This window comes from Pogoniulus pusillus, chromosome 11 (assembly GCF_015220805.1).
Source record: "Pogoniulus pusillus isolate bPogPus1 chromosome 11, bPogPus1.pri, whole genome shotgun sequence".
NCBI classification, from domain to species: Eukaryota; Metazoa; Chordata; class Aves; order Piciformes; family Lybiidae; genus Pogoniulus; species Pogoniulus pusillus.
In genome coordinates this window covers 17,290,883-17,361,416 of record NC_087274.1, presented here as the reverse complement: position 1 = coordinate 17,361,416, position 70,534 = coordinate 17,290,883, and the positions used below count along the sequence as shown (strand labels likewise).

Here is a 70,534-nt window from a genome sequence, read left to right as displayed (position 1 = left end):
AAATCTGCTGCAGATTTCTTGCCTCTTCCTCTCAGCCCTGCGGATGGAAACCTCCAGGGCTCGAGATGTCTGCTGTGGGGTCAGCAAGGACCTCGGCCTCATTCCTGGAGCAGAGACTGGAAAATGTGTGACAAAGCTGTGCCCTGGAAAGTTATGAATGTTGGGGGATAAAAAAAATATACTACCAAGAAAACGAACTGAAGCCTTCCCAGAGTCTCTGGTAGCAGAAGTCTGGGGGAGGATTCTGGAGGAGCTCTAAGGGTTGGTAGATAACTCCCTTAAGCTGTGCTCAGCTGGCAGAGCTACTGTACTTCCCCAAGCCCTGTTACATCCCATCACCAAGCTCCTCTGTGCAATGGGATCAGACAACTGGTTCCTCTTTTGTTTTTTTTCTGGGCTCTGGGCTGCTGATTTGGTTGGTTGTGTAGCAGGCAGCAGGGATGCCAAAGCTGATGCTGATATCTTCTCCCACCTATCAATTTAGCCTGATGGGGAGTGATGTCAGCTATGGATACTCCATTTCCCTTCTGGAATTTCCCTCTTTGAAAAACAGTCTCCTGCTTTCATGTGGTTTTGATCTGGGTAGTGCAGCATCCCACTGATTTCTGTCATTTTACCCTTTCCCCAGATGCTGACTGCAATTCAAGGCAGCTTTGGAAGAACATCTGCTTCTCAGCCTGCTTGCCCCACTAAGCCTCTCTAAATGAGCCCAAATCGATGTGTTCACTTCTCTGGGGACTTGAAGAAGCTTTGCCTCTTCTCACTTAAAGCCTCATTTGCCTTTTTTTTTAATTTAAGACCCTGTTTGTCTTTTGTTGCTGTCTGCTCCCCTGCTATAGATGGAGGCAAAGCATTTCGCAAACCAGTTTAGGAACCTCCTGGTTTCTGGGAGTGCTGAATCTGGAGCAGAGCTCTCCTTTCCATAGACCACTGCTATAGGTCTTCTGTATCTGGATAGGAACTCCTCACAGGTCCATACCCTGGTTTTGAAGCACCTGTGAGTGCTGCTGTCACCAAAGGGGTAAAGTGGAATTCAGTTGTGTGTTTTCCTACCCCCACACCACCTTTCACTCTTGTCTACAGCTTTTTTTTTTACTTCTCACTACATAGAGAAACCTTTTGTAGAGGAGGTTCTGCTGAAATTTGTGAGAGAAAAGGATGAGAGTCATGGAATTATTTGGGTTGGAAGAGAACTTGATCATCTCTCCTCTCCTCTCTGACTGCCTGCATACAGTGCAGGAGGAAGCACAGTGTGGGCTAAGATGATGGACTACAAGTGCTTATTCTGGAGCTTGGATGTGACACATGATAATGCAAAGAGAAAACCCATCCACTCCATGTTGCCTGGGGTAGATGAAACAGCCATGGGCTTAAATCACAAAAAAGCAGGTTTAAGAGTGGTAGTAAAAAAGCCAAAAGCACCTTTTAGTGATAAGGAGAGAGAAGCACTGAGTGAGATTGCCCGAAGAGATTTGTCTGGGGGTTCTGCACGTGCTGGGCGGACATCTGTCAAGGACACTGGAGCTATACCTGAGCTTGCACCAAAGCAGGGTGCTGATGAGGTGGCTTCTTGAGATCCCTTCCAGCCCCACATTCCTGTGATATAAACTCATGCTCCCAGCAACAGAATTCCTGCACTTCCACTAGCCTGTGGTGCAGCCCTGAGCCCACCCTGGCTGACTGGGGCCCATCTTTCTTAGACCCTCATTTCCCAGAAACCATTTTCCATCCACTTGAACTTTGGTCTGCTAGACACAGTGGAGAGGAGTCTGACATCTCCATTGACGCAGCTCTCGTGGTGCAATTGTTAATATTATCCCATCTGCAGATCATTCCTTAAGGTCTCTCCTCCTCTGTCTCTCTCCCTTCTGCCTCCGAGTCTCCTGCCAAAGGGGATCAGGGCAGCAGTACAATTCCCATTCACAAAATCCTTCTCTCCCAGCTTTAATGGCAGCCTCACCTTGCCAAGAAAGCTCTTTAGAACATTGGGAGCTTATTAAAGACATTTGTCACAGCAGGCCCAGTGTGTTTCCATTTAGATTAATCTGTGCATTTTGTTGATGCAAATCGATTTCTTCTCCCCTCCACACATCTTGACTCACAGGGAAGACTCCTTCATGTCAGTCATGTGATAAGGAAGTATGGTAGGGACTGACAAATTCCTGCAGGCTTGAAAGGACCTTGGAAAACAGTTTTGGCTACACCTAAAATTAGCTTCCTTCCACCAAGCTCCATCAAGCTGTTTTATTTTTTAACTGCTGTTGCAGTGGTGGAAACTTCTGTAAGTGTGTTAAATCCCTGCCTTTCAGCTTGTGGTCCATGTACTCCCAGGGGTCCATCAGCAGCTTCTAGGGGATACAAAAGAGAGACATAAACATCCTTTCAAGTGCACTGAAATGGTGTCCATGCTGGAATAAAGCAGAACCTATAAATGTTGGACAAGAAACAATAAAGATCACGGCAATCCCAGCATGGGGAGAGGGGGGTTGGAAGGGAACTTTTGGAGATCATGTCCAATCTCACTGATAAAAGAGTGTCACCTGGAGAAGGTTGCCCACGGTTGTGTCCAGGCAGGCTGCTGAAAGAGGAGAAGGGTGGTGAAGTGTTGGGGTCGGGAGAGACACCTGTGTAAAGGGTTAACTCTCCTGGGAGTGATCTGAACCTGACCCTAGGTGCAATGGTTAGCCCACTTCTTATCTGGGCACCCTATAAAACAGAGGAACTTCTTATTTCTCCTTTCTCTTTAACCTGCCTGTCTGCCTGATAGCACCACCCTTGTTCCTGCTGCTCCTGCTTTTGCCACATGGCCACCCTCCCACATGGTGGCACAACCCTTCCTGAATCTACCTCCATCCTTTGCCATCAGTCTGATTGTATCTATATTTTGCACCTTGTTTCCCTTCCCTATACCTTTTTGCACCTCCCCTTACCTTAAATACCTTTCATTTATTGTTAAAGCTTTTTCTTTTAACTTCCAAAATGAAGCAAGACTATTCTTTGGGTGTTTTACCCCTTTTCCCTCTCTACAGCTAATTCCTTTCTTTCCAAAAGGAGGAGAGGGGAAGGCATCCTGTTATTGTATTGCTCTGTTAGGTATTTGGCTTTTGGGAAGCTAAATCAGACCAATACACCCTGGGTGCAGTGAGTCTGGCCACAGGCTACCTCTGACAGCACTGGGGCCAAGCCATGGCCCTCTGCACCACAGCTCTGCCCCTTGGAAACACCTCCAGAAGTGGGGACTCCACCACCTTCCTGGGAGCCCCGGGCCAGGCTTTGAGAACCCTTCCAGTGAAGAAGTTTCTTGTGGTGCTTAGGGCTATGGTTTAAGGTGAACCTTGTAGAGTAGGGTTCTAGGTCGGACTTGGTGATCCTGAGGGGCTTTGCCAACCTGCATGTTTCTGTGGTTCTTTGGAATCTCTCCAGAGAAGGAGACTCCACAAGCTCTGTGGGCAGCCTGCTCCAGGGCTCCAGCATCCTCAGTGGCTGTCTGGGTGGACAATTGGATGGCTCAGCTGCTTCACTCGCTGAGCTCCTCTGCCACACACCAAGCAAAAGGTGTGAAGAACAAGGTCCTGCTCTTGGGTCATGATGACAAGAGGACTGGAGGATTGGAAATACAGTGAGAAGATTCACTTTATTCCCTCCAGACCTGCTTCCCTTTGTGGGTGGAAGAGCTCCCACAGCTGGGCTGAAGCAGGAGAGTTATTTTGGTGTTCCCAAGTACATGACAGGAACCCTCACTTAGCTCCCCAATTAGAACATCTTCTCTTGAGTTGTTTCATGACTTCTCTTCCCCACAAGTCCCATTCATGGATTTGCAGAAACAAATAATTTTGCCTAGCAATGAAAAGCAGCCACCTCTGGGGACTGAGCCAACAGCTGCTTCGTGACCACAGGGGAATGTCAGCCCCTAGTTAAGGACAGACAGTAAAGGGCAGGTTGGGTGGATTGAGCATAAGCAACTATTTTCTAGAAAGACCTTCTGCAACCGCAGCTCAGTAGACTTCCCCGGGACATATCCACTGAGAGAAGCAAATTTGTCTCCTCTAAACTGAAGGCTGATGGAAGGAAGAAGGAATGAAGGAGGTGAGCTATGGCATGAGGGCAGGCTTTAAATCCGTGAGCCAACAAATATCCTTGTGAGTGTTTTGCCTCACTCTTCACAAGTGTTTTCCTTTGTGGTCTCTCATCCTAGCAATCATCTGGCCAGACCTTGGTAGGTGGCACAGAAAGCAGCACACAGAATCACAGAATCACAGAATGGGCTGGCTTGGAAGGAACCTCCAAAGCTCATCCACTCCAAGCCCCTCTGCACTCAGCAGGGACACCCTCAACTACATCAGGTTGCTCAGAGCTCTGCCCAGCCTCACCTTGAATATCTCCAGGGATGGAGCCTCAACCACCTCCCTGGGCAACCTGTTCCAGTGATCCACTATCCTCGTGGTGCAGAACTTGTTCCAAACACCCAATCTCAATCTGCTCTGCTCTGGTTTGCAGCTATTTCCCTTGACCTGTCCCTGCAGGTCTTTGTTAACACTCTTTCTGCAGCCTTCTTGTAGCCCCCTTCAGATTCTGACAGGCTGCTATTAGATCTTCTTGGAGCCTCCTGTTTTCCAGGATGGACACCCCCAGCTTCCTCAGCCTGTCCTCTTAGCAGAGCTACTCCACCCCCCTGATCTTTTCTGTGGCCCTTTCCTGCTCAGGGACTAACGACTTGCAACCTTCCCATCCCTTTTCACATGCTGCTTGCTTTGCTATTTATTTATCTTCAGTTGCCTCCTTGAAGATTTTTAAACCAACCCAAGTAGGGTTAAGTCCTGGGATGAAGGAAGGAAAACAAACTTGGGGAAAGTTTAACAGCCATTGCTAAGGGCAATCAACTGATAAGTGTAAACAGGGCTCTTGACCTGGAAACCTCCATCCCTTGCAGGCAGAAAACATCACTCATTTGACCATATGAGGGCACAATCTCCTTAGTTTTAGGATTCCAAGCTTAATCCGCGGTGGATGTGGTTGTTTGAAGCCTGTCTCAGTGATTTTGCTCACAGTAACTCATGCCACTCAATGTGTGTAACCACAGCAGCTACTGCTGGTGAGCAGCAGAGCTGCCATGGGGCACACTGGATAGCTGCAGGAAAGGATCAGGTGCAGGTAGCAACATGTGCCCCACATTCCCTTGGCCTGGGGAAGAGAGTCTCTTAGTCTGGGTGGATGGTGACTAGAGACAGTGCACATTGGCATGACTAGGGGTGCAGGGGCTGAGGTGAAGAATGGGGCTGCAAATAGAGGTTCTCATTTGGAGGGTGGGCAAAACTCAGGTCTTTAAACTGAGCTAGTTTGAAAGGAGAACTTTTTACACAGGCATTTGTGTGACAGGAGGAGGGGTAATGGGTTTAAAGTGGCAGAGAGGAGATTGAAACTGGGTTTTTAGGATGAATTTCTCTCCAGTGAGGCTGGGGAGACACTGGCACAGGCTGGCCAGGGAGGTTGTGGAGCACAGAAGCACTGAATGTGATCTTTGCTCACATTCAGTGCTTCTGTGCTCCACAACTTCCCTGGAGGTGTTGAAGGCCAGGTTGGATGAGGCCTTGAGTCACCTGTTCTAGTGGAAGGTGTCCCTGCCTGTGGCAGGGAGGTTTGAACTGGATGAGCTTTGAGTTCACTTCCACCCTAACCATTCTATGAGTCTATCTCTCAGATGTGGGTTCAGTGATTGATTAGCTCAATAGGTTTCTGATGACCACTTCAGATACTTCTCCTGGACCTAAAACTGTCAGGATTTGTGCCATCATCGAGGACTACCCACTCAGAGGCATCCAGAAGCTGGCAGAGGTGCCTGTGGCCCTGTTTCACCTCTCCCAGGATTCTCCTGTTCATTCTTCTGTCTGTTCTTCCTCAGCCTTGTCCTGCTGTTATCATTTGCTAAGGACACACTGATCCTCCCTTACTCCAGAGCTTCTTCAGCACGAGGGTGGTGAGAACCTGGAAGGGGTTGTCCAGGAGGGTGGTGGAAGCCTCAACTCTGGAGGTGTTTAAAGCCAGGCTGGATGAGGCTGTGAACAGCCTGATCTAGTGTGAGGTGTCCCTGCCCATGGCAGAGGGGTTGAAACCAAATGATCATTGTAGTCCCTTCCAACTCTGACTGATTCTATGATTCTGCAACTCTAACTCTGGCTTGGAGGCAATTTTCACCAAACCCATGCCACTAAATAGGAGCATCCAGCTTTATCCCAAGCAATCTCCAGGAATGGTGCAGAGGCTGTTTCTTCTGTGATGAGTTTGGAAGGAACAGGAGGGAAGAAACAGCAGTTTGAATGATTTACAAGAATCAAGAACCAGGATCAAGAATCTGCTGCTGGAAAGGGGGAGACACCCATGTGGATCATCTCAGCAGCGCCATTTGCTTCCCTGTCACTGGCAGTTGCCATCCTCCAGCTGACATTTATATTCCCCTCTCCTTTTTTTTTTTTTTCTTTGTGTGGGTCAAAAAGGAACAAGGGAATAGAAACATCAGGAATAAATCAGGAAAAGAAAAAAAAAAAAAGCCTAAAGGCTCCTTCCCAGCTTTTCCACTGTGCTTGTGGAGTTTGGTCTAATTTTCTTCCTTCTTCTTCTTTTTTTTTTTTTTTTTTTTCCTTGGGAACAGAGCTATTAAATTTGAATTAATAATCCTTTTTTGGGGGGTTGTTGTTCACCCTTCCCTCTGAAGGATGGTTTGCACACCTCTCTTACCAACACCCCCTCTGCCTCATCCCGCATCCCCCTGGGTTTGGAAGCCTCCTTTGGGTGTTGTTTTTTTTTTTTTTGGTGGCACTTTGACAGTTTTCAGCACCGTCCAAAAGGTCAGGAGGGACTGGAGGAGTGAGTCAGGCAAGGAGGGAGGGGGGATAGGGAGGGAGGGGAAGGAAGGCAGAGCTGCTCCCACTGCAAACCTGCCACCGATCATGCATGACTCAAGGGCCAAATGAATCCCAGGCGCTCGGTGGTGTTGTTGTTGACATCGGCTTAGCAAGAGGGCTTTGACGGGCAGGCTTAATGGGCTGGGGAGGGCTCACGTTTAAGTCAGAGTGACCAAAGTGCAGTATGAAAGCTGATTGAAGTGGGAACCTTTTCAGCTTTACTCACTGGCTATCGCTTCAAGAAGCCCTGTGGTCAACCCAAAGTATGCGGCATGAATGGGCAGGCTCTTGTAAGGAATGCAGTGAGTTAGCAGAGCCTGAATGCGCTGCTAAATTTAAGCTCCAGTCTCCCCTCTGGCTGGGAATAGTGGTTCCCCTACGAGGCTGCAGTGAGGAGTTAGTGAGTCCTCTCTTGCCTTCATAAATGGCAGTCTTGGCAGTTGCTACCTCATCCCTGAGCAGGTATCATTGCAGTTGGCGTTTGTTCTGCTTCCCATGGGCAGCCTCTTGCCCATGTCTGCAGGGGAACTGCTCCTGCTTTCATCATCCACCTCCTTCATAGAACCATAGAATCATAGAATCTTAGAACTGTAGAGTCATAGAACCATAGAATCTTAGAACTGTAGAATCATAGAACTGTAGAACCACAGAACCATAAAATCATAGAATCATAGACTCATAGAACCAACCAGATTGGATGAGACCTCCAAGATCATCCAGTCCAACCTATCCCCTAGCCCTATCCAATCAACTAGACCATGGCACTAAGTGCCCCATCCAAACTTTTCTTGAACATCTTCAGGGATAGCGACTCCACCACCTCCCTGGGCAGCCCATTCCAATGCAAATCACTCTCCCTGTGAAGAACTTCCTTCTAATATTCAGTCTAGACCTCCCCTGGCACAACTTGAGACTGTGTCCCCTTGTTCTGTTACTGGTTGCCTGAGAGAAGAGGCTGACCCCACCTGGCCACAACCTCCCCTGGTGCAACCAGAGTTTGGATGTGCTTCTGCTTCTATCATTCAGAATCATAGAATCACAGACTACTTTATGTTGAAAAAAAAAATGAGATCACCAAGTCCAAGCATTAACCCAGCACTGCCAAGTCACCACTAAGCCATGTCCCTCAGCACCACATGTACACAGCTCTTAAATCTCTACAGGGATGGGGACTCCACCATTTTCCTGGGCAGCCTGCTCCAGGCACCCTTCCAACACCTGAAGTGGGCTACAAGAAGGCTGCAGAGAGACTGTTCCCAAAGGCCTGCAGGGACAGGACGAGGGCAATGGCTGCAAACTAGAGCAGAGCAGATTGAGATTGGATGTGGGGAACAAGTTCTCCACCATGAGGGCAGGTGGATCACTGGAACAGGTTGCCCAGGGAGGTAGTTGAGGCTCCATCCCTGGAGATATTCAAGGTGAGGCTGGGCAGAGCTCTGAGCAACCTGATGTAGTTGGGGGTGTCCCTGCTGAGTGCAGAGGGGCTTGGAGTGGATGAGCTTTGGAGGTTCCTTCCAAGCCAGCCCATTCTGTGATCCTGTGATTCTCTGGTCTATCTGGGCAGGTTGGCTCTTTCTTTCACAGTTTGCTTTGGTTGTCTGTAGCATTGAGGTGCTGCACATGAGGTGTTTCAGAAGCACACTAGACCCAAAAAAAAAAAATAGGAAGGGCAAGACCTTACCATAACTGCCCTGAAAATCCAAGCCATGAAAGCGAGGAGGCACAGAGGGGAGCAAGAGGCTGATGGAGCCTAATGATCCTCAGGAAAAGGTGAAAAGGTGTGAGATACGTCAAGAAGAGATGGCCTGGCAGATGTCTGTGTGGGTTACAGAGAGACAAAGTGGAAGGCTATTAGTAGCAGAGGCATCTGGATAAAATTACAGCCTAACAGTGTACGAGAGAAAGAAAGAGAGAGAGGGAGAGAAAAAAAAACCCACCACTTTATGAGATCCACCAACAAGTCTAGCTCTGTTTTAAGGCAGGAGTACACAAATCAAGGGGTTATTTTTACTCCCAGAATGAGCTGGTTTCCCAAATGAAAGGATGAAGCAGCGAGTTAAAAAAAAAAGAGGTGGAGAAAGTCTTTCTTTCTACTCAAGTCCTGTGGAAAAAAAATCCCCCTGATCCTAACTTTATGAAGCCCATAAAAAAACTTGGAAGTCTGTCCTGGGCAGATGCCTGTGGGACTGGTGTTGGAGGCTTATGCTTATTGGGTCTGATAGGCAGAGGGGAAGAGGGGCAGCGAGGCAGTCAGCCTTGGAAGGACTCTCCTCAGCTCACTGCTTGCTTAAAGGTCAGCAGGGTGGAGTCATGCTGGAGGGAAAAACAGAGCAGCACAGAGCCTTGCCTGCTGGCTGAAGCCACGAAGCTCCTGGTGGCATCCTGGAGTGCTTGTCTTCGATGGAACAGGCAGCTCCAGCAAGCAGGTTTTTTTGTTTTGGAAGCAGCAAACCCAAGGGTTTCCCTTCTTTGGTTTTAAATCAGAGGTGTTAAATCGGTAAAATGGCTCCACTCAGTAAGAACCTGAGGCCAGATTTCCTCTGGCTGCTCTTTAAATCCAAGCCCAAACTACTAGAGCTGGGGAGAGAGAGCTCAGCCTCATTCTTTCCTCCCCCACAACAGGCAGCTGCAAAGATGACATTCTCTGGTTTGGTGCTTCATGGCAGCACAGATGTAGGGTTTCAGCATTTATTCCAGATCTGCAATGGACACTGCAGTGCACAAACACAGAGGAGCCACACCAGAGAGAGCTAAGCAGCCACAGCAAGAATGGTTTAGATAGGAGCAACTCAGCTCTAGGACTCAGCTTCCCCAGTGCAAGATGTTCCCTGAGAAGCAGGCATCAGTGAATCATAGAATCACAGAATGTCAGGGGCTGGAAGGGACCTCCAAAGCTCATCCAGTCCAACGCCCCTGCCAGAGCAGGATCTTCTAAAGCAGGTCACACAGGAACACATCCAGGCAGGTTTTGAATACCTCCAGAGAGGGAGACTCCACAACTCCCCTGGGCAGCCTCTTCCAGGGTTCTGACGCCCTCACAGGGAAAAAACCCCTCCTCATCTTTAAATGTAACTTCCTATGCCTCAGCTTCCATCCAGTGTCCCTTGGCCTGTCACTGGGCATCCCTCAGCAGAGCCTGGCTCCAGCCTCCTGCCACTCACCCTGCACATCTTTATATGTCAAAGCTGAAACAAGGATCACCTACAACATCCAAGTGATCCCAGTGGGTAAGCCTGCAGCACTCTAGCTAACCATAGATCCACTCCTCCAAGACACAGTGCACTGAGAAAGTCTCTTGCTCTTGGGGGAGGGGACAGGGAAGGGAGCTGGAATCACTGGTAGGAAGTCTGCAACTGGCATTTGTCAGTGGAACTCACCTGAGTCTCCTGCTAGCTCCAAGCAGTTTCCAGATTTCTGGTTGTGTCTTACATCCAAGAGAAGAAGTATAAGGACCTGTATATACACTCTGAGGGATTTCTTAGGACATCATCAGTCCCTAGCTATGGTTTTACTTCAGTCTGGTGTGACTGGGTGTGGTATGGGACAGAGCAGTGGTGTGGGGACAGAGCTAGGGCTCTGCAAACAACTACTCAGCAACATATTGACAGGCAAGGGGCACTGGGTAGAAGCTGAGGCATAGGAAGTTTCATTTGAACAGGAGGAGGATTTTTTTTCCCTGTGAAGGTGACTGGAACAGGCTGCCCAGAGGGGTTATGGAGTCTCCCTCTCTGGAGATAATCAAAACCCACCTGGATGTGTTCCTGTGTGATCTGGTCTAGGAGATCCTGCTCTGGCAGGGGGTGGGACTGGCTTGAGCTTTGGAGGTCCCTTCCAGCCCCTGACATTCTGTGATTCTGTAACATATTGCCTGTGAAAGTCATAGGACCATAAAATCTTTTTGGCTGGAAAAGACCTTTAAGATCACCAAGTCCAACCACTAACCCAGCACTACCAGGTCACCACCAAACTGTGTCCCTCACCATCACAGCTACACAGCTTTGAAACCCCTCCAGGTATGGGGACTCCACTGCTGCCCTTGGACAGCCTTTTCCAGGCCTTTCAGGGAGGAAATTGCTCCTCCTAAACCCACCCTGCTGCAACTTTGAGGTGTTCTGAGATGCTCTCCAGAGGTCCCTTCCAGCCACTACCTTTCCGTGGTCCAATATGGAAAGTGCCTGGGTGGGGCAAAGGCTTTCACTGCACATCTCTGAGAAGGCTTTGTGGAGTGCACACACTCTGAGATTTTGAACTCCACCAAATCTGGGGAAATGCTTTCAGCAGTGCCAAAAGACACATCTGCAACAGGGCTATTTAGCAGGGTGCTCCCCGCTGAAGTTCGAGGGCCTGTTCAAAGTCAAAGGCACACTGTATCTTTCCAGAGGGAGGGGGTTTCCAGAATCATTCACCACAGGTAAAACAAGTCATTTCCCCCCCTAGCCTTGTTCACAGAAGCTGTTTTGGCTGAAGCATGCAGAGAAATGCAGGCCGTGTCGTACACCCTGCGGTTCACGGTGCTGTGCTTAATTTGTAGCTGCAAGCAGATGAAAACAGGGCTTGAGGGTGAAAAATCTCAAGCAGCCACAACTTTAGGCTTTCCTGACTCCTCTATCTCTAATGGCATAACCATGGCAAAGGTGTTATCAGATCTGCACTTTGTAGGTTGGGCTCTTTTCCAGCTCTAACCATGGAAACCCTGGGAGCAGGCAGTCTGCTTTAGCTAAGTCCCAGCTAGGGATACGGAACTGTTTTCCCTCTTTGGGAATTCTGAGCTTCTCTGATGGCATCTACTACTTAGATTAGTCAGGGTTGGAAGGAACCACAAAGATGATCCAGTTCCAACCCCCCCCTGCCATAGCCAGGAACACCTCACACTAGATCGGGCTGGCCAGACCCTCTTCCAGCCTGGCCTGAAACACCTCCAGGGATGAGGCTTCCACCACCTTCCTGGGCAACCCATTCCAGGCTCTCACCACCCCCATACTGAACAACTTCTTCCTAACATCCAATCTTAATCTACCCATTTCCAGCTTTGTTCCATTCCCCCCAGTCCTATCACTACCTGACAGCCTAAGAAGTCCCTCCCCAGCTTTCTTGTAGCCCCCTTCAGATATTGAAAGGCCACAAGAAGGTCGCCTGGGAGCCTTCTCCTCTCCAGACTACACAGGCCCAGCTCCCTCCCTTGTTGTCCAGGTTCTGATGCTGTATTCTACTATGATTTTTGGTTAAAAGCAATTTGCAGGATGTGCCACTATGGAAATGGGCTTCAAGATAAGGAAGAGAGGTTTGAAAGAGCAGATGCTGGAAGGTTTGAAAGAGTAGAGCTCACCTAAGTACCAACAACTCTCCATGGAACATCCTGATGGAAGAAAAAACAGAACTGTGAAGGTTGGGAGAGAGCTACAGGAACCACCCAGTTCAACCTGTGCTTGGAGCAGGTAGAGTCAGAGCAGATTGCTCAAGTGACAGAGCTGTAGTGCAGCTGTGGCTATGTCTGGGTGTTTTCCAGATCTCTCCCTAGGGTTACCCAATCTGATGGCCACAAAAGCACATAGTCTGAATTGACCTCCTGAACTTCATAGAACCCCAACAATGCTTGGACATTCAAATTGATCTGTCTCCTTGGCACAATCACAGCTCCTCAAATTGAAGGGCCTTACACCAAGTCAGTTGTAGACAAGAACCAAACTGGCTCTGAGCTTTCCTGGAAATAATTTCCCTCTTGATTGAAAGCTCAGAAAAGGAATTCAGCAGCTGTGAGCATGAAATTGCAAAGTGATAGTGGCTGGAAGGGGCCTCTGGAGATCATCCAGTCCTACCACACTAAAGCAAGGTCATCCATAGCAGACTGCCCATGAGCACAATGGAATCTCTCCAGAGAAGGAGACCCCACAGCCTCTCTGGGCAGCCTACTCCAGGCCTCCAGCACCCTCACAGAAGTTTCTCCTCCTGTTCTGATGGAAACTCCTAGGTTCCAGCTTGTGCCCATTACCCCTTGTCCCGTTGCTGGACACCACTGACAAGAGTCTGGCCCCATCCTCTTACCCCCACCCTTTAGCTCTTGCTGAGCGTTGCTCAGTTCCCCTCTGAGGCTGCTATTCTGCATGCTGTCATCCTCAGGGCTCTCAGCCTTTGTTCCTCACAGAGATGCTCAATGTCCCTTCAGCATTTTTGCAGCCTCTGCTGGGCTCTTTCCAGCAGTTTCCTGTCTCTGCTGAACTGGTGAGCCCAGAACTGGACCAAATACTCCAGACATGGCCTCCCTAGGGCAGAGTAGAAGGGAAGAAGACCCTTCCTGGACCTGCTGGCCACACTTTCCTTGCTACACCCCAGGAGACCACTGACCTCGTGGCCATGAGGACACATTGCTGACTTATGGTGAACTCCCCATCCACCAGGATCCTCAGGTTCTTCTCCAGGGAGCTACTCCCCATCGCTCTCTGTGAGGTTCCAGAGGACCTGGAGCATTATCCAACAGAAGCATGTAGCCCCCCCCCTCCCCCTTTTTCTCTTAGTGGGTGGTTGGGTTTTTCAGGATCAGGGATGATTACTCTATTTATTTTGTCCCTGTCAAAAAAGGAAACAGGTTGGCTTCTGCCAAGTAATTTTACACCTAAGTATTTCCTTCTGTTTGTCTTAAAAACAGCTTAGTATGGATGTTACCTCCGGGCCATGGGGTCACTGGGGGATTGGCAGAGGCTTTGCAGGGCTTCTCAGAGCCCAGCACGCTCTTGGAGGCTTGTTCCTGATTGTCTGCTGAAGACAGCGGGGTAGAGAGCCAGGAGAAAGAACAAGGCAGAGCAGAGTGGGTCTTTGTCCCTTTGAGAAGGTGTGGAAAGAGCCAGGGCTGCCTGCGTGCCCTGCTGTGTGGGTGTGGAATGGAGCTGTACTGGGGATGCCACACAGGGCTGGCTTGCAAGAGAGGTGTGGAGGTGCTGGAATGGGTCCAGAGGAGGGCAATGAAGCTGAGGAAGGGCCTGGAGAATAAATCTGGTGAGGAGTGATTGAGGGAGCTGGGGATGGTAAGTGTGAGGAAGAGGAAGCTGAGGGGAGATCTCATTGCTGTCTACAGCTACCTGAAAGGACATTGTGGAGAGGCTGCTGCTGGGCTCTTCTCATAGGTAACTGGAGACAGAAGAAGGGGGAATGGCCTCAAGCTGAGACTGGGGAGGTTTAGATTGGGCATGAGGAAAAAGTTTTTCACTGAGAGAGTGGTTAGGGACTGGAATGAGCTGCTCAGGGAGGTGATGGAGTCACCAACCATGGATGTGTTTCAGGGTGGTTTGGCTGTGGTGCTTAGGGCTATGGTTGAAGGTGCATCTTGTAGAGTAGGGTTCTAGGTTGGCTTGGTGCTCCTGAGGGGCTTTGCCAACCTGAGTGTTTCTGTTTCTGTGATTTGTCACCACTATGAGCACAGGCTTTGGTGTGCAGCCTGAAACCACCCAGCCCAACAGTGCTGCTCTCACTGCACTGTGGGGGAAGGATTTGGCCTCCTTATCTGTCTCCTGACAGCCGGTCTTGAGCTGCTGGATGGACAGCGAGAAGCAGCTCTGATGTATTCATAATGCTGGCACCATGTGGGTCTCCAAAATCTGTCTTGTGAAGGCAGATGCATCTCATCCTGGGTCCTGCTCATCACCATCTGAGCCTTCATCTGCACAGCCAGGTTTGGAGAGCCATGTGCTCAGGAAGCATTAAGAGGGTGGCCAGCAGGTTGAGGGAAGTCCTCTTGCCTCTCTACTCTGCCCTAGGAAGGCTACTTCTGGATTATCAGGTCCAGTTCTGGTCTCTTCAGTTCAAGAGAGACAAGGAATTACTGGAGAGAGTCCAGCAGAGCCTACCAAGTGCTGAGGGGCCTGGAACAACTCTGTGAGGAGCAAGGGCTGAGAGCCTGGAGAAGAGCAGATCCAGATGGGATCTGAGCAATGCTCAGCAAGAGCTGAAGGGTGGGGGGCAAGAGGATGAGGTCAGACTCTTGTCAGTGGTGCCCAGTGCTAGGACAAGGGGCAAAGGGCACAAACTGGAACCCAGGAGGTTCCATCTGAACAGAAGGAGAAACTTGTTTAGTGTGAGGATGCTGGAGGCCTGGAGCAGGCTGCCCAGAGAGGATGTGGGGTCTCCTTCTCTGGAGAGTTTCCAAACCCTCACAGACTCGAACTTGTGCACCCTGACCTAGGTGACCCTGTTTCTGCAGAGGGGTTGGACAAGATGATCTCCAGAGGTGCCTTCCAATCCCTTCCATGCTGGGATTCTGTGCTACCTCTAGCTGCAGTGTGAATATAGTCACAGAATCATAGAATCAACCAGGTTGGAAGAGACAAGACTTCATTTAGCTATCACAGTTATTCCACTGAGTGATGACAGTGAGATTCGTGTGGCTACATCTGAAGTATTGAAGTGTGAAATGAGCCTTCATTGAGCATGGCCTGAGCAAAGCCCAGGGAGAATACTGCAGGGTAGATCTCCCTTCCCAGAGTGCTGCAAGGGGTAGGCCATGAATGTGACTTCTCTGTTTGTTGTGAACACTTGTGCTGGTCTGACCAATATGCACTTAGTTCACAGAATCACAGAATGTCAGGAGCTGGAAGGGACCTCCACAGCTCAGCCAGTCCAACGCCCCTGCCAGAGCAGGATCTCCTAGACAAGATCACACAGCAACACAGCCAGGTGAGTTTTGAATATCTGCAGAGAAGGAGACTCCACATCTGCCCTGAGCAGCCTCTTCCAGGGTTCTGTCACACTCACAGGGAAAAAATTCCTCCTCATGTTTAAATGGAACTTCCTATGCCTCAGCTTCCACCCAGTGCCCCTTGGCCTGTCACTGGGCATCCCCCAGCAGAGCCTGGCTCCAGCCTCCTGCCACTCACCCTGCACATCTTTATAACCACTGATGAGGTCACCTCTCAGTCTCCTCTTCTCCAAGCAGCACAGTCCCAGCTCCCTCAGCCTGTCCTTGTCACAGAGATGTTCCATTGCCTTCATCATCTTTGTGTCTCTGTGCTGGACTCTCTCAAGCAGTTCTATGTCTCTCTTGAACTGGGGGCCCAGAACTGGACACAGTATTCCAGATGTGCCCTCAGCAGGACAGAATAGAGAGACAAGAGAACCTCTCTTGACCTACTAACCACAGCCCTTCTAATCCACCCCAGAATGGCATTGCCCCTCCTGGCCACCAAAGCACGTTGCTGATCCCTGGGGTTGTTCTTTCCCAGGTACCAGACTCTCCCCTTGCCCTTGTTGAATTTCATTCGATTTCTCCCTGCTCAACCCTCAGCCTGTCCAAGTCTGAACGGCAGCACAGCCTTCTGGTTCATGGCAAAGCAGAGCACCAGGCATGCTTGCAAGAAATAGTGCACACCCTGGAGAGTTTCCATCCAAAGAAAGAAAAAGGAGGATCAGAACTAAGCCCACAGAAAGAAACAGTGATGCTCTGAAGGTGACAGATTCAGCAAGTCAATTGTATACGTGACTGCATCCAGCCTTTCACCCACCAGGGCTGTATCAACAGGCTCACAGGATGTCAGGGGTTGGAAGGGGCCCAAAGAGGCCATACAGTCCAACCCCCCTGACACAGCAGGACCATACAATCTAGCTCAGGTCACACAGCAACACATCTGGACAGGCCTTGAAAGGCTCCAGAGAAGGAGACTCCACAACCTCTGGGACACTTACAGTCAAGAAGTTCCCCCTTGTGTTGAGCTGCAACCTCCTGTGCTGCAGCTTCCATCCATTGCTCCTTGTCCGATTGCAGGGAGCAAGTGAGCAGAGCCTGTCCCCTGCCTCCTGACCCCCAGCCCTCAGAGATTTATAGACGTTTGTTAGATCCCCTCTCAGTCCTCTCTTCTCCAGACTCAAAAGCCCCGTATACATAATGACACAAATCTTCTGTTCTCTCTCTCCTCTCCGATGTTGCAAGTTGGCAGGTTTTGAGTCCTTTTAATCAGTCACACTCCTATAAGTGCCCTGTGCATCTGGAGGAGAGGCAGAAGATGTCACTTGCAGCCTTGAAGGGCAGTGAGATTGATGTAGCAAACTATCACCTCTGCCCACGGCTCCTAGCAAGCTCCCGGGAGCAGCTGAAGAGAGATTTCAGTTAAAGGAGCACTGACAGCTCTTGAACGGAGACTGTTGCTCCAGGCATGGCCAGGCAGACTGTCACCCAGATCCTGGAGGGATCAGGATCTGTGTTGCCCATAGGGTAGATACAGATCACATAAGGCTGGAGTTTTTGGGATGTTTTACCCATGCTGCCTGAAAATCAAGGAGGCCACAGCAGTCTACCAGGATCCCAGCACGGTGGGGGCTGGAAAGGACCTCTGGAGATGGTCCAGTCCAACATCCCTGCTGGAGCAAAATCACCTGGAGCAGGTTTCCCATTTCCCATGGTGGATGGATGCTGAGTTACTTTCAGTAAGACTTAAGAGCCAACAAATCTTTATCAGGGAGCACAACTCAAACCCAAGGTTCTCGTTGAGGTACCTTCATGCACCCCTTTGAACACCAGCTCCAAAAGGGACAAATCTCCCACAGGAGAGAGGAAGTCCAGGAGAAATGTAGCTGATGGAGGCAGCCTCTGCTGCCCGTAAATCTGGAAATGAACCCAAAAACCTGCGGGCTGAAGCACACCGAAAAGCAGCCTCTGGCTCAGACAGCAAATTCTTCAGCAGAGGCTCTTGCATCACCGTAGGGAAGGGAGGAAAACAAAGGGCTCGGTGCCTATAAACAAGGTCTATTGTTAAATGTACTTGAGGATTTTTGTGGAGACAGCATCAGATTTCAGGCTTCCTGCTACTAAGTAAACGCTTGGCGATACGAGGAGGCTGCTGCTGCCCCTGGCTTCGCAGAAAGAAGAATTGTTGCTATGCTAAGAATGTGAGCATTATCAATGTGAGTATTATCTTCCTGCCCTGCAGTATCTGAACTTCAGCTTGCCTTGAACCAGGTCCCAGGGAGAGAACGAGCCCAAGGGAAGCACAGAGGCAAAGCCCTTATCCTCAAGCATCCCCTTTCCCAGGCTGAAGCTGGAGTGGGTTTGTTCTCCTGGAGAGACTCCAGTTCACCTGCTCTGCTCCAAGCTGTGTGTGGTGGGCAGGGGCTTGGATAGGGCTGTGGGTCCCCCATGGGTGTGAATGGAGCTGCTCACAGGACCACAGAGTCAATTGGTTTGATTAGAAAAGGCCTTTAAGGTCACCAAGTCAAACTATCATCCAGCACTGCCAGGTCACCACTTGAACCATCTTCTTCAGCACCACATCTGCTCTGCTTTGGAGCCCCTGCAGGGATGGGAACTCCACCACTGCCCTGGGCAGCCTGGGCCAGCCCTTGACAACCTTCAAGGGGAACAAATTGTTTCTCATGCCCAATCTATTCCTCCCCTGGGGCAACTTGAAGCCATTTCCTCTTGCCCTATCCCTTGGTCCTTGGGAGAAGAAACTGATTCCCACCTGGCTCCCTTCAGAGAGCTGTAGAGAGCTAGAAGGTCTCCCCTCATCCTCCTTTCCCCTTGGCTGAACAACCCCAGGTTCCTTCAGCTGCTCCTCACAAGATCTGTGCTCTTGACCCTTCACCATCTGTGTTGCCCTTCTCTGGACATGCTTCAGCATCTCAATGTCCTTTTTTTCCAGGCTGAACAACCCCAGTTCCCTCCTCACAAAACCTCACAATCCTTCTCCAGCTTTGCTGCCCTTCTCTGGCCAACCTCTCGGTCCAGGTGTCAGAGACTATCAAAATCTTCAGGATGTACACTCAGTGCTGGTGATGTCCTGCTCTGTCTCTTTGCACCAGAGCCTCTATTTTTTGGCACATTGGTTTATCCACTAACAATGTGTCTTATGTCCTGTCATCCCTGCCCACGCTGGGGAGGTTGGAGTAGATGAACTCCCAGGTGCCTTCCAAACTAAGCCATTCTATGAGTCTATGAATAAAGGGACCCTAGAAGAAAGATGGGGACAGACATTGTAGCAGAGCCAGCTGTGACTGGACAAAGGGCAGTGGTTTAAAACTAAAAGAAGGAGATTTAGAGAGTAGGAAGAGGGCTTTTGAAACAGTCTGAGAGGTTTTTCTCTAATCTGAGAGTGGTGAGACACTGGCCTGGGTGGCCCAGAGAGGTGGTAGATGCCTCATCCTTGGAAACATTCCAGGTGAGGTTGGAGAGGCACTGAGCAATTACTTAGCTCTGGGGAAAAGCACTTTGGAAACCCAGACCTGTAGCGTAGGGACCTCAGACCAGATGTGTGGGAACTTCTGGTCAGGTGTATGGGAATCTCAAGTCAGATGTGTGGGGATTTCAGATCAGATATGTGGGGACCTCAGGTCAGATGTCTCCTTTGGCCGCCCCTGCTGTAACACTGAGCTAGATAAGAGTGCTCCTGTTGGAGTGCAGTGCAGATCCCCTCTTCCCCAGGCTGTTTCTTGAACCCCTTCCATGGAAACCCAGCCTGACCCTGCTTAGTTGGAAAAAGCTTACAACAAGCATCTGAGGGCTTAAAGCAAGACAAAAGCAGTTCCTGTAAAACCTATCAGGGCTGATGGAAACCATATTGGCTGCTGCAGCTTGGAAGGGCTTAATCTCTGAGGGACAGCGTGACTGAGGGTTGCAGGGTCCTTAGACTTGGTTATCTGCCTCCACAGCCTGCGTCTGGGTGGGTTTAACCTCGATCCTGCCTGTTGAAGCAGCCACTGGCTGCATGCAGCCCAGTCCTGCATCAGGAGAAGGAGAGGTTTACGTTCCGGGCTGTCTCGAAAGGAGCCATCAATCATCCCCCTCAAAAAAACACCTCCTGAATGCAAACAGCATCCCCAGCAGCAGCTCAAGCCCTCTTCTGTTATTCCCCTCCATGCACGGACAGAGATTCTGTTGTGTTTTAAAGGGGAAACAAAGGCAGGAAAAAAAGGAAAAGGAAGAAAACCCTTTCCAAAACCTGCAGTTGTGAGAGCTGACCCAGAAGACAAGGTTCAGGTGTAGAAGAGGCCCTTGGGCCATGGTCAGATCAGTCCCCCTGCAAAGGGACAAGGAGCAGTGGATGGAAGCTGCAGCACAGGAGGTTCCAGCTCAACATAAGGGGGAACTTTTTGACTGTAAGGGTCCCAGAGCACTGGCACAGGCTCCCCAGAGAGGTTGTGGAGTCTCCTTCTCTGGAGCCTTTCAAGACCTGTCTGGGTGTGTTGCTGTGTGACCTGAGCTAAATTGCATGGTCCTGCTCTGTCAGGGGACTTGGACTCAATGATCTCTCTGGGTGCCTTTCTACCACTGACATCCTGTGATCCTGCAAGCAGAGGAGCACAGTCCCATCCCTGCCCCAGCCCCAGCTGTCCCTGCTTCTGCCCTGGCCTTCCCTTTCCATGTCATGCCCCAGCTCCACACATCACTCCTGCAGGCACTGAGCTCATCCCTCTTTCATTACATGGTTTGTTTTCCCTTTTTTATTCTTTGCCTTTTCACTCCCAGGCTGCTGACATATAGATTTATAGCCAAATGTCAAAGCTCTCTGGGTCTCAGACTAGTTCTACTTGATCTGGGAAACTTCTGGAAAAAGAATTCGTGGGCTGGAAGGTCTTACATGCATCTGTGGCAGATTGGGCTCCTTGCTGTTAGCACCCTTCAGAAGAGCTGAATGCAGGCCAGGTTTTGTTTATTTTCCCTCTAATATCTCCTCCCCCCCAGCACAGTTTTTGTGCTCCAGTCAGGAAAAATGAAGTCTCATGGAACCTCCACCTCCCTACTCCATTTCTTCCACTTCTTATGGCAACCGCTTCTAGCTCCATCACCTCTCTCCCCCGACACCTCCCCAAGCATCCCCATAAAACAGGCTGGGTGGATGGTGGAATTGCCTTCCCATCATGAAGATGGCTGTGGCAGTTAGCAGCTGCTAATTGACACTCATGCATGGAGACTTGGCTACTGCTGCTCTGTTCTCACCAGTCTCAGGGTGGAAAATCCTTCAGAAGCTGGAGGCCTCCCTGCTGCCAGTCAGCTGGGTAACGATCCAGAACTGGAGTCGCCATGTTCATGGCTGCTTTAACAACTCACTCTATTTCCAGCACCACACACCACTTGCCTGACTTTCAGGAGCATCCAGTTTCAGACTGGAAGCTCCATTTTCACCCTGGAAAGACCCAACCTCTGTTCTTCCTGAAGTTCTCATTTTAGGTGGCAAGTCTAGCTCTGAAACCAGGGCAAACTCTAGCTGGAAAGGCCATCAAGACACAGCAGGCAACACAACAAAGGCATAAGTCCTGCAGCTTTCTCACCAGCTCTGTCCTTCAGACACTGACAGAGCAAAGTCATGGCCTTCCTTCTGCTCTGGAGAGCATTCCTCAGTGTAAAACCCAAAGCCACAGAATCACAGAATCTCAGAATAAACCAGGTTGGAAAAGACCTCTAAGATTGTTAAGTCCAACCTATTGCCTAACCCTTCTAATTAACTAACCCATGGCACTAGGTGCCTCATCCAGCCTCCTTTTAAACATCTCCTGGGATGGGCACTCCACCACCTCCCTGGGCAGCCCATTCCAATGCCAATCACTCTCTCTGCCAACAGCTTCCTCCTAACATCTAGCATAGATATCCCCTGGCACAACTTGAGGCTGTGTCCCCTTGTTCTGTCCCTGGGTACCTGGCAGAAGAGACCAACCCCCACCAGGCTACAACCTCCCTTCAGATAGTTGTAGACAGCAATGAGGTCTACCCTGAGCCTCCTCTGCTGCAGGCTGCACACCCCCAGCTCCCTCAGCTTCTCCTCACAGGGCTGCGCTCCAGGCCCCTCATCAGACTTGGTGCCCTTCTCTGGACATGTTCAAGCACCTCAGCATCTTTCTTAAACTGAGGGGCCCAGTCACACACTCATCTGAGCAGCCTGGCAGGGCTTGGTTTGGAGCCTGGGTCACACCAGCTGGAACCTATCTCCTCCAAACGCAGGTGCCAACAGTGTGGATTTCTCCACCTGGCATCTAGACTGCCACAGCACAAACAGGAACTCACATGCTGAGATCGATCCAACTTATTTCGGGTGTCTATCACAGGGTGAGGTGAGCCATGCCTGAATCTTCCTTTTTTTGTTACCCATTAGCTGTGAAAAAAACACCACACTCAGTCTAGACTGGATTTGAGCTGCTGGCAAGATATCTACAAGGAAAAGCCAGAAGGACAGGTCAAGATTTCAGCCCTAGCAGAAAGAGGTATTGGAAGACAGAGGTGGATTTGTGAGTCATCAGTACAGATGGTGTGTTTGTGGATAAGGTTCCCAGAGAGATGAGGAGGGAAAAAACAAACCATGTGGAAAGCCCTGCAACAGTCCCACAGAGAATGAAGAGGGAGATCAGAGAATCCTTAGGAGGACATCAAGTAGGTGAACCAAGAGTGGAAGAGTAATAGGAATCAATAGGAACAAGACTTCAAGTAGAAAAGTGTGTCCAGTGGTGGGATGGAGCTGGGCAGCCATCTGTGCATCCAGCGTGGCCTCGAAGCTTGGCTGGGAAAGGATTGGTAAAGAGGATAGCAGAAGCAGTTCCAGTGAAGGGCAGGAGATGGATGCTGGATGGCAAAAGTTGTGTAGGAGAAGAAATAGAATCACAGAGTCACAGAATGATAGGGAGATCCTTCAGGTTGGGAGGGAACTCAGGCATGGTAGGAAAGAGACAAAAGATGACCACTGAGAGAAGGCTGGAGGAGTGGATGAAAGGGAGAAGAATGGGTCACACACTTCTTCATACACCCCAGGAGACCACTGGTTGTGCCCAGAAAGACACACTGCTGGCTCATGGTGGACTTGCTGTCCACTAGCACTCCCAGGTCATGCTCCATGGAGCTGCTTTCCAGCAGATCACCTGTCCTGGTGCAGGAGATGGTTTCTCCCCAGCTGCAGGGCTCTACACATATCCTGGTTGACCTTCACGAGGTTCTGCTCTGCTCAGCTCTCCAGTCTGTCCAAGTCATATGGGTAATGGTTGGACTTGATGATCTTACAGGCCTCCTACAGCCCAAACAATACTATGCCCATGGCAGGAGGGTTGGAACTAGATGATCCTCATGGTCCCTTCCAACGCTGACTGATTCTATGATTCTATGGTGCTGTGAAATCATGTGCAATGTATTCTGCCCAAGTCTGCCTGATCTGTGCCTCTGAAAGGGGCTTGAGCATGTGGTGAATCAGCCAGAGCTGCAGAGTGATGCTGGAGGACAGACCAATCACATATCCAGCCTCAGTACTCAGCACAGGATCTATGATTCTATGATTCTATGATTCTGTGCAACCACAGAACCATAGAACACTTTGTGTTGGAAAGGACCTTCAGAAGTCACCTAGTCCAACCTTCCTGTAGCGAGCAGGAATATCTTTAGCTAGCTGGGTTGCTCAGAGTCCTGTTTTCCAGGCATACATGAATTGTTCACCTGCAGATGCCAGCAGAAAGCTTAGGGTGCTTGTGGTCACACAGAGCGAAAAACCCCCTCGAGTTCATCACAGCTTGAGCACCATAGCCAGAAACTGAACTTGTCCTGGGAAGACTTTCCCTCCCTGCTGCTGCTTTGCCAGAGCTCTCCCTTATTCTAGCAGGTGAAGCACCACCCTTGGGTAGTAAAACACCATCCTTGGGTTGTGCAACACTGGCACAGGTTGCCAGAGAGGCGGCAGATGTCTCATCCCTGGAGACAGTCCAGGTCAGATAGGATGGGGCTTGGTTAGGGCATCTGGAATTTCCTGCATGTACCTCTTCTTCACCTTCTGCTTTGTCCATGTGAGAGAAACTGCAGACAACTGCCTCTTAATGCTAGCCAGGGGCTAGACAGAAAGTGGAGAAGGAGATGAAGCCAGCAAGGTTGTTTGGGGCCACACATCTCTTTTGCTGCGTTTAATAGAAGGAGGCTATCCCAGCCCTCACCGCAGCAGCAGACGTGATTGTACTGAGGAGGGCTTCGCAGCGCCGCTTCACCCTGCTTTCATCAGGCTCTCATCTGATGCTGCAAGCAGCAGGAGCCAGCCTCCAAAATGCCAACCGCAGAAGCTGCTCTGCATCCGGAGGAGTGTGAGTGTGAACTGATCGCTGCCCGGTGACACTGTGACAGCCTGGCAGGACCCTCGCTGCCGCCCTCTGAGCCACCAGCCAGCCCAGGAGCTGCTGTCTGCAGAGTGATTGCTTTCTGGCCCGCCTGTGCCTCGCTGTGCCGCTGCTGTGCGCTCGCTCGGGGCTCCAGCTGGTGATTTATTTCTGAAGGGGGAGCATCGCCGAGGTGACTTGGCTGCCCTCAGCCACCCGCTCGCCTCCTCCACCCCTTGCATCCTCCTTTCGCTCCGCTGACATCCAGATGCTAATTTGTTCTCCCCCTGACCCTGCTCCTTCCCCTCCTGATTCGAAATTAGCTTACTAAAACGTGTTTTCTTTTAAGAATCCACAGCCTAATCCAGAACAAACAAAACACATTTTCTCAAACCACCAACGGCATGAACTTCTGCCCTGGCCTTGACCGCGCTCTCTCCTCCCTTCGCCTCCCAGCTCCCTCCCCAGGCTCCAGCCATCGCCATCTGACTGAGGTTTCCAGGAAATTTTTTTTCACTGACGAATTCAGTTGCAACAGCTCAGGAGCTGTGGAATTTTTTGGCAGCCAGCAGAGATGTTATTTTATTTACTTTCCTTCTGCATGCATGGATTTGGAGCGGTGAGGTCGGGAGACGTGCGTGGAGGAGATGAATTTGCACACGTTGGCTCCCGTCGGCGGAGCGTGCTGTAGGTGGAGAAAAGCCCTGGAAAGGAGAGCTCTTCCTTCTTATTAATCTTAGGGGAGGAGCGCTTAATGCTTTATTAACCTTAAGGTTTCAGAGAACAGATGGTTTGGGACTTGAAGATCTTGCACTGAGACTGAGACGAGGCTGGTTGGAACACAAAAGTCAATTATTCCGACAGCACACAGGTCAGTGTTTGCCCTTCTTTATCCAGCACTTCCTATGGGTGCCTGGGCTGGTTTGGTGTTTGTTATTCTAGTGAAGAGCCCTTCCACAGCCCTGTCCAGAGCACACAAGTGCAATCCCAGAGGAAAAGCTTGAATGTCAGTGCACTACACCTCCACCTCCTCCTCAAAACTGGCTGTGGTTGATGAAGAAAGGAGTGAGTAGGGGGGCACCCCCCCACATACACACACACATAGAGACACAGATTGGTTTGGGTTGGAAAGAACATTTCAAGGTCATCTGCTCCAACCCCCCTGCAGTCAGCAGGGACATCTGCACCTAGAGCCTGTTGCTCAGAGCCAGGTGCAACCTACCCTGGAATGCTCCCTCCGATGGGGCATCTGCCACCTCTCTGAGCAACCTCTTCCAGTGCCTCACACCCTCAGTGTTAGAAAGGCCCTCTTTAAGTACTGGAAGGCCTCAATAAGGTCTAGATGAGCCCCAGAGGTCCTTCCCACCTCTGACTACTCTGGGAATCTGGGATTGTGTGAAATGGGGTAGTCAGGAAGAGCCAGAGGCAGATCTGGTACAATGCCTTCAAATAACATCCAGATCAGTGGTGGCTCTTGACTTGTGGGGTCCCTTTGAAGGTAGCTTCTGAACCACTGACCTATTTTCCTGCTTTCTTCCCTCCCTCCTTCCATTCCATCATTCCATATCTCTCCTATTTGGTTCATATCTCCTGACCCTGAGCTGCAGCAGTAAATGTTTCCATTCCATGGTGAGGTGTTGATTTCCCAATGGCACTGCATGGAGCCAGCTGGTCCTGCTGAAGACTCCCTGCTCAGCCACAACAGTGGATAGGTACAGAGGGGGATGAGGGGCTGCTTTTCTGTGCTAGCCGTGGCAGAGGGAGGGTGGCATTAGCTGTACCATGGGATGAGTGACAGGCTTGGCTCATCTAAACTGGTATTGCGATGGGAGCAAGGAAAGAGGGAAGATTAGAGACAGGCAGGATTGTATTACTCTGAATATTTAATTCTGAATAATTGTATATCTGAATTAATACTCAGAATTAAAGTGCTGAGTAATTACATATTTGAATTACTTAGCCCTTGTGGCCCATGGGGGCCATTGAGATCCTGGGGGGGGCATTAAGAAGTGTGTGTCCAGCAAACCCAAGAAGGTTTTCCTCTGTGTCTACTCTGCTCTGATTAAAACCCATCTTGAGAATTGTGTTCAGTTTTGGGCTCCCCAGTTTCAGAGGGACAGGGATCTGCTGGAGACGGTCCAAGGAAGGCTATGAGGATGATGAGGGGACTGGAACATTGCCTGATGAGGAGAGGCTGAGGGACCTGGGGCTGCTTAGTCTGGAGAAAAGAAGACTGAGAGGGGATCTAATACATGTTTGTAAATCTCTGAGGGCTGGGGGTCAGGAGGAGGGACAGGCTCTACTCACTTGCTCCTTGGGATAGGACAAGGAGCAATGAGTAAGGGATGTAAGCTACAGCACAGGAGGTTCCAGCTCAATACAAGGGGGAACTTCTTGGCTGTAAGGGTCCCAGAGCACTGGCACAGGCTCCCCAGAGGGGCTGTGGAGTCTCCTTCTCTGGAGCCTTTCAAGGCCTGTCTGGATGTGTTCCTGTGTGACCTGAGCTAGATTGTATGGTCCTGCTCTGGCAGAGAGGTTGGACTCAGTGATCTCTTTGAGTCCCTTCCAACTCCTGACATCTGTGATCCTGCAATCTGTGATCTTTCACTACCTGCCTCTCCAAGGAGACACTTTCACAGCCCTGATCTTGATGTCTCTGCTCTTTTTGACAGTGACCAACCTCTTTGTCAATGATGAATGCAAGTCAGGAAGCATAGGTTATTAAATTCCTTCTTAGAGCTTCTCTGCCTTCCTGTAGAAGGGTGCACCAAAAGTACCTGCAGAGCACTTCAGCTCATCACAAAACGTGATGTGGAAGCAACCCAAAGCCTGGAGGTTTCTCACTGCCTAAGGGTCTGTAGGATGAAGGCCTGCAGTAGGCTTTGTCCTGCCCCACATCACAAGGTGTGACACAAGCAGATGCAATTATTCATGCTCAGTTAGAATCAACAAACACCACTGCAAAGTTAACAGAGACTCTTCTCGCCTTGCCACCTGTGCACCTGTAACAGGCCTAGAGCAAGCCTGCAGCCAAGTTGTCGGGGAAAGCAAATATTGCTTTGCTTCCTGCTTTCATGTGCTAGAAATACAACTTTCCCATCAAAAACAACTGCAAGGGAATATTTTTGCCCATCTAACTGTCACCCCATCAAGGGTTAGAGCTGAGCTGGCCACAAGGTGAGTGACAGATGCTCTGTCTGAATCCCTCTCCTTTCCCAAAGCAAAGAGAAAGGGAATAAGGGAGAGAGGCTGATGGGTTGGGGAAGAAACTGAATCAAACAGGATGGAAATGAAAACAATCTGGTGAAACAGAGAAAAAGAGATACAAACCAATATCCAACCCAACCCCTGGTGGCAATGGCGGAACTGTTGTCACTGCTGATAATGGGGACAGGCACTGGGGAAGTCCCAGATAGGACTATGAGGCAGCATTCAGGAGCTGTATTCTGGAACTAGATTCAAGAACAAATGGGTTTGGACCAAAAGCAGAATGGACAGAGTCTCTGTAGGGTGCCAGAGGAGGCTTGATCCTGGTGATCCCTCAGCTTGATAGTACATGGGATGGAATCCCTTACTGGCCAGTTTAGGGTCGCCTGCCCTGTCTGCTCCTCCCTGCAGGCAGCACCTCTGGCTGCCTGCACCCCACGGTGACACTCAAGGCATAGCAGTGCCCTTGGTGTGCCCAGGAGCAATCTAAGGCAGAGCCTTTCTGCATTGCAGTCCTTGGCAGGAGCTCTCCCCACCAGCTTCTCCCTGCTGGCAACAGCCCCTGGGTGTGCAACCCTTCCCTGAACTGCAGAGAGTGCCTCAGAGAGCAGAGCCTGAGCTGAGAAGTCAAATCCCTGAGCAGAATTAGCTCTGGTCCAGCTCAGAGCAGGCTGATCAAATTCAGAGCAGCCCACAGAGCCCTGACAGGGGATTTTGGAGGGGTGACAAGGCATTCGCTGTCCCATTGCTCCTGCCTGACCCTGAACAATTAGTTTCAAAGTTCATGCCTGTCAGATTACTTTTCTGAGCTGAAGAGCTGTTTCAGATCATCTTTCTCCAGCAGCCTCTTAACTTTTATTTTCCAAGTGGAAGATTTTGTGTACTCATTTCCTGACCCAGCTACTGAGCTCTCCAGAACATTTTCTACATGTTATTCCCCCGCACCCTCCCTATCCACTACCTAGTCCCACTTCAGAATTTCACTACCAGGATTGCTCTCCCTTTCATCTTCATTCTTAATTGAGATATTGAATAGCAACAGATCAAACCCATCAGCTTCACTCTAAGGATCAATGGACACACAGATAAAATGCAACCACTGCTCCTTAGAATTGTAAATACAGAGAGGCTGAGTGTGTGGCACAGGGTGAGGGGAGTGGAGGTGTACTAGGAAGAGTGTGTCTGACAGGTTGAGAGAGGTTCTCCTCCTCCTCCTCTATTCTGCCCTGGTGAGAACTCATCTTGAGTATTGCCATCAGTTTTGGGCTCCCCAGTTTCAGAGGGACAGGAATCTGGTGGAGAGAGTCCAAGGGAGGGCTACAAGGATGGTGAGGGGACTGGAGCACTGCCTGATGAGGAGAGGCTTAGAATCAACCAGGTTGGAAAAGACCTCCGAGATCATCCAGTCCAAGCCATCCCCCAGCCCTATCCAGTCAACTAGACCATGGCACTAAGTGTCTCACCCAGGCTTTTCTTGAACACCTCCAGGGACGGTGCCTCCACTACCTCCTTGGGCAGCCCATTCCAATGCCAATCACACTCTCTGGCAACAACTTCCTTCTAACACCCAGCCTGTACTTCCCCTGGCACAACTTGAGGCTGTGTCCCCTTGTTCTATTGGTGGTTGCCTGGCAGAAGAGCCCAACCCCACCTGGCTACATTCTCCCTTCAGGTAGTTGTAGAGAGCAATGAGGTCTGCCCTGAGCCTCCTCTTCTCCAGGCTAAACAACCTCAGCTCCCTCAGCCTCTCCTCATAGGGTTTGTGTTCCAGGCCCCTCACCAGCTTTGTCACCCTTCTCTGGACACGTTCCAGCAGCTCTGGAATATCCTCTTTAATGCAAATCCTGATATAACAGAACCTTCTGCAACTTCACAAGGCTTTGTAAAGAACATCTCACTGGATATGCTCTGGCTGCTGTGTGCATCTAATGAAGGAGCAGCCAGCATGGAGGAAGTTTGTAGACCCTGATTGGTGTGTAGAGCGTGGCTGGTCACAGGCTCACAGTACGTCAGGGGTTGGAAGGTACCCAAAGAGATTATCCAGTCCAACCCCTCTGCCAGAGCAGGACCATACAATCTAGCTCAGGTCACACAGGAACACATCCAGGCAGGCCTTGAAAGGCTCCAGGGAAGGAGACTCTACAACGTCTCTGGGGAGCCTGTGCCAGTGCTCTGGGACCCTTCCAGCTAAGAAGTTCTCCCTTGTGTTGAGCTGGAACCTCCTGTGCTGCAGCTTACATCCCTTGCTCGTTGCTCCTTGTCCTATCCCAAGGAGCAAGTAAGCAGAGCTTGTCCCCTGTCCTGGCCCCCAGCCCTCAGAGATTTACAAACATGTATTAGATCCCCTCTCAGTCTTCTCACCTCCAGACTAAGCAGCCCCAGGCCCCTCAGCCTCTCCTCATCAGGCATGGTATCGAGGCCCAGCCCTCTCTGGAGGTCTCACCAGCACCAGGAGCTACTTCTCTTTGCTGAAGTAAAGACCTAGAAGGGAGAAACCAGTCAGGTGTTGCAGACTGGGCAGCCAGGGCAAGCACTTTGGAGAGACCCTCTGAAACATGATTTGTCCCAGCCCTTTGGCAAGCACTAGGGCAGATGGAAGTTGGTCCAGCTCATTCTGGTCTGGCTGGCAGTGGACATCTCCAGGAGGAAATGTTCTCCATACGGCACAGCTCAGCATGCTGCCAGCATGCCGACCCAGGCTCTCCTGGATCATCAGGATGGGAACTCAGCTGGAGGAGCATCCCAAGTAGGCTTTGCCTGGAGCTTATCTGGGTTGAGGCATCTGCTTTGAATGAGCTGCATGGATAAAGCATCCAAAGAAAAAGAAGAAGGAAAGAGGCAATAAACCCAAGTAAGTTACGTCACCTAAATCTTGCATAATTAGATGTGAGCTCTGAGACTGTAGAAGGAAATGAGCTTCTGCATGTCAGTCCCACGTTTTGCTGTTCAAAGAGGTCCTGTGCCCTTCTGACCCAGGGCCTGGCCACTCTACATCATCCTAAATTGCATTCATCACTTCTCTTTCCCCCTGTTTCTTCATAACCTCTAAGCCAGTGAATCAAGCATCCTTGGCTTGGAGCTGGTGCATGGAGATGGCTCCTGGGAGAGTGCAAAGCTGAGTAATGCTTGGGAGGTGAAGGCATTTCTGTCCTTGTCCCCAGCTGAGGAGATGAGAGATGGCGAGTCTCTAGAGCTTGTTCCCAGCAGCAGCCTCACCAAGCCGCAACCTCTTTTGCAGGTCATAGGACTGTAGAGACTCTCTCCCCTCTCATCCCATCACTAGATGTGGGAATCAGATGTGGCATCTCCCCAACCTGATTCATCCCTGTCTTTCTTCTTTTGGCTACAGTTTGGGCTGTTTTTGCCAGTACATAAGGTTCAACCTCTGTGCTGAAGCGCAGGCTCCGACGCACAGCGCCAGGCAAAAGCAACACGCTTGTGTAACCCAAGAATGCCAACCTCTCCCAGAGCTGGATTTCCAGCTCCAGGTGCTACTAGCAGCTGGCTGCTGTGAATGCTGAGCTCCCTAAGGTGGCTCCAGTACCAGGATTTTGTTCCTCAAGGGACAAAAGCCATCAGATGACAGACCTCAGTGTTGCACATCAGGACCAGTGTTGGTGCTGGCATTGTGGTCAGAGCAAAGCCTGCTATGGCAGCTCACAAGGAGGAAGATGGAGCTGGAAAAGGGTCTAGAGCACAACTCTTTCAAGGAATGGTTGAAATAATTTCTCTTGGAGAAAAAGGAGGCTGAGGGGAGACCTTCTTAACACTCTCTACAAGTGGCTGCAGGGTGATGTGGAGGTTGGCTTCCTCTCCCAAGGAATAATGATGGGGTAAGATGAAATGGTCTCAAGTTGCACCAAGGGAGGTTTAGGTTGGCCCTGAGGAACAATTTCTTCCCTAAAAGGGTTGTCAAGGTCCGGATCAGGCTGCCCAGAGCAGTGGTGGAGTTCCCACCTTTGGAGGGATTAGAAAGCTGTGTAGATGTGGTGCTGGGGGACATGGCTTAGTGGTGATCTGGCAGTGCTGAGTTAATGCTTGGACTTCACCATCTTAGAGATCTATTCCAACCTAAACAATTCTATGATTCTGTGACTGCTCACCCACTTGAGGGGGGGATGGAGGTAGGCATGAGAGGGAACTTTTCTCTGTCCTGGTGGTCCCCATTGCTGATGTCAGTCTGCCTCAGCACCAGCAGCATCACCTCCCTGTTGCCTGTCAGAAGCCTCCCAGCCTTTCCCTGAAAGAGCTCATTCCGCTCTCTGCCATCTCCAAAATCACAACCAGCTGGGCGCTGCCTCTGGGACTGCTCAGCCTGGAGGAGCTCTGACTCAGGCTCATACATTGCTTTCCAGAAATCCAAGCTCCCTGCAGGACCTTTCCAACCACTCCGTGAGAGGCGGCACAAGGGCTGGGTGAAAGCTGGCGCTTGGTGGGACCTCGTCCCACGTCCATCAGTAGATGACTAACGGAGCTTTGATGATCAATAGGTCAAGCTGGTTAATGACTCTGCCTTCAGCTGGACTGGGAGTAGAGGTCCAGAGGATATCCAGGAAAGCTCTTTCAATGGAAATTATTTTATGCTTCTATGAAATCCATGTTCTTGGAAAAACAGGGTAGTGGTCAGGTCTGTCACCCTGAGAAGGGGTGGCTGGTGGCTTGTTTGTTTTACTGATCTTGCAGAGTCATTTTCTGGTTGATTAACTTTCTTTTCTTTCCCTCTTTTTTCTTTTAAATTACATTTTTTCAACAACTACTCCAAGTTTCTACAGGGAGAGACTTGCCAAAACAGAAAGCTTGGTAGATTTTTTCCTACCTCTAAAGACCAAGGATGAAACTCTGGCTCCTCAACCTTGACAGCTCAGGGAAAATGCTAGATGCTGCTCAGCCTTTTAGTCCATGGCCTTTTACCAGCAAAGCCCTGAATTACTTCCAGTCATTTGGCCCCAGCTGCTGATCCCACTCAACAGACCAAACACTATGTGGCTTCACCAAATTCCTTCTACACACGTGTCCAGGCTACAAACCTTCCTGTTGTGTTGTGTGGCTGCTTCCTGAGTGACTGAGCACAGGCAGAGAGGCTCCATTACAAGGTTTTACTTCTGCAGGTCTTGGTGATGGAGGCAGCTTAGCCCTGGGGCTGTAGCACTAAGCAGAAGCTCATCTATTGCACCTCCAGTGTGGCCATCAGGATTAGGGAATTGATTGTCCCCCTGCACTCAGCACTGTGAAGGCAACACCTTGAATCCTGGGTTCAGTTTTGGGCCCCTCACTCCAAGAAGGACATTGAGATGCTGAAGCATGTCCAGAGAAGGGCAATACAGATGGTGGAGGGTCTAGGACACAAATCTTGTGAGGAGCAGCTGAAGGACCTGGGGTTGTTCAGCCAGGAGGAAAGGAGGCTAAGGGGAGACCTTCTAGTTCTCTACAGCTCCCCAAAGGGAGACTGGAGCCAGGTGGGAGTCAGTTTCTTCTCCCAAGGACCAAGTGATAGGACAAGAGGAAATGGCCTCAAGTTGCTCCAGGGGAGGTTTAGGTTGGACATGAGGAACAATTTCTTCCCCTTGAGGGTTGTCAAGGGCTGGCCCAGGCTGCCCAGGGCAGTGGTGGAGTTCCCATCCCTGGAGGGATTTCAAAGCTGTGGAGATGTGGTGCTGAGGAACATGGTTCAGTGGTGACCTGGCAGAGCTGTGTTAACAGTTGGAGTCACTGACCTTAAAGGTCTTTTCCAACAGAAACGTTTCCATGGTTCTGTGATTTCTTGTGCCTGGAAGCACTTTTCCAGACAGAGGTCTTCTGCCTTCCATGTGCAGAGGACGATCCCAGTTCTAGTGGCTGCAGTTAGATGGGACCAGCATCACATCAACACATCGCCAAGATCAGGCCTGGGGGGGGGGGATCTAAATCATCTCCTACCTGCACGGAAATCCCTTTCTGTGCTCTTCCACTGGAGGGAACGCCCTCCTCGAGCAGCCTAATCGAGCTGAGCTCCTCAGGGCAGGGATTATCATGGCTCTGCAGAGAAAACAACGCACAGGTGCTGCGCGCTCTGCTCCAGCCGAAGCCAGGCAGCTCTCTCAGGTGCCTTTGAAGCGTTTGAGCCTGGGGCTGCTTTGCTTCCTCCAGTATCTTTGCCTTTTCTTTCTCTGCTTGGAAAATCCACTCCCTGGACAAGGAAGGTGTCATGGCCAGAAGTTCAGATGCTCAGCACAAGCATCTGGGAGTTTCTGAGAGCTGCATCTCTGTGCAGGGAAGGAGAGAGCTGTCAGCTGGGCAGGACAAAGAGATTCCAGAGGGAATAAGGCACTTAGGTCCCAGCAGACCTGGGCCACAGGCATTTTTTTTTAGATAGAAAAGTCTTTTAAGCTTGTCAAGGTCACCTTCTGCATTTCAGAGCCAGGCTCTACATTTGGCTTTCGTGTTTCTCAGGAGAGCAGTGTGTGTGGCTCTGCAGATGGCCTGGGCCATGTCCCATGCTGCTCCCTGGCTTTCCCTCTTGCAGCAGTGAGTGGCATTTTCAAGGATGTTTCCATAAACCAGGGTGCCTGCTTTAAGCTGCAGGGGCAGAGTTTGGTCAGAACCCTTCCTTGCTTCGAGAAGAGCTGGGCTAGTGAAGCTGCTGTTGTCTCCCTGTGCAAAATGCCCTATCTAACCACAAGTGCCTCGGGGTTGTTGTCCTGCATCTCATTTCAGGGATGCCTCACTAGCACAGTTGCCTTTTTCATACTGCCCTGGGTCACTTCTCCTATCCCACAGACACTGGGGCTGAAGGCCTGGCCCTTGTGGTATCCCCAGTGGTCAGGGACATGCCATAAGGTACAGGCAGTTTCAGCAAAGGGCTGTGTGGGAAGCCCTGTGTGTGTGTCTCTGTGTGTGTGCACACTGTTGATGTGCCTTCACGGGCTCACAGGATGTCAGAGGTTGGAAGAGACCCAGAGAGATCATCCAGTCCAACCCCTCTGCCAGAGCAGGACCATACAATCTAGCTCAGGTCACACAGCAACACATCCAGACAGGCCTTGAAAGGTCCCAGAGAAGGAGACTCCACAGCACCTCTGGGCAGCCTGTGCCAGTGCTCTGGGACCCTTACAGTCAAGAGGTTCCCCCTTGTGTTGAGCTGGAACCTCCTGTGCTGCAGCTTCCATCCATGGCTCCTTGTCCTATTGCAGGGAGCAAGTGAGTAGAGCCTGTCCCTCCTCCTGACCCCCTGCCCTCAGATACTTATAGACATTTATTAGATCCCCTCTCAGTCTTCTCTTCTCCAGACTAAGCAGCCCAAGTTCCCTCAGCCTCTCCTCATCAGGCAGTGCTCCAGTCCTTTCATCCTCAAGCCTTCCCTTGGACTCTCTCCAGCAGATCCCTGTCCCTCTGAAACTGGGGAGCCCAAAACTGAAGGCAGTACTCAAGATGAGCTTTCACCAGGGCAGAGCAGAGGCAGAGGAGAACCTCCCTTGATCTGCTGGACACACTCTTCTTAATGCCCCCCAGGATCCCATTGGCCTTCTTGGCCACCAGGGCACATTGCTGCCCCATGGATGTTATCCAGCAGCACTCCCAGGTCCCTCTCCAGAGAGCTGCTCTCCAGCAGATCACCTCCCAACCTGTATTGGTGCAGTTCATTCTTCCTGCCCAGTTGCAGGACTCTGCACTTGTCCTCGTTGAACCTCATTTGGTTCCTCTGTGCCCTGCTCTCCAATCTGCCCAATGTATGCCTTGCATACATCATTCCCAAACTGTTTCCCAGGAGTATTCTTGGGTTAGCCTTGCTTAGTGTATCTCAGGCATGGCTTGAGCCTGGAGGGGAATCCACAGCCTGCTATAGCCTGACTCAAGCAGTCAACTTTGCCTTCAGCATTGTGAAAGCTTCTCTAGAGCAGCCCTGAAGTATTTTATCCTCCCCTGGGAGACCCCCAGCCGTGCGTGGATGTGCTGTGTGAGACTCGTGTGTGAGTGCTGCTGTGCACACATCTGGGATGGGCTTTCCAAAGAAACCCTGTCCCCTTGGGCTTGTAATCTTTTCTGCATTAGATTCCCTCTGATCTTGCAGCCAGTGGGTTTTCTTGGCACAGGCATTCCAGGAAGAAGCATGTGCTCAAAGGGTTCAAAGAAACTCCTCTGGAAGAGGGGAATTTTGCATTCCCAGCCTTGGAGCTCCTCTCACCAGTGCACCCTCCTCCAAGCCTCTTGTCCCAAGAACTTCCCTCTGCCAGCTAGGGCTGGTTCCATCCCATCCTCTCTACCTCTCACCCAGCAGAAATTCCCCACAGAAGGTTTTCTGCAAACGAGCTCCTGTTGGGGAGAATTGCTCTGCAGGGAGCTGCTGCACGTCATCGAAGCAAGCATCTCCAGCCCTCCTTACTGGTGGTTGGAAACTGAGTTTCCAGATGTTGGCTGGTGGCTGCTTGCTGTAAGGAGAGCTGGAGGACAGTTGTTTGAGTGGGGCTTCAAAAAGTTGTATTTCACCCAATCATCCTCCTTGTGGTTGTGACGAGTCTCATTGGTGGAGATTCTCTTCTCCAGTCCAGGCTACTCCCTGTTCCATCCAGGGCCAGCCTCAGCAGCTTTGATCAGCACCTCAGGAGGTATTTCCTGGCTAGAGGTGACTGTCCTTCTGTTTAGGCAGGAGAAGGGAGGGTTTTCTCCTATACAAGCAGATCAAGGAAGATTCTCTTTCCCTTCATCTACTCTGCCCTAGGGAGACAGCATCTGGAATACTGGGTCCAGCTCTGGGCTCCCCAGTTCAACAGAGACAGGGAACTACTGGTGAGACTCCAGGGGTGGTTACAAAGCTGCTGAGGGGCCTGGAGCAGTTCTGGGAGGAGGAAAGGCTGAGAGCTCTGGGACTGAGAGCCTGGAGAAAAGCAGCCCCAGAGGGGATCTGATCAATGCTCAGCCAGAGCTAAAGGGCGAGTGTCAAAGGATGGGGCCAGTGATGGTTGGTAACAAACCCAGGAGGTTCCATGAGGAGAAACTTCTTCCCTGTGAGGGTGTTGGAGCACTGTGCCAGGCTTCCCAGAGAGCATGAGTAGCCCTATTTGCCAGTGCTTTCATCTCTTGTTAACCAGGAAATCTTTTTAATGGAGAGCAATGTTTGAGTTTTATAACAGGGGGAAATGGGACGGGCTCCGGATTCTGCGTGGCCAGACTGATTGCGTTCCCTGCTCTTACAGATCCACTCAGGAGAAGTGGAGGAAGAAGAGGATGGGCTGCTGAGAGGCTCTCCAGACGACTTGACTTTTTCCATCAGTGCCTTGTTAACATCACAGATAATTTTCTCCTGGAAATAACCAGGAAAAAAAAAATCAACTTGAGCCAAAACAGTTCAAGAGTTTAGAAAAACGAGCAAAGAGGGAGGGGGCAGCAGCTCCTTTGTGAGCATCTGATCCTGGTGTCAGCCCCTGGCATCTTCCATCCCTGTGGGGGAAAGAAAATGTTTGGGCATAATAAAGAGAACAGAATAACTTGCAAAACAAACCAGAGCAGTGTGAAGTGTGAGAACCAAAGAAAGCAATGGCAGAGCTCCCACTGCTGCGAGCAGGCCTGGCTTCCAGAGTGTCATGGAATCATGGTGTGGGTTGGATTGGAAGGGACACTTAAAGGCCATCTTCTCCAGCCCATTTTTGGTCAGCAGGGACAGGAAGGAGGTTGGAGCACCTCTGCTATAAAGACAGGCTCAGGGAGCTGGGGTTGTTCAGCCTGGAAAAGAGGAGGCTCTGGGGAGACCTAATAGCAGCCTGCCAATACCTGAAGGGGCTACAAGAAAGCTGCAGAGAGACTGTTTGCAAAGACCTGCAGGGACTGGATGAGGGCAATGGCTGCAAACTAGAGCAGAGCAGATTGAGCCTGGATGTGAGGAACAAGCTCCACACCATGAGGGAATAGTGGAACACTGGAACAAGTTGTCTGGGGAGGTGGTTGAGGCCACATCCCTGAGATATTCAAGGTGAGGCTGGACAGGTCTGTGGGCAGCCTGATGTAACCAAGATGTCCCTGCTGAGTGCAGAAGGGCTTGGACTGGATGACCTTTGGAGGTCCCTTCCAACCCAGACTACTATGTGATTCTGTGACATCTGAATCCTCTTTGCACATGTAGGTGATCTAGGTGCAGAACATCTAAGGGAAAGATTTTTCTTGCCTGTGTGTCCTTTTTATGATATCAGTTGTGGTTGGACTGAGTCAAGTCACCTGTAGGAGGACCAAGAGATCTGTCACAAGCCAGGGCAGCCCTTTGGAGAAGCGCCCACTGCACATCACCATCTGGTAGTCTGAAATCTTGGCAGTGTCAGATGCCAGGTGAGGATCATAACAGTGGTTTCTGTAGCCCATCTGTTCCCTCACATGAGATTGATCCAGCTGGCTGCAGGACTCACTGTGGATCGAGTGTGATCAGCAGGCTTGCTCCAGAAGCAGTTCAACAGCAGAGCACAGCCTGTGTCAGGATGGCAGATGTGACTGTGTCCCCTGCTGCTCAACTGCGTAGTTCCCTTGCATCTCTCCAGTGTGTCCAGGTTGTCATCTTCCAGCTATGGTTCCAACCTACAGGACATGCTGGGTATGCTAACGTGCAGTTCCCAGATGGATGTTCCTAGAGAGTAAATCTTATGAGGAGCGACTGAGAGAGCTGGGGATGGTTAGTGTGAGGAAGAAGAGGCTGAGAGGAGATCTCATTGCTGTCTGAAACTACCTGAAGGGACAGTGTGTAAAGGCTGCCTCTGGGCTCTTCTCACAGGTAACTGGAGACAGAACAAGGGGGAAAGGCCTCAAGATGAGACTGGGTGTGATGGTTTGGGTGTTCTCTGCCCCCCCCACTGTAGAAACCACCCAGACTAGACTCAGCTGGCTCTGGAAATATGAATGAAGCTTATATTTACAGCTGGCACAACAGACAAGCAGATGTTTACAGTATATACAGTTACATACAGAAATATACAAGGTAAAAGGCAATACAGAAACACAACTCCCCTCCCAGAAACCTGAGTCCCCAGGAGGGGCTCTCAACTGCCCCTTCACCTTCCCCCTACCTCTCTCAACCTTACCCCAGTCCCAAGCAAGAATGGAGGTTCAGCCAGGGGATTAGGAAGCAAAGTGGATTAGTCCAAACTGGAGGGTGAGGTTAGAGAGTAAGATGCAGCTCAGCCAGTTCCCCAGCAGCAGCTCAAGTGAGAGCTGCTTTTATTTCTTGTTCCTATCCATTCAGCAAGCCTATGAGTGAAGTAGACATCACCATTGTTTTCCTTTCACAGCCTGTAATCTAGTTCTTCTCACCAAAACATTCTAGCTAGGCTCAAACTAGCACACTGGGGAAGTTTAGACTGGACATTAGGACAGAGAATGGATGGTCAGGAACTGGAATGAGCTGCCCAGGGAAGTGGTGGAGTCACCCAGCCTGGATTTGTTTAAGGGTCGTTTGGATGTGGTGCTTGGGGATATGGTTTAAAGTGAATCTTGTGGAGTAGGGTTGTAGGTTACACTTGGTGATCCTGAGAGGCTTCTCCAGCCTGGATGACTCTGTGATGCTGCGTGAGGAATTTCAGCCAAAGCTGGCAGCAAGCCAAGTGCTTGTCCTGAGAAAGTTTTCACAGAATGGTGGTGGGGATAGGAAAGGATCTCTGGAGATCATCCAGTCCAACTCTCTGCTACAGCAAGGGCACTCACAGCACATTGCTCAGGATCACAATGTCCAGGTGGGTTTGGAATCTCTCCAGAGAAGGAGACTGCACAACCCCTCTGGGCAGCCTGCTCCAGAGCTCCAGCATCCTCACAGCAAAGGTTTTATTTGTGGTTAGTGGAACTTTTCGTGTGCTAGCTTGTGTCCGTTGTCCCTTGTCCTGTCACTGGGCACCATTGACAAGAGTCTGGCCCCATTCTCTTTAGACATTGATTATCACTGAGAAGACCTCTTGGTCTTCCAGGACCCCCAGTGCCTTGGCCTTTCCTCCTCAGAGAGCTGTCTAGTTCCCACATCATCTTTGCAGCCTTTGCTGGACTCTCCAGTAGCTCCCTGTCTCTCTCGAATTGGGAAGCCTTGATCCATGATTTCTAACAACTATTTTCCACTGTGTGAGAAAAGAAACCATCGACTGAATTTGGGGTTTACTTCTGAGGAGCTCTTTCTGCAACTGTCTGACACTAGCAGCTGTCAACAACCTATCACTGTAGGCACCCAAGGAGAGGGAGCACTGCCTGTGCTCATTTGAAGTGTCTGACCTTCCTTCAGTCATACCACAGCGTTGGAAGCAGCTACACCTCCTATGGCTCCTGGGGACAGCATGCAGAGGCAAAAGGAGTTCTTTGCCCTTGAATGAAGTCTGTGTTCCTGTCGGTTTTCTCCTTCCATTTTTTTTTGGTCTGGGCTCTGTGGATTGCCAACTTCGCCTGGGTCAAGCCTTAAGGTAAGGATAACGCCACGAGTGTCAGGGTTCTTGTGGGATTTCTGGTTCCTCCAGCTCAGGAAATGCTGGACACTGCAAAATATTTCCTGTCTAACGTTCTCCACCGAGGCTGTTTGAAGCAAACGCGACCGTGATAAGCAGTCAGCAGCTGAGAGTTGTCCAAACCTAAACCTCCAACATTTCTGAGACTTTACCAACTGTCCGAAAAAAACAAACCCCTTAACTTGATCTTCTCGTTTCTTAAGCTCTGGAAAAAAAAGCAAAAAAGAGGAACTTTCTGTCTTCCAGCTTCTAGCTGGAGGATGGTTAACTGCTTTGCGTTTGCTACAGCTGGAGTTCAGCCAGAACGTCAGAATCCCAATCCAAGCTTCTTCAAACCGACGAACTTTGAGGATGGCTTTGTTAAAGTCTTTCAATGAGAGGATTTGTAAAGGGCCATTGCTGTCACCCAGCAGTAACTTTCCTTTTACTAAGAGGGTTTCAGCTCTTGGTTCCTACCTTGAAGTCACTGCTTGCTGGCTGAGCAGTTCTCTTCCAGAGAGCAGTGTGATCCAACCTGAGGAGAGACAGCCAAGACCCAGTCATGAAGGTTAGATCCAAACATAACCATTCTCCTGGTTTGGGACTGTTCAGATTTATATATTTCTGGGGCTTCCAGCACTTTTGTTTAGGAAACCTTCCCTTGGCTGAATGGGAAGTGCCAATTCTCCTTATATCCAGACTCCATGTCTCATCCATTCCCCCCTCCATAAATGCTTCCCCCTCTCGACTCCCCTTTGCGGCTGCCGATGCTCATGCAGCCCAGGCTTTCCAGGAACACTGGGGCTGCTGATGGTTTGTCCTGATTTCCTGATAATGGGCCATATAGACTTCTGTCTGCATCATCTGGCAGCCACCTCAGGTCCTGGACACTCAGCAGAGACTGAGCAGTCTGCTGGCTGCTCTAACTGGCTTGAATTGTAGGTGAGAGAGTCACTGGGGCTTTGCAGGGACCAGGGTGATTTGAAAGCCCCAAGAGCAAATAGGTCTTTTCTGCGTGGTCCTGGTGTTCATGCACATTTCTTTTAGCTGCCCAGGACTGCATTATTCAGACAGGACTGAGATCCAAGCAAAAGGAGAGCTCCTAATTCAACAGGAGAAGGCCAATTTGCTCTTCTTTTTGCACAGAATGTTTGGTGCTGAGGTATCCAGAGAGGAAATTAATTCAATGTGAGTTCAGGATTTGGTTGATGGTCACAAAGCGGAGAGTAGAAACTGCGAGTAGTGAGGGTAATGAAAGGCCTTCTCAGTGAAAAATAACACAAGAAAAGGAATAAAGCCCCCTAAAAGCACTTTCTTATGGAAATGCCAACCTGGAGAACTGTGTCCTGGAAAAGATGCATGGAACAAGCAAAGCTGATGCAAGCTCCCAAAACCATTTGCTGCTGTGCTGAGACCAAGATGTAAGGAATCTGCAGAGAGTTTCACATCAGGAAGGTCCTTTGTAGTCCTTTCCTTGACTGCTCACATGGTAAAGCTTGAATCCGTGGTTTGAAGCAAACCTTAGTGACTTAATTTAGCAGATCATGTCCTTGATCACTTTTTTCTTTAACTGGGACAACAGGAATGAAGCAGAAATCCAATATTCATGGAGTCCTTGATTATTAATGCTCATGTCCCTTTCAAACGTCCTCTACAGACCAGGCTGCCCATAGAATGGTTTGGGTTGGAATGGACCTTCTGGGATCTTCTAGTCCAACCATACTGCAGTGACCACAGATATCTTCCACTCAGGTAGTTCAGACTCTCACCCAACCTGACCTGCAGTGTTTCCAGGGATGGGGCATTACCCAACTCTCTTGGCACCTGGGCCAGCATTTCACCACCCTCAGCATCAAAAATGTCCTCTTTAGATCCAGTCTGAATCTTCCTCTTTCATCTTCAAAGCATCACCCCTTGTCCTGCTCACAAGCCCTGCTAAAAAGTCTGCTCCCAGCTTTCCTATTGACCCCCTTTAAACACCGAAAAGCCACCAGAAGGTCTCCCTGGAGCCTTCTCTTCTCCAGGCTGAACAACCCCAACCTTCTCAGCCTGGCCTCACCGCAGAGGGCTTCCAGCCCTTGCATCATTTCTGTGGCCTTCTTTGGCCCTGCTTCACATCCTTCTCACTCTGAGATCTGAACACGATGGCAACCTCCTGGGTTGGACTGAACCAGCAAGTGACAGGATTGCATAAAGCCACAGGCTGAGTGGAAACACTCCACCACCATTTTTTTTTCCCCTTAAATATTCCAGACAAGGAAAAGCTGCTTTGAGCTACTCATTTTTGACATGAATCAAAACACCAGAGAGGCTAGAGGTATGCTGAGAGGAGACACTTGGTACGAGAACAAACAAAACCCAATTAGAATCAGGGCATAATCTGGGTTGGAAGGGACCTCCAAAGGTCATCTAGTCCAACCAGGGGCATCCTCAATTAGATCAGGTTGCCCAGAGCCCTGAGCCCTGCGTTTGCATCAGATATGTGAGATGGCATCAGCCTGTGGCAAAGGCTCAGTTCTTTCCTGCATTGTTGCTGGATGAGGTTAAGGTGTGTCTCAAAGTGCTTCCAGGCAAAAGTGTTCAGCATTTTTATCCAGGCCTTAGCAAAGCAAACTCTCCCCACTGCAGATTTATCTGGCTTTACAGGAAATCCCCCAGCTCTGCACAAGTCAGGATTGGACAAGAAAATCCTTAAGAGCTGCATCTCAGCCACCACATCTGTGTTACAGCACAGCCTCTGCTGTGCTAGAAAAATGCTTCTTCCTTCAAGCTGTGTGCTTGAAGGGAAATAAAAAGAACTTCTTGATTCACATCATGTTGTAAAAGAGCTTCTTGATTCACATCGTATTTTGAGTGCTTTGTTTGCACAGAATCCCTACATGGTGGAGGTTGGAAATGACCCTCCGGAGGTCATCTAGTTCAAACCCCCTGCTAAAGCAGGGTCACACAGAGCAGGTCCTACAGCATCACAATATCTAGGCAGGTTTGGAATCCCTCTGGAGAAGGAGACTCCACAGATTCTCTGGGGAGCCTAGCTTGGTGCTCTGGCACCCTCACATCAATTGATCAGATCTCTCTCTGGGGCTGCTCTTCTGCAGGCTCTCAGCCCCAGGGCTCTCAGCCTTTGCTCCCCGCAGAGCTGCTCCAGGCCCCTCAGCAGCTTTGTAGCTTCAGCTGGACTCTCTCCAGTAGTTCCCTGTCTCTCTTCCACTGGACAGCCCAGAAATTAATCCAGTACTCCAGACATGGCCTCCCCAGGGCAGAGCAGAGGAGGAGAACCTCCCCTGACCTGCTGGTCATGCTAGTCTCACATGCACCACAGAATGCTATTGGCTTTCTCAGTTACAGCAGCACATCGCTGGCTCATGGGCAACTTGCTGCCCTCAAACACTCCAATCTCCTTCTCAGAGCTGTTCTCCACCAGGCCAGCCCTCACCTGTCCTGGTGCAAGGGCTTGTTCCTCCCCAGGTGAAGCACCCTACACTCATCCTTGTTGAACTTGATGGGGTTCCCTTCTGCTCATCTCTCCACATCCAGCTCCCTGATGTTGGTATTTTATCTTTTATGTCTGTGGCATTTTTAGTGGCGAAATGCTGTAGAGTTCTGTTTGAAGTGGAGACTCACTGGAATGGCAGTGCAAGTATAAATCAAGATTTTCACAACAGAAGTGAAAGCTTTGAAGCTTTCTTCACAGACTCAAACCTAGACAATCTCATCAGAGCCCAAAGCCCTTCTCTTCCCATCAGTAGACTTGTGGGTGTCAGCACTTTGAATGTTTCATCTCTCTCTTTTTTTTCTTCTTATTTTTAATCACAATTTACGATGGGAATCTTGCTGAGATTTTAAAATAAAATTCACAGAAGTGGAAAAGCCTTTCACACCCAGCTGCAACACCCTGCAGACAGACTGTGTGCAGTTAAAGATGCTCATGTTGTGAAAACCAGATTTCTGCCCCTCCTCTGTGCAGAAGCAGAGTAAAGGGCTGGGATTTAGAGGGGTCTGGAGTCAGGGTGCTCTGCTGCAGCTCCAGCAGGGTTGTTTACTGAGTTGGCTTTACATATACCTTGTTCACATCTGCTAATAGCCCAGAAGTAATGGGCTTACATCAAGCCAAAGCCTGAGGAAAGTGATGTCTCCCAGGTGTCTTGAGTGTTTGTAGGGAAGCCAAAAAGGAGAGAAGCAGAATCTGCTGCGAAAGGGAGCGCAGCTTCTCCAAGGCTTCCACGGAAAATGGAGCTGTCTGCTGGCACCATTTTTGTGCCACGAGAAGTGATACCCACATTTTGGAACTGCTTTCCTTCAATTACTGAATCCCAGCATAGTGGGAGCTGGAAGGGACCTCTGGGGATCATCCTGTCCAACCCCCCTGCTAAAGCAGGGCACCCACAGCAGCTTGCCCAGGATCACAATGTCCAGGTGATTTTGGAATCTCTCCACAGAAGGAGACTCTGCAACCAGTCTGGGCAGCCTGCTCCAGTGTTCCAGCACCCTCACAGCAAAGAAGTTTCTTCTCATGTTCAGCTGGAGCCTTCTGGCTTCCACTTTGTGCCCATTGCCCCTTGTCCTGTCCAGTGCAATGTGTCTAGCCCCATCTTTTTACCCCCACCCCCTTTGCCCTTGTCTCTTATTTTTTGATCAGCATTGCTCAGATCCCCCCTGGGGCTGCTCTTCTGCAGGCTCTCAGTCCCAGGGCTCTCAGCCTTTCCTCCACCCAGATCTGCTCCAGGGACCTCTTTGTAGCTCCTGATGGACTCTCTCCAGAAGTTCCTCATCTCTCTTGAACTGGGGAACTCTGAATTGGACCCAGTACTTCAGAGGTGGCCTCTCTAGAACTGAGTAGAGGGGGCAGAGAATGTGCCTCAACCTGCTGGCCACAGTCTTCTCAACACACTACATCATCCAACTGCTTGTTGGAGGAAGAGCATTACAAATGCTGCCTGTGTTGGTTCTCCCCACTGGAAAAGAGCCAAGAAAAAAAAGAAATCTGTCTCAGAAGAAGAGGAAGAAATAAAAAAGTGACAAATGCAAAGTGACTGTGGTAGGAAGCTCATTTGCCCCAAAGATGGAGTATCCTGAGCTGGAAAAATCAGACCAGATTTAAATTAATATTCATCCCTCTGTACTTTGAGAGGATGGATAAAGAGGGATACCAGCACGAGAGCTTGTTTGGCCAACTTTGCCTCAACAACTCTTCTTCTAACCCCCAGAGTCAGAATGAGAACTTCATTGGGGACAGCCTGAAGCAAGCTCCTCATTAGCAGGATGAGGTAATTGCTGCAGGGCTGGGACCCCAGACAGTCGGCTTGATGCCTCCACAAACAGCCTTTTGAAGCTTTCCATCTTTCAAGGGAAATGTGGAACCTCTATCTCCTTTTACTAGAGGATTTCAGATGAACTCCAAACAAGCGTGGACTTGGCCTGGTGCCACAGTATTACTAACAGAGTCTGGCAGGAGGGCGAGAAAAAAAAAGGGTCCTTGTGTTACAACAAGTCGATTCTGCTGGAAAATTGCTGCCTGTTGTCGTGTGCCAAGAACATCCAAATCAGGTAGATCATTGGCTTTATTTCGTGGGCAGCTTTGATTGTATAAGAATTTAGGACTAATGTGCTTGGAGCCGTCGGAAGGGAGCTGCACCTCCCCCAGTCGTCTTAGAGCGTCTGGGAGCTCGCAGCAAAGCCCCACCAGGCTGGGGCAGGTAAGGGGCTGAGGAACAATAGGATTATCTGGCGTGAGATCTTTTCCACCATGTGGGCCAAAGAGGCCCAAGCATTATCCTTCTGGCCTTTCCAAGGAGGAAAGATCAAATGCCTTGCTGCCTCAAGGATTATGGAAGGAAGGGAGAATTGGTGAGGGCTTTCAGCAGGGGATGAGTTAGCCCTTTATGGAGGCAGGGGGGAGCTGGGGATGGAAAATAAGGCAGGTGGTATGGCTGATGTCTGGAGTCTGAGATGTTTAGTCTGAGGCACTCCTTGGGACAGAAGTTCTGGGTCCCTCAGTTCAAGAGGGATATAGAACTGCTTGAAAGAGTCCAGCACAGAGATACAAAGATGATGAAGGCAATGGAACATCTCTGTTATGAGGAGAGGCTGAGGGAGCTGGGGCTGTGCTGCTGGGAGAAGAGGAGACTGAGAGGTGACCTCATCAATGGTTCTAAAGATGTGCAGGGTGAGTGGCAAGAGGCTGGAGCCAGGCTCTGCTGGGGGATGCCCAGTGACAGGCCAAGGGGCACTGGGTGGAAGCTGAGGCATAGGAAGTTTCATTTAAACATGAGGGGGACTTCTTTATCTGTAAGAGTGCCAGAACCCTGGAAGAGGCTGCCCAGGAGGGATGTAGAGTCTCCCTCTCTGGAGATATTTAAAACCCACCTGGATGTGTTGCTGTGTGATCTGCCCTAGGAGATCCTGCTCTGGCAGAGGAGTTGAGCTGGATGAGCTTTTGATGTCCCTTCCAGCTCCTGACATTCTATGATTCTAAGTGAGAGCACTGTGCTCACATCACAAAATCATCTTTGACGGTTTTGACAAGCTCTGGAAACTCCCAGAGTGAATCACAGAATGGTCTGGGTTGGAAAGGATCCCCAAAGATCATCCTGTCCAACCCCCCTGAAGTCCTCAACTAGATCAGGGTGCTCAGAGCCCTGCCCAGCCTCACTTTGAGTATCTCCAGTGATGGGGCCTCAACCACCTCCCCAGGCAACCTGTGTCAGTGTTCCACCAACGTCGTAGTAAAGAACATGTTCCTAAGGAGCAGAGGCAGCAGAGCAGTAGGCATGAGGTCAGGTTGTGCTACCTGAGAAGATGCTGTTGGTGATGTGAAGGCAGTGTGCTCTTACTACATGTTGAGACAAACCAACTTGTCCCACATTTGCTGTGTGCTGAGGGGCAGTCACAATGAATAAGGCAGGACATGCAAAGCAGCAGCCAAGAATCTCCACTTTTTGGGAGGAAGGAGGTGTGTGGGACGTGTACCTCCGTGCAGGCAGCTCCAGATGGTTACCTGGCACCTGTCTGTGCTGTCTGCAGATCTGCCATTAGGGCTGCTCAGACCTGGGTGGCATCAGCTGCAGATGGCGAAGGTGTGGCTGAGCTTGGCACTTTATGGGGCCAAGAATCACAGAATCACAGAATGTTAGGGGCTGGAAGGACCTCAGAAGGTCATCTAGTCCAACAACTCCCTGCCAGAGCAGGGTCTCCTTTTTTCCTTTTTTTAAACACAGCCCAGTTTTTTTTTTTTCTTTTTTTTTTAATCCCACTTCTCCCCCACCTCCCTCCTTTCCTTTCCTCTCCAACTCCAGTTTCCCCCATCTTCCTACTTTTCTTTCCATCTCCTTCCTTTCCCCCCACCTTCCTCTTTTCATCTCCATCCTTTTCCTCTCCATTCTCTTCCTCTCCATCTCCCTACTTCCAGTGCCACTTCCCCTCTTCCACCACACCTGTGCCTTTACCACCCCACACCTCATTTCCCTCCTTTTCCCCCAAACCCACAACACCTGGCTTCTATTGGAGTCTCCTCCCACCCCAGGTGTGGCCACTTTGCTCTCCCTGCCCACTCCCCTTTATAATTGCCCCAGGAAAGGCAGCAGCCCCAAGTTTGCCCATTTGGGCAGAGGATCCTCCTCGGGATCGCCACTGGTGAGTGCCCATGGTGCACACTGGGTGATGGTGGAGGTGATTCAAAGGCCGGGGGGCCTGGTGGCCCCCCGGTTAGCTAGGATAGGACTCAAAGATCGCTCCAATATCACCCACTGGTGCTGGCTGTGTCTCCTTACTGCTCTGTGTTTAGTTGCTGCTTTCAGCTCACTTGTGATGAGTTGGAGGAGCCGGCTGAACTGGAGACTCGTGGGTGAGAAGTGTTGTGTTGCCGTGGAATTGCTTTGGGTGGAAAAGCTTTCCCAGGTCACCAAGCCCAACCTTCAGCATGATAGCACTATGGCTATTAAGGCATGTCCCAAAGTGCTGTGGCCACACATTGCTTGAACACAATCACAGAACTAACCAGGTTGGAATAGACCTCCAAGCTCATCCAGTCCAACCTATCTCCTAACCCTTCTAGTTAACCAAGCCATAGCACTAAGTGCCCCATGCAGTCTTTTCTTGAACACCTCCAGGGACTGTGACTCCACCACCTCCCTCTGCAGCCCATTCCAATGCCAATCACTCTCTCTGTGAAGAACTTCCTCCTAATATCCACCCTGAACCTGTCTGGTATTAAACCAATCCAGGTTCAGTACCTGTTTGTTTTCCAGTCACAATAAAGTCAGGCATGTGGTAGGTAGGATTGCACTGATGTTTTGTAGTAGTTTGGGGTTATTCACATATGTGAAGCTTTCTGATTCAGATCCCTGTGCTAGAAACATGCAGCAACCTCTTCACACTGAATTTCTTTTTAAGTGTGATTTTCCACTGAGTTCTCCCACAATCAAACTTTGTGTTTTGATACAAACTGAGAAAGGCAATAAATGAAAGGTAAAATCAAGGTAGAATTCAGTCATGAAAGAAACAGTGGCTCAGGTTGCCCAGAAAGGTGACAGATGGCTCATTGCTGGGAACATTCAAGGGCATATTGAACTAAGCTCTGAGCAACATGGTCTCAGGAGTGACCTTGTTGCTGTCTACAACTACTTGAAGGGAGGTTGTAGCCAGGTGGGGTTGGTGTCTTCTCTCAGCCAACCAGTAACAGAACAAAGAGACATAGCCTCAAGTTGTACTAGGAGAGGTCTAAGCTGGATGTTAGGAGGAAGTTCTTCCCACAGAGAGTGATTGGCATTGGAATGGGCTGCCCAGGGAGGTGGTGGAGTCACTGTCCCTGGAGATGGTCAGGCAAAGCCTGGATGAGGCACTTAGTGCCATGGTTTAGTTGATTGGATAGGGCTGGGTGATAGGTTGGACTGGATGAGCTTGGAAGTATCTTCCGACCTGCTTGTTTCTACGATTGCATGGAGGCAAGGCATGGCATGCTCAAGGAGGGAGTGGACCTCTCCTCCTAACACCCCCTCCCATATCTCCTGTGAACCTGTGCAGAACTGGGTGAATGCTCCAGCCAGCAGACCTGAAAAGCCTGAGCAGCTTTTGGTTGCTGCCAAAGTGGGAGGTGCATGAGCCTCCTGCCTTCTGCCAGACTCCATCGGCGTCTCTCCCTGGTTGTTACCTCATTTGGAGAGCTGCTCTGGAGCACAGTTTGGCTGTTCTCTCTCTTTGACACTTTTATCTGATTGGATTTTGTTCCTGGCAGAGCTGTGAAGCTTCTGGGTGACCTGGGGTAAGTCTTACCTTCTTGGTAAAATGGGAGTGGTGCTCCCCACCACCTTGGGAACTCGCGGTGAGATGAGCTGTGCAATGCGTTGGGATAAGGGGGTGCAGCACCAAGGTCTTGATTTGTGGCTGGTGATATGAAACAAATTGAGGAAGCAGATGACAAGCTGTGGGGTAGGGATCATGATAGGAAGAGGATAGAGTTGATGAGCTAGAGCTTTTCATTGCTCACTTACCCTGTGAGCAAAAAAGTCTGTTACACTCTGACCTCCTAAATCGAAGCTACTCTTCTTCCTTATCTCTACAGATTCAGTCTCTAGGGCTGTGTCCTGCTCTGGAATCCTCAGCAAGCTAAGGATGTGGACCTGTCAGAGTGGGTCTGAAGAATGCCACAAAAATGATCCAAGGTCTGGAATCCCTCTGCTGTGAGGACAAGTGAGAGTTGGGGTTGTTCAGGTTGGAGAAGAGAAGGCTCCAGTGTGATCTTTCCAGTGCCTAGAGAGTGTCCAATGAGTGCTGCCTCCTTGGAGATGGAACTGCCTTGGACACAGAGATACATACAACAGTCTTACAGCCCAGAATATCTCTGCAGTGCAGGCAGCTTCTGACATCCTTTGGTCTTTCTGGCATTGGAAAGAAGCTAATCTTGTTAAATCATAGAACCATAGAATCAGTCAGGGTTGGAAGGGACCACAAGGATCATCCAGTTCCAGCCCGCCTGCCATGGGCAGGGACATCTCACACTAGATCAGGCTGTCCAGAGCCTCATCCACCCTGGCCTTAAACACCACCAGGGATGAGGCTTCCACCACCTCCCTGGGCAATCCCTTCTAGTCTCTCACCACCCTCATGCTGAAGAACTTCCTCCCAACATCCTGTCTGAATCTCCCCATTTCTAGCTTTGTTAAAGATGTCCCTGTTGACTGCAAGAGGGCTGAACTAGATGACATTTAAAGATCCCTTCCCATCCAGACCATCCTGTGAGTGTGTCAATCTATGACTACTCTGGGACAGGGACTGTTTTTCACCACTGCCACTCTGGAATGTCCTCCTGTTTCCTCAGGGCAAGGTCAACTCCCTGGGGTGAGTCATACCACTGCGGTTCAGCTCATTTCTTCCTTCTACTTTCTCCTCTGCAGGCTGTGCAGCAGAACCACACTTCCCACCCTGAGAGCGAGGACTGGGCAAGGTGCTCTGCTCCAGAAATAAACTCTGTCCTCATTTCCTACCATGAGAGGTTCCCCCCTCCTTTTTTTTTTTTTTGTTTTGAGTTCAACTAAACCAAACAATCCTAAAAGCAAGCACCCTTTCTCTGCTGCTTTTTTCTCTTACAGAAACACATAAACCTGGTGCCTTCATGTCTCATCAAGAAAACCCAGACTTGGAGCCTGCAGGCAGGACTCTGTGCCACCTAGATAGTTTGGACACAGACTTGGACTCACCTACGCTCACACACACTCTGCCTTCCTTGCCTCAGCAGGACAAGGCTTCAGAGCTTTTCTTGCATCCACAAACTTGAATGAGACTCAGCAGGAAAAGGTCATTTCCAGTCGTTGACATTCAGGCTGTCTCCCCATTCCTACCCTCCAAGCAGTGTTTATATTTAAAGAGCATCAGCCTGGCTGAGGAGAAGCTTTCCATTTGCCAGGGTTTCTGGGAAGAGTACTCACACCTGTAGGAATACAAACTCACAGCTCTCACACCTGTAGGAATACGAGGATATGAGAGAAAAAGAATCTGGTCCTGAGGCATCTTCTCCTACTGGGCTTGCCCAGTGACTAGGCTGAAATTCCTGGCTGTGCCATGATAGGGTTTGCCAATAGAAAAAGGATTTTGTGAGCATGGATCTTGTGCATGGGGATGCAAATAGAATCCAAGAGCTGGAAGTCCTCTGTTGTGACGACAGGCTGAGAGAGTTGGAGTTGTTTGGCCTGGAGAAGAGAAGGCTCCAGCCCTTGGATTCCAACCTTCAGATTGTGTTTTGTGGCCTTCTCTGTCCTGCTGGATGTCTCTCCTGTGCTGAGGACTCCAGAGTTGGCATCAGCACTGTGGGTGAGGTCTCAGCAGAGCAAAGGGGCAGAATCCTCTCCCTACTCCTGCTGTCCACACTGATGGCAGCAGCTGGACATGGCTGGCTCTGGGCTTGGAGAGCTCAGTGCCAGCTGATGTCCAGATTTTTATCCACCAGCAGCCTCAAGCCCTTCTTAACAGAGCTGCTCTCTATCCCTTCACCCCTCAGTTTGTACTGATGACTAGAATTGACCCCTTGACCTTAAAGGCATCAGCAGTGTGGTTGTCTACAGGCTGTTGATAATGCTTGAGGCTTTTCCAAGTGCTGTGAAAATCAGTAGACAGGCAAAGGTGGGGTTGGGCTCTTCTGCCAGGCACACAGGGACAGAACAAGAGGACACAGCCTCAAGCTGTGCCAGGGCAGGTTCAGGCTGGATGTTAGGAAGAAGTTCTTCCCAGAGAGAGTGATTGGCATAGGAATGGGCTGCCTGGGGAGGTGGTGGAGTGCCCATCCCTGGAGGTGTTTAAGAGCAGATTGGATGAGGCACTTAGTGCTGTGGGTTAGTTAATTAGAAGGGTTAGGTGATAGGCTGGACTTGATGATCTCAGAGGTCTTTTCCAACCTGGTTCATTCTGTGATGCAGGTGAGGATGATTCTAATCTGCTTCCAAACTCATCTTTGGGGGAGTGCTTGCCCACAGCTGTGGTTAACGGTGATGAGGCTCGCTCTGGTCCCAGGAAGGAAGATGCTCCAGGAACGTGAAGTATTCTTGAACTCAGAACTGTACTTTGCCATCCATGTGTAATCTTGGTTTCAGAGCCTGCAGAGAGATGGAGCTTGTGTGTATGTTCTGGCCTGGAAAACCTTCTATGTCTGTTGATGTGCTCGGAGAAATTCACAGGCATCAGGGAAAATCCTTTCGGCTCTAGTGGAACGATAACAACTGTAGGGTTGGTTTGAACTCTCTGGCAAGGAACGAGTTGAGAAGTGAAGAGCCTGCGAGTGTGATTCTCTGCTGAATATAGAGCAACGTCTAAGAAGGAGCTGGAAGCAATTCAGAGCCTCAGCAGAGCTCGCTGAGGCCTAGGAGCTCGACTTGTAGCCCAGAGCTCATATCCAGTTCGTGTTCAGCAGGCTGTAATGGAAAACAGCAGCCCCTGATAAGTAACAATGGCCACGTTAGCTCTGGGCTCCAACAATAGGAAGGTTCACACAAGCTACTGCTCTGGCAAGCCCTGGCTCCCAGGGGCATTGGCTAGGCAGCAGTTTCCCTGGCAGCAGAAGCAGATCATCTGAAATGCTCGTTACGAGGAGGTGGATGCAGGAGCGGTGAGGCGCTGCGAGAGCTAAAGGGTGGTCAGCAGTCCCCAGGACCCTACCTGCTGGCTATGGGAGGGGAACAAAAGCATGGCTCTGCTGCCACCAGCAACAACAGGGCACGGAGGGAGAAGACAAGACTGGTGGCAGCTCTGCAAGGCACTTCAGCTGGGTTAGAATCCAGACTTCTATGGGGGATACCTGCCCAGAGATAGAGAGGTGCCTTGCTAACCTGCTGACGTGGCAGGTGTACAGGTGAGCCTTGTGGAACTGGAGAGGTGCAGGCCACCAGACCTAATCCACAGCTCTGCACAGCCCAGGTGAAGTCATGCAGTGCCTCCTGCATCGATCCCATGCCTTGCTGTTGGGATCCCTCGGGACCATCACAGTCCCCAGAGTCTTTCAGATCTCACCTTTTGGGTGAGGCAAAGGATTTGGCTACCGCTGTGGTGTAAAGACATGCAGGGAGCACAGATATGGAGATGAGGATGTATAGTTGCAAGACCTTAACCAATACACTGCCCTTTTTTGCAGGAAGAAGCAGCTGGAGATGGCTTTCCACATCTCTCTGCATCTTGAAATTCAAGGGTTTTCATCACCTGTTGTATAAGTGAAGGCAGCAGCGATGCTGAGCAGCTTATAAAAGGAACTATCTGTCCCTTTGCCACTTGGAACCATAGAATGGTTTAGGTTGCAAAGTACCTCAAAGCTCATCCAGTTCCAAACCCCCTGCCATAGGCAGGGACACCTCCCACTAGAACAGGTCACTCAAGGCCTCATCCAGTGTGGCCTTGAACACCTCCAGGGAGGTTGTGGAGCACAGAAGCACAGAATGTGATCACAGAATGTTGCCTCCCTGGGCAACCTGTGCCAGTGTCTCACCACCCTCACTGCAAACAATGTCTTCCTAACATCCAGTTCACATCTCCCCTCTGCCACTTTAAACCCATTCCTCCTCATCCTGGCATTACAAGCCCTTCTCAATAGTCCCTCCACAGCCCTCCTGTAGTCCACTTCAGACACTGAAAGGCCACTCCAAGGTCTCCTCAAAGCCGCCTCTTCCCCAGGCTGCAGAGCCCAAACTCTCATAGCCTGTCCTCATAGCAGAGCTGCTGCAGCCCTCTGAACATCTTCATGGCCTCCTCTGGACTGGCTCCAACAGTTCCATGTCCTTCTGCTGTTGGGAGCTCCAGAACTGTGCACACTTAGCCACAGGCAAATACATTCCCATACAAAAAGTGGCCAAAAGACCAATGTCACTTTGAAGCCTCACTCCAGAGAGATTGGCCTTGCTTGGGAAAGAATCTCCAGCTTGAGGCCATTGATTCTCTGGAAGGTGTTTCTGACACAGCTGGATGCAGGAAGCCTGATGACATGAGCTTTACAGTGCAGATCAGCAGATGATGTGGTTGGCATTCCTGCCCTCATCCTGGAAGTGTTTATGTGGGCTTTGTGCTGGAAGCATGTGCTGGATTTTGAAAACTGGCCTGGTCTCCAGAGCATGGCATTTTATTCTAGCTCTGGCCTCTCAAATGAACGTGGAGGAGCTTGCTCACCATGCCTCAGTTTCCCCTGTGCAGAAAAGCCTCCTTTGGAAGCTGTTTCCTGCTTTCCAATGAAAAAGTCTAGGTTAAAATCTACTTCTTTAATGAGTGGGACAGCAAAGTCCTTTTCTACTACTATTCTTACTTTAAGTGAGGATCCAGTGCTCAATCTGCAAGCAGACCTGAGCTCAACCTTGACCAGTTTAAGTTTCCTAATGCAACGTTGTGTATACATAAGGCTGCTGATAACACCAAACTGAGAGGTTTGGCTGAGACAGCTGAAGGCTGTAAGGCCATCCAGTGAGACCTGCACAAACTGAGCTGGGCACAGAGGAACCAAATGAGGTTCAACAAGGACAAGTGCAGAGTCCTACACTTAGGGAGGAAGAATAAACTGCACCAGTCCAGACTAGGAGGTGATCTGCTGGAGAGTAGCCCTGTGGAGAGGGACCTGGGAGTGCTGCTGGATAACATCCATGGGGCAGCAATTTGCCCTGATGGCCAAGAGGGCCAATGGGATCCTGGGGCGCATTAAGAAGAGTCTATCCAGCAGAACCAGGGAGGTTCTCCTCCCCCTCTTCTCTGCCCTGGTGAAAGCTCATCTTGAGTACTGCCTTCAGTTTGGAGGTCCCCAGTTTCAGAGGGACAGGGATCTGCTGGAGAGGGTCCAGCTGAGGGCTACAAAGATGATGAGGAGACTGGAGCAGTGCCTGATGAGGAGAGGCTGAGGGACCTTGGGCTGCTTAGTCTGGAGAAGACTGAGAGGGGATCTAATAAATGTCTATAAGTATCTGAGGGCAGGGGGTCAGGAGGGGGGACAGGCTCTGCTCACTTGCTCCCTGCAATAGGACAAGGAGCAGTGGATGGAAGCTGCAGCACAGGAGGTTCCAGCTCAACACAAGGGGGAACTTCTTGACTGTAAGGGTCCCAGAATACTGGCACAGGCTCCCCAGAGAGGTTGTGGTTTCTCCTTCTCTGGAGCCTTTCAAGGCCTGTCTGGATGTGTTCCTGTGTGACCTGAGCTAGATTGTATGGTCCTGCTTTGGGTGGTTGGACTTTGAGTCCCTTCCAACCCCTGACATCCATGATCCTGTGAGTGATAATCATTAAAGAACACCACAGAAATCTTTGGCAGTAGAAATCAAAAATCACACACAACTGTTGGTTTTGGAAGAGACCTTTAAGATCACCAAGCCCAAACCTTACTCCAGCACTTCCAGGTCATCTCTAAACCATGGCCCTCAGCACCACATCTCCACATCTTTGAAACCCCTCCGTAGACTGGGACTCCACTGCTGCCCCGGGCAGCCTGGGCCAGGAAGTGACAAATCTTTCGGGGAAGAAATTGTTCCTCATGTGCAACCCAAATCTGTCCTGGTGATTTGTGCTCAGCCCTTGGCTGCCGCTTCTCAGCATGTGGGGCTCAGTGATAGGGCACAAACCAGAACACAATTCCACCTAAACACAAGATAACAACTTCTTTCTGCAAAGGTGCTGGAGCCCTGGAGCAGGCTGCCCAGAGAGGCTGTGGAGCCTCCTTTTCTGGAGAGATTCCAAATCTGTCTGGGCATCGTGATCCTGGGCAAGATGCTGTGGGTGAGCCTGTTTTAGCAGTGGGGTTGAACTAGATGATCCCCAGAGGTCTCTTCTGACCCTTAGGATACTGTGATTTCCTGCCCCTCTACTCTGCCCTGGTGAGGCCACATCTGGAGGACTCTGTCCAGTTCAAGAGGGACATAGAATTGCTTGAAAGAGTCCAGCACAGAGCCACAAAAATGATGAAGACAATGGAATATCTCTGTTATGAGGAGAACCTGAGGGAGCATCTCTGTTATGAGGAGAACCTGAGGGAGCCTGGGCTGTGTTGCTTGGAGAAGAGGAGACTGAGAGGTGACTTCATCAATGGATCTAAAGATGTGCAGGGTGAGTGGCAGGAGGCTGGAGCCAGGCTCTGCTGGGGGATATCCAGTGACAGGCCAAGGGGCACTGGGTGGAAGCTGAGGCATAGGAAGTTTCATTTAAACAAGAGGAGGAATTTTTTCCCTTAAGTGTGACAGAACTCTGGAAGAGGCTGCCCAGGGGGGTTGTGGAGTCTCCCTCTCTGGAGACCTTAAAAACCCACTTAGATGTGTTCCTGTGTGATCTGCTCTAGGAGATCCTGCTCTGGCAGGGGGTTGGGCTGGATGAGCTTTGGAGGTCTCTTCCAGCCCCTGACATTCTGTGATTCTGTGATTCCCCACCTTGAGGAATATTGCTAACAGTCAACACTCATCTCTTTGGTAGTTTTAGCTTTCCCATAGCCATCTAGGCAACTAACTTTTCAGGAAGCAAAGAAACCCTGTCCCCACCCCCAGCCAACCCAACCCCAACATACACACACCACAGGGACTTGGAAAAGCAGTAAAATATTTGGAAAACAGCAACTTTTTTTTTCCCCCCCAATCATCAGTTCCAATGTAATCCTGCAGATGTTCAGGCAAACCATGCAACCCTTTGTTTTCTGTTTGTTTCTTTAGGGCTGGTTGGTGTTTGTGTTTTTTCAAGCCACAAATGGGAACCATTTCCCATTACAGAAGTTAAAGGCTGTTCTCTACTATCACCATACTCTGTATATTTCCCACTAGCAGGACGTAAATAATTCCAGCACACACACACACACACACAAAAAGCACATTAAGAGGAACATGACTGCCAGAGGATGCTGCTGCCCTCCCTACTTCCAATTACAAGGATGTGTGGTTTTGCTTAAATGGGAAAACAAATAGATTTCCCCAGCCTCTCCCTTCCCCTCCATCTGAGCTGACACTGCCTTTACCATAAGCTGAAAGAGAAATATTTGTAAGAAAGTGTTGTTAAAGTGCTGGCACCGCATCACTGCCTCTGGCTGTGCCATAAACTCACTTGGGGGAAGGGAGGAAAAAAAGCCCAACAGAAAAACCAGGCTGTGAAGGATGACAGCAGAAAGGCAGAGCGGTGCTCAAGCGCCAGGCTCCAGCGCTGCACGAGTCCTGCCTCAGATCTGCAGCCCAGCCTGCGTCCCCCCTGTCAGCAAGGCACTTAGGGCCAGCTGATCCGTGCTCAGGGCTGTCTTGGGCAGAGCTGAGCCTTCACAGGGAGCTGATGATTGCAGAGTCTCCTCCTCTCTGTTTCTGTGTTAGACTAATTTCTAAAGGAGATCCCAGGATTCCAGGATGTTAGGGGTTGGAAGGGACCTCCATGGATCATGGAGTCCTGGATGTGCTGTGTACAGTCCTAAAGCCCCAGACACAAGAAGGACATGGAACTGTTTGAGCCAGAGGAAGGCCACAAAGATGCTGCAGCAACTCTGCTATGAGGACAGGCTGAGAGAGCTGGAGCTCTGCAGCCTGGAGAAGAGAAGGCTTTGAGGAGACCTTGGAATGACCTTCCAGTATCTGAAGTGGGCTACTGGAGTGCTAGGGATGAACTATTGAGAAGGTCTTGTAATGCCAGGATGAGGAGGAATGGGTTTAAAGTGGCAGAGGGGAGATGTGAACTGGATGTTAGGAAGAAGTTGTTTGCAGTGAGTGTGGTGAGACACTGGCACAGGTTGCCCAGGGAGGTTGTGAATCACAGAAGCAGAGAATGTGATCAAAGATCACATCTATGCTCCACAACCTCCCTGGAGGTGCTCAGGGCCAGGTTGGATGAGGTCTTGAGCAACCTGTTCTAGTGGGAGGTGTCCCTGCCTATGGCAGGGGGTTTGGAACTGGATGATCTTTGAGGTCCCTTTCAAGCTAAACCATTCTATGATTCCAACCCCACTTCCAGAGCAGGACCATAGAATCTAGTGCAGGTGGCACAGGAAAAACAAGATCAAACAAGGGATTAGAAAACAGAGAGACAAAGGTGCAAAGATATATTGGATGCTCTCTGGAGGCCTCAGTGTCATGCCCACAGAAGGGAACAGCAGGGAGAATGGCTGCAGCAGTGGAATAGGTTACCCAGAAGTGGCAGGTGTCGTGGAGTCACTGAATTGGTTTGGCTGGAGGAAGACTTTCAGATCATCAAGTTCATTTGTTAACCCAGCACTGCCAGGCCACCACTAAACCATGTCCCTCAGCACCACATCTGCACGGCTTCAATCTCTCCACGGACAGTGAGAGCACCATTGCCCTGGGCAGCCTGTGCCAAGGCTCAACAAACCTTTTGGGGAAAATCTTTATCCTAGTTCCATTTTATGGGAATTTTCCACACTGGAAAAAAAACAAACAAGGAGAAGTACTGCTGACAAGAGAAACCATGCAGGCAGCTGATGGCACTTTTCCAACAACCAACTGCTCCTTCTGAAACATCTGGCTGAGACTTGGAGAAGCACTTCAGCAGTTTAACTCTTTTCAGGTACCTCTATGCTTTCTATATTAAGCATAACTGTCAACTCACATCTCTCTTCTGCAAGAGAGGCAACCCAAAACTTCAGATTCCTATTTGAATTCCTAGTGAAGCATCAGAAAGAATTCACAGGGTGAGCTGTGTGCTTTACAGATTTAGCCTGCAGAAGAGGAGGCTCAGGGGGGACCTCATTGCTGTCTGCAGCTACCTGAAAGGAGGTTGTAGCCAGGTGGGGTTGGACTCTTCTCCCAGGCAATCAGCAACAGAACAAGGGGACAGAGTCTCAAGCTGTGCCAGGGGAAGTATGGGCTGGATGTTCAGAGGAAGCTCTTGCCAGAGAGAGTGATTGGCATTGGAATGGGCTGCCCAGGGAGGTGGTGGAGTCACTGGCTCTGGAGGTGTTCAAGAAAAGTTTGGATGGGGCATTTGGCTCCATTTCCCCCAGTCCTATCACTACCTGACACCCTCAAAAGTCCCTGCCCAGCTTTCTTGCAGTCTGTCACGGAAGGTAGTTTGGGAGGTTGTGGGGAAAATACGCGGAGGCTCACTTGTGGATTTCAAGTGATTTAGTGCTCAAACACGGAGATCCCCTCCCGAACTAAATTCCCCACCTGAGTTCTTTTAGGATTGAAGTTGTAGAATAACATCTCAGAAAACAGCAGATAAAGGAGAGTCTGCGATTTCTTTAGAGTTCTTTCGAGTCTTTAAAGTTACTCAGTCTTTAGGCAAAGAGTCTTTCCTCTGATTTACTCACTGTTCCGTAGTTCAGTTCAGTGAAGTTCGAGGTTTTGGGCCGTGTCCCTTTGTTCGTCAGGATCGGGCCCAAGTCAGTAACTTTAAAGTTACTCAGTCTTTAGGTGAAGAGTCTTTCCTCTGATTTACTCACTGTTCTGTAGTTCAGTTCAGCAGAGTTCGAGGTTTTGGGCCGTGTCCCTTTGTTCGTCAGGATCGAGCCCAAGTCAGTAACTTTAAAGTTACTCAGTCTTTAGGCAAAGAGTCTTCCCTCTGATTTACTCACTGTCCCATAGTTCAGTTCAGCAGAGTTCGAGGTTTTGGGCGGTGTCCCTTTGTTCGTCAGGATCGGGCCCAAGTCAGTAACTTTCAAGTTACTCAGTCTTTAGGTGAAGAGTCTTTCCTCTGATTTACTCACTGTTCCGTAGTTCAGTTCAGCAGAGTTCGAGGTTTTGGGCCGTGTCCCTTTGTTCGTCAGGATCGGGCCCAAGCAGGTTTCAGGCCTCTGCGAGTTGGGCAGGGCCGATCAGGAAGGAGAGGTCACCGCGGCAGGAGTGAGGCAGGCAGGCAGGCAAGCAAGCTAGCAAAAGCTCAAGCTACAGCTCTAGCTCTAGTTTTAACTTTCAATCCAGGCAGGCACACCACTTTTATACTGTTCAGAAGAGGTGTAACCCACCAGTGCAGGCTACTTTACGTTATTCTTACAGATTGGCACAGAGTTATAATCAATCCATACAATGGGCTAATTCTTACCAAAAACAACTTATGGAACCACCCAGGGGTCAGCCTCCAGCAGTTGTTTGTCGAGTGGTCACCGTGTCTGAGAATTCAAACCTTTTTTCCCAAACATAGCCACGTTTATGTCTTTTGTTTCTCCGAGAGGGAGATTGTCCCAAGGCCTGTACGGCTGCGGGTACAGCAGCTACGTCAGTGCAGGCAGATAGGAAATATTCGTTTGGCTTTTTCGCTGGCAGGCCTCTGAGCCACCATTGTGTGTATAAGTGAAAATTCTGCAGTAGGCCAAAAGGGCTCTGCTCCCTTCCATGACACAGCCCACTTCAGATACTGAAAGGCCACAATAAGGTCTTCTGGGAGCCTCCTCCTCTTCAGACTGAACAACCCCAACTCCCTCAGTCTCTCCTCATAACAGAGCAGCTCCAAACCGCTGATCATCCTCATGGACCTTCTCTGGACACCTTCCAGCAGCTTCAGATCTTTCTTATAAGGGACTCCAGACCTGGACACAGTACTTCTGGTGGACTGTGAGTGAATATTGAGAGCTGTCAAGCCATTATGTTATCATTCTTTTTGCCCCTGAAAATTATTGATTTGCTTCTATCAATATATTTTGTCCAATATATGTTGGCTTTGTGGAAAGCTGTCAACATGAACAGCACTTGCAAAAGGATCTCCATGTTTTGGGTTGTTCTTTTCTTTGAAGGAGAAGAGGAATATAACTGCTGTGCTTGCACAGGGCTTTTTGTTTTGGAATGGAAATTACAGAACTCTGTAAACTATACATTGTGGTCTCAACTACAATAGGATGTTTCCCAGTTATTAAAATGAAATTAGAGCATTAAGATTTTTTTCCCCTGATGGTTTGTGGTTTGAGATGAGTTTGGAGGTCTTCCCCTCTGTTTCAAGCATGGAAAATGTTTCTCTATCTTGGAAATGTTCAGAGCTTTGGAAAGCCACATTGGGCTCTGCACCTATTGCCCACTGGTGAGCAATGTACAGAGGCACAGGGAGAAAAATTGAGCCACCCGAACTCAGGGCAAGAAACATCCTCCATGCTCCTCATCCTCATTGCCACAGAGAGCTGAAGAAGCTCTTGTAGTCATCTGGATGGTTGCTGGTGGATGTTGAGAACTTGCTGTAGCTGTTGAATGTTACATTAATCTTACAAGAAAGGGCTTTGAGTTTAGGGGACAGCTGTTTGTAATATGTCTGTATGGATTACGAGGAACTCCTGCGCTCCACCCTGTAGGCAGCTCCTTTTTGTTGTAACCATGAGCCAGCAATGTGCTTTTGTGGCCAAGGAGGTCGAGGGTCTCCTGGGGTGCATTAAGAAAAGTGTGGCCAGCAGATCAAGAAAGTGTTTTCTATTCATCTACTCTGCCCTGGTGAAGACATATCTGGAGGACTGGGTCCAGTCCAGGGCTCCCCAGTTCAAGAGAGACAGGGAGCAACTGGAGAGAGTGGAGGCTATGAAGCTGCTGAGGGGACTTGGAGCACCTCTGTGAAGAGTAAAAGCTTAGAGCCTTGTGTCTGTTGAGCCTGGAGAAGAGCAGCCCCAGAGGGGATCTGAGCAACGCTCAGCAAGAGCTGAAGGATCAAGAGGATGGGACCAGACTCATGTGGTGCCCACTGACAGGATAAGGGGCAACAGAGGAAAAATGTTTTTCGTTTCAGGGTGCTGGAGCCCTGGAGCAGGCTGCCCAGAGAGGTTGTGGAGTCTTCTTCTCTGGAGAGGTTCCAAACCTGCCTGGATATTATGATCCTGGACAAGGCTGCTGTGGGTGACCCTGCTTTACCAGGAGGGTTGGACTGGGTGATCCCCAGAGGTTCCTCCTGACTTTCACTCTGTGGTTTCGTAAGGAAAGTTTTTCCCCACTTCTCACCACATCTACCCTGAGCTCTGTTACAGAAGGGAAATTGTCCCTGTGGTGCAGAGAAATCTTTGCACAAACCACTTCACCTCCCTGTGCTTCAGCTTTCTTACCTGCACAATGGGTCCAAAGCTATTAAAAGTCTTTTTCAAGGTGTTTGGAGTTTCTCCTGCTCAGCTGATAAGATTTGGTTCCCTAATCAATGACCATGAGAAAGAACAGAGAGCAGGAACTCCGGCCTGGAATAAATAACTCCAACACAGTGGCACCAGGCATGGACAGTGTGAGAAACACACTGCAAATGAAGTCACCTCAATGTCAGTTAACACCATTCTCCTGTGTATCATTGCCCAGATTGGATGTGATGGGAAAACATTCCCCACCCTAACTCTCACAAGCTGCTCAGAGATAACACCCTTGGATCCCAAGGCTTTCTGGGAACACTGTATCGGTGTGACTGGCTTGGTGCTGCTGTTCTCAAAGGGCTGAGAGAAGATGACCACATCTGTTATTCTTACTGCACCCAGGCTATGCTGCACAGCCCAACATGGAGACCTGGCTCTTGGAAACCAGCTCTGTTCATGATTAAGACTATTTTCTTTAGAAAACACTTAATGGCCTGCATATATGAAGTTTTTCCTTGCCTGTGATCAAGGTTAGTTAGCATTTGCATGTGGTAATCTTTTTTTTTTCAGGAGTTCCTGGACATAAATCACTCATCAAAGAGAGCCTGGTGGCTTGGGAACAGAGATCAGTCATCCAAAACCTCATGGTGTGGGCCAAAGATTTTGTGTGCTCCTCTCGCCTCAGTTGTAAGTATCAGTAAAAAAAAGACAGAAGGGCAATTGTGGTAAAAAAAAGTATCCCAACCATGGTGAAAAAAGAAAAGGGTAAAGTGCAGGAGAATGGGCCTAGAGAATACATCTGATGAGGAGTGGCTGAGGGAGCTGGGGATGGTTAGTTTGAGGAAGAAGAGGCTGAGAGGAAACCTCATTACAACTACGGGAAGGGACATCGTGGAGAGGCTGCTGCTGGGTTCTTCTCACAGGTAACTGGAGACAGAACAAGGGGGAATGGCCTCAAGCTGAGACTGGAGAGGTTTAGACTGGACATTAGGAAAAAGTTTGTCAGGGACTGGAATGAGCTGCCCAGGGAGGTGGTGGAGTCACCCAGCCTGGATGTGTTTAAGGGTGGTTTGGATGTGGTGCTTAGGGCTATGGTTGAAGGTGAATCTTGTAGAGCAGGGCTCTAGGTTGGACTTGGTGATCCTGAGGGGCTTTTCTCAACCTGGATGTTTCTGTGTGATTCTGTGTCAGAGCTGGCACAAAGGGCTTTGGGGTCACTGATTTTTTTTGTGCCCATGAGTAAAGCAAACCTTACTCTCGTGGAAGCATCAACCTGCAAAAGGTAAGAAATCATGATGGAGGTCAGTGGGATTAAACTAGTCTGGGCATTACAGCCTGTCCCTTGTGACAAGGCATGCAGTAGGCATTGGTCATCACTTCTCTGATCTAGGCACCACAGACAGAAAACTGAACAGCAAGGAAGGGACATCACCCACCTGGGCTGTTTGGGTGAATGGGTAAAGCAGCAAACAAATGCTGTGCTTACTAAGACTGAGGTTCATGTAGGAAAGTCCTTCCAACCCAAAGCATGGCTCTGAAACAAATTCAGTTCACTTTTCCTCTACAAAAGGTTGTCTCTGTGGAGTCTCCTTCCCTGGAGAGGTTTCAAACCTGCCTGAGCTCAATCTTGGGCAAGCCACTTTAGGTGACCCTGCTTTATCAGAGGAGTTGGACTAAATGATTCTCACAGGTCTCTTTCAAGCTCTCTCTTGCAACCTCCCTCAACCTGTTGGGGTTCCATGAACCTGTGATAACTGAAGTATGCTTTGCTGACAGGATCCTAGCACCTCAGAGAAGCAGGTTGCTCATATCCCAGGTGATTTGTCATTTGAAGCCCTGCAAGCACCCCAGAAGAATAACCATTTCTTGATGGATTTTGCCTTCACCTGGTCAAAATCTTGAGCTAGTCCAACAAAAACCTGTTCAGCAGGAGCACAAGGAGCAATAAAACACAGAGTACTGAGACACAAGACCTAGTCCTGGCCTAGCATGTTGTACCTATTACATTTCCACTCTGCTCCACTAACTAGGCAGAGAGCTACTAAAACATAACCCTGAGTTTATTATGTTAAACCTGTAGTAAATCTGTCATGGCCACTCAGGCACTAACATATGACCGTGGAAAGTCTGTTGGCTTGTGGTTTGATAGCAGCAGATGGGCACTGTGCTATTGTTTCCTCATTGTAAGCTGCAGGGAAATGCTCAGCTACAAGGATTCAAACACTGTGGGACAGATCTTTGGCTGGTGTAAAGTGGCCCAGAGCCAGGGAAATCCATGGACCTCCATCAATATATACCAGCTGAGGATCTCAACCTGTGCCATCCAGTTGCCATCTGATCAGGATGTAAGAGGGGTCATTCTGGTTCAGGTCCTGTCTCTGCCAGACAGAAATTGCAGCAAAAAGTGAAGGAATGGAGTGGGATTGACTCTTCTTCTAGATACGAGTTCCCAGCTTTTGGGGCAGTGGCTGAGTTAGGGACATCCTCTGCCAAATCTCACATGTGGCATTTACCATCCAACTGAACAACCAGCATCAAACATTTCTTCCTTCTCTCCAGTCTAAATCTCCCTCTAGTTTCAAACCATCACCCCTTGTCCTCTCACAACAGGCCCTGCTCAAATGTCTGTCCCCAGCTTTCTGAGAAGCCTCTGTAAGCACTGGAAGGCCACCAGACGATCTCCCTGGCACCTCTTCTCCAGGCTGAACAACTCCAACCCTCTCAACCTCTCCTCACAGCAGAAGGCTTCCAACCCTTGAATCGCTTCCGAGGCCTCCTCTGAGCCTGCTCCAATATGTCCACATCTCCCCAGTGCTGAGGACTTCAGAACTGGATCCAGTACTCCAGATGTGGCCTTCCTAGAGCAGAGTATAGGGGAGGAGAATGTCCCTCAGTGGTCACACACTTCCTACCACACCTCAGGATCCCACTTGCCTTCACGGCCACAAGGGCACACTGCTGGCTCAGGTTGAGCTTGTTGCCCAGCAGGACTGCCAGGTCCTTCTCCACAGAGCTGCTAAAAAGAATGTTCACTGTATGTGATGTGTCCTATACTCTGTTAAGCTTCTCCAGGATCACTGATAGGAATGGAGTAAGATGAGAGCTGGGCCTTTCCTCTGGCTTCTGGCTGTATTTGTACTCTCATGAGCTGTTTCTATCCTGGCAGGTTGGGAGTCTACCTGAATGGAAATGTTCACAGAGTCATTAGCAGCAGTGAAGGCCTGAATGGTCCAGAGTGTGAATTGGTCTGAGGTTGTGAAGGGCCAAGCCTGGCGTTTCTTGAATGGCTGTGCCAAGGAACCATAGAACTGTTGTGGCTGGAAGAGACCTTTGAGATCAGCAAGGCCAACCACTCACTTTCAGCTCATAATTCCACCACTACTGCTGAGCCATGTCCCTCTGCATCACATCCATGCATCTTTCAGTCAGCACTCCTAAACAAACTGTGAGGCAAAAAAAAGAAACCTAAAACAAAAGAGAGATGGCAACATCTTGATCCTTCTCTCCACTGCATTCCTTTCCTCTGCTCTGTACTCTGAGAAAAAAGAGAAAGAGGGAGGGAGAGAGGGAGGGAGGGAGGGAGGGAAGGAAGGAAGGAAGGAAGGAAGGAAGGAAGGAAGGAAGGAAGGAAGGAAGGAAGGAAGGAAGGAAGGAAGGAAGGAAGGAAGGAAGGAAGGAAGGAAGAAAGAAAGAAAAGAGCTAAAGAAATGAGAGAGAAAGAGAGAAATAAAGAGAAAGAGAAAGAGAGAAAGGGAGAAATGGAAGAAAGGAGATAAAGAGAGAGAAAGAGAGAAATAAAGAGAGGGAAGGAAGGAGAGAAAGAGAGAGAGAAAAAGAGGAAGAAAAGGAAGGAGATTGTTGATTCTAAGAGAGAAAGAGAGAAAGAAAGAAAGAAAGAAAGAAAGAAAGAAAGAAAGAAAGAAAGAAAGAAAGAAAGAAAGAAAGAAAGAGAAGGAAGGAGAGAGAGAAAGAGAGAAAGAGAGAAAGAAAGAAAGAAAGAAAGAAAGAAAGAAAGAAAGAAAGAAAGAAAGAAAGAAAGAAAGAAAGAAAGAAAGAAAGAAAGAAAGAAAGAAAGAAAAGGAAGGAGATAAAGAGAGAAAGAGAGAGAATGAGAGAAAGAAAGAAAAGGAAGGAGAGAAAGAAAGAAAGAAAGAAAGAGAGAGAGAAAGAAAGAAGGAAAGGGAAGGAAAGAGATAGAGAAAGAGAGAGAAAGAAAAAAAAGGAAGGAAGGAGATAGAGAAAGAGATAAAGAGAGAGAGAGAATTGCCAACTTGGCATTGATTTTTACATTACAAAATACTTTCATACCTGATCAAGAGGAGAAATAGATAATGAAAAATGGACTTCATTAGTTATATTCACCACCAACTGTCATCATCCAGAGCATTTCTTACTAACTCCAAACAAGGCACACAGCAAGCACAAGGGTGTTCTTATGAAGATGAGTCCTCACCTTTGCTGTGAAATCTACTCAAGGTGGAGGCAGGGAAAAGGGAAAGGGTAGGAAGAATGGGAATGGGTCTGCACACAGATCCATATCTCACTTTATTGAATGGAGAATGAAGGAAGAAGAAATCAAACCTTTGTACCGGGATGAAATCTGGGAAAGTGGGACCAAAACTTCTTTGTAATTCAAAGCAGTTGTGAGAGTTCTAAGCTCATAAGCCATAAATGACTAAAACATGTCCCAGCTTTTTGGATTATGAAAAAAAAAATATATATATACATATATATCTATATATATGGGTGTTTTTTCCCTCTCTTTTAATGGGATTTGAAGTCATGCCAAAATGTCAGTTTAGGTCTTTCTTTTTATGGGATAGATATTTTTTTAAGTGGCTCAGCTTGCCCAATGTGCTGATGAATGTGATTTTCTCTAAAAGCAGCCTGAGTTTGGAGGGAAAACACAGACACACACATGTCACTCAAGATGTAAATCTTCTTCAACTTGCATTTGAAAAGAAAATGAAGAAATGAATCTTTAGTCCTCCAGTGACTCAGTAAGTTGTGCTTGAGCTGGTGATGTGGCCCCTTAGAAGTTCGAAACTTGTTGTGCATCAGAGTCTCCCTTTTGAGTGAAAAGAACCTTCTCCTCCCCCTTGAAATGGTCTCAGTTCTGACTTCATGCCATTGATTCTCATCCTGGCCCCAAGCTGTGCCATGTTTCCAGAGCTTCTGGTTTCTGGTTAGATGACTTCCACTTGCTCTCAAAGCCTGCTGGGGACTGCTGAAGCCTGCAGATCACTCCTGTTTTGGAAATGCATGGAGCAAAAGGGGCTGATTTATTAGGATAGGCAACATTTTTTGAATGCAAACAGACAACAGACATAGACAGGCCACAGCCTTTCTGTGGACAAGAGAAGTAATACCTTTTCCTGAGCTACACATTTCATCTGTGTCAGGTTTGTATATTCAAGCTGGCAGTCTGTATAGAGAGTCCAATACTCACAGAATCACAGAAGAAACCTTTAAGGTCATTGAGCCCAACTATCAATCCAGCACTGCCAGGTCACCACTAAACCATGGACCTCAGCACCACATCTCCATGGCTTTTAAATCCCTCCAGGGATGGGGACTCCACTACTGTCCTGGGCAGCCTGGGTCAGGCCTTGACACAGCCCTTTGGGAGGAAAGAATTGTTCCTCATGTTCAACCTAAACCTCATCTGGTGCAACTCAAGGCTGTTTCTTCTTGTCCTATCACTTGGTCTTTGGAAGAGGAGATTGGCCCCCACCTAGGTCCAACCTCCTTTCAGGGAGCTGTAGATAGTCTCCCCCAAGCCTTCTTTTCTCCCTGCTGAACAACCCCAGGTCCCTCAGCCAGTCCTGTACCTTTCCCACAGGTGACTACTTCTAATCAACTGCTCAGATTTCTTTTTAAGACTTTGCTGGGTGACAGTTTATGGAGGATGAATACACGACCAGAGGAGGGGATGAACATATCCATGTTCTGGGTTTGAGGCTCACGTGCTGCAGACAATAAGTATATCAGTAGAAAGCACTATAAATACTTAATTTCCTGCCCTGCTGGATTGTATAATACTCTCTAGCTCTTTGTGAACAGTTTACTAATTCTTTATAGAGTAGTCACGACCAAAATCTTCAGTTTATGTGGGACCAATAAGTTGCTGCAGGCCTGGAGAGTCGCCCAGGCTGAGGTTTTGCCGTTTAGATTCTCTGCAGTTATTTGTCTTCTGCTAAAACAGAAGGCTTTAAAGCTCAAGGATGCAGCCACAGAGGAAAAAGGAAGGTATTTGATGAAGTCTCAGGAGTCCTAGAATCATAGCACTGTAGAACTGTTGAGGTTGGAAGAGACCTTTGAGATCACCAAGTCCAACCACTTGCCTAGAACTCGCAATCCCACCACTACTGCTAAGCCACTGCCACTAAACCACATCCCTCAGCACCACATCCATGGGTCTTTTAAATACCTTAGTGGTGGTGATTCCACCACTGCCCTAGCCTGCCTGTTCCAGGGCTTCACAACCCCTTTGGGGGAACATTTTTTTTCCCAATATCCATCCTGAACCTCTCTTGGCACAACTTGAGGCTGTCTCTTCTTATCCTGTCACTTGTTGCCTGTGAGAGGAGACTGACCCCTACCCTGCTCCAGCCTCCTTTCAGATAGCTGTAGAGGGTGACGAAGTTTCTCCTTCCTCTCTCCTGCTCTTTGCTGAGCAACTGAAGGGTTGCACACTGACTGATTTATTTATTCATTTATTTCTCTTGGATTACTCCAACAACACCAGCAACTAACCCAGGGCCTCTGGGCACCCTTACATATCATTACAATGCGCCAGCACCCCAGCAGCAATAAGGTCATTATTTGGCATGAGCTCAGGAGGCATAAAACATCCTCAGCCTTCTGAGAACCAACCTCTGAGCCTCTCTAAGCATCTTATGAAAGCAGATGAGGTGTTTCAGTATCTGTTCCACCACTGTCCACCAGTTTCTGAGGCAGCAGCCACTTGCAAAACCTCTCCTCCAGCTCTCTGAAGCATTTTCCTGGGAAGAGATTCCAAGAAGTGAAAACGTTCTGGGAAGGCAGCACATAAGGGAGCTAGCTAGGCTGTGAGTGGCCTGCTTGAATGTTTGCAGTGGCACAAGAAGGAACTCTTCTGTAGGGCAACTCTTTAAAGGAAAAGACTTAACAAGACCCCTAAATCCCACAGATATGGTGCTCATTTGCTCATCAATGGCAGTGATTTAAATCACAAGTTGGCTGTGGCAGCTCATGGCTTTTGGAGAAACTCATCTGACAGATACTCCACAGGGGAAAAGAGTTGCCCAGCATGTCAGTCCTGGCAAGCACCCTGAGACGAAGGAAATGAAAGCAGAGGGAGACTGCAAAGCTGTGGAGAGGCTGATCTCCTGCCAAGCATGCAAAAGAAAGCCAAGCATGGCCGAAAGAGAATTGCCTCCATGTTTCTGACCAACAGGGCAACCTGGCAACAAAGGTTTCCTCCAGGTTCTAGAGCACCAACTGGTGACTTCAGTGGAGAAGGTGGACTTGCAGCTTTGGTAATGTTTCATGAAGCACCCTCTCTGGCTGATGAGCTGGCATAAAAATGGAAGGTTGTAAACACTCCCTGATCATCTGCAAAGCTCCCTTTGACGTCACTGAGATGAGTGCACAGAGTGCAGAGCCGAAACAGGGCCTTTTTGTAGTGCACAATATGGATTGGTTTGTGTTTGTTATTTGTTGCCTGCAGCCTTGCTCAGTTGGAAACTCTTCTGCCTGCAACGACTGCCAGCATCTTCCCTTTCCTTTCCTTCTCAAACTCTCCTTGATTCCTTGCTCCAACTCTTCTCTTCTCCTTCCTTATCACTTGCATTTCTTTCTGGGGGTTCCCACCTGCTCATTGAGCTATAGAATAGTTAAGACTGAAAGGGACCTTTAAAAGTCATCTTCAGATGCTTCAGATGACTTCATTGGGCAGTAAGTTGACACTTCCCTTGTCTAAAATCCACTTGGAGATGTCCTTCTCCACTCCTCTCTCCCTCTTATGCCTTGACAGTGTTTGATGATGTCTCCAGAAAAAGTTTCTGTTTCAGCACCACAATGATAATCTGTGGAAGTTTCTCTGTGCACATTCTCTGGGGAATACAAACTCATGCCCTCTTTCCCACCTGCAACTTGAACTCAGGTGCAACATCATAGTTCCCCAGAATCACAGAATCTCAGCATGGAGGGGGCTGGAAACCTCTGGCAATCATCTAGACCAACCCTCCTGATATAGCAGGGTCACCCAGAGTGAGTTGCCCAAGACTGCATCCAAGAAGGTTTGACATCTCTCCAAATGAGAGTTTTTGATAGCCTGCTCCAGGCTTCCAGTGCCCTCACACCAAAGTAGGTTTTGCTTATGTTAAGAGTTAAGTCTTGGGTTCCAGTTTGTGCCATTGTCCTTTGTCCTGCCACTGGGCACCACCTAAAAGAGTCTGACCCCATCCTCTTGTCCCCTGCCCTTCAGCTCTTGCTGAGCATTGCTCAGATTCCCTCTGGGACTGCTCTTCTCCAGGCTCAGCAGCCCCAGGGCTTTCAGCCTTTCATAGAATCATAGAATCAACCAGGTTGGAAGAGATCTTCACCACCATCCAGTCCAACCTAGCACTCAGGCCTATCCAATCAACTAGACCATGGCACTAAGTGCCCCATCCAGTCTTGTTTTGAACATCTCCAGGGATGGTGACTCCACCACCTCCCTGGGCAGCCCATTTCAATGCCAATCACTCTCTCTGGCAACAACTTCCTCCTAACATCCAGCCTAGACCTCCTCTGGCACAACTTGAGGCTGTATCCCCTTGTTCTGTTGGGAGAAGAGACCAACCCCACTTGGCTACAACCTTCAGATAGCCTGGCTCCAGCCTCCTGCCACTCACCCTGCACATCTTTAGAACCATGGAAGAGGTCACCTCTCAGTCTCCTCTTCTCCAAGCAGCACAGCCCCAGCTCCCCCAGGCTGTCCTCATAACAGAGATGTTCCATTGCCTTCATCATTTTTGTGGCTCTGTGCTGGACTCTCTCAAACAGTTCTATGTCTCTCT

At 49.6% G+C, this 70,534-nt stretch overlaps 2 long non-coding RNA genes across 3 annotated transcripts; both read left to right on the top strand.

Moving 5' to 3' along the window:
- Positions 1-24,479: 24,479 nt before the first annotated feature.
- LOC135179745 (uncharacterized) lies at positions 24,480-36,611 on the top strand. 2 transcript variants are annotated; one of them, XR_010304104.1, is made up of 4 exons: positions 24,480-24,617; positions 24,704-24,801; positions 25,538-25,642; positions 36,308-36,611. It is a non-coding gene; the product is annotated as an uncharacterized LOC135179745 (long non-coding RNA). The 2 variants fall into 2 exon arrangements; XR_010304103.1 differs by having other exon boundaries at positions 24,489-24,801.
- A 12,500-nt stretch (positions 36,612-49,111) lies between these two features.
- Positions 49,112-52,506, top strand: LOC135179744 (uncharacterized). Its single transcript, XR_010304102.1, has 4 exons — positions 49,112-49,209; positions 49,942-49,991; positions 50,137-50,341; positions 51,457-52,506. It is a non-coding gene; the product is annotated as an uncharacterized LOC135179744 (long non-coding RNA).
- The last annotated feature ends 18,028 nt before the right edge of the window (positions 52,507-70,534 follow it).